This window comes from Loxodonta africana, chromosome 4 (assembly GCF_030014295.1).
Source record: "Loxodonta africana isolate mLoxAfr1 chromosome 4, mLoxAfr1.hap2, whole genome shotgun sequence".
In the NCBI taxonomy this organism is placed as follows: domain Eukaryota; kingdom Metazoa; phylum Chordata; class Mammalia; order Proboscidea; family Elephantidae; genus Loxodonta; species Loxodonta africana.
This window is the reverse complement of record NC_087345.1, coordinates 13,732,639-13,798,748: the sequence shown is the minus strand read 5'-3', so window position 1 is coordinate 13,798,748 and position 66,110 is coordinate 13,732,639. Positions and strand designations below refer to the sequence as shown.

The 66,110-nt window shown below is 54.0% G+C and overlaps 1 protein-coding gene across 1 annotated transcript; it reads left to right on the top strand.

Annotated features, from left to right (window-relative positions):
* Positions 1–19,893: 19,893 nt before the first annotated feature.
* Positions 19,894–60,179, top strand: MGAT3 (beta-1,4-mannosyl-glycoprotein 4-beta-N-acetylglucosaminyltransferase). The gene is made up of 2 exons (XM_064283507.1): positions 19,894–19,954; positions 55,446–60,179. Exon 2 carries the CDS (start codon positions 55,447–55,449, stop codon positions 57,052–57,054), a length of 1,608 nt encoding a protein of 535 aa, XP_064139577.1. The 5' UTR covers positions 19,894–19,954; position 55,446; the 3' UTR covers positions 57,055–60,179.
* The last annotated feature ends 5,931 nt before the right edge of the window (positions 60,180–66,110 follow it).

The window sequence follows — 66,110 nt, the reverse complement described above, 5'->3', positions numbered from 1 at the left end:
TAGGTCATTTTAGATTTTCTAGAAGCCACGTTTTAAAAAATAAAAAGAAACAAATTAATTTTAATGTAATATTTTTATTCAACCCAATATAGCCAAAATATTCTCATTTTGACTATAACCATCATGACGTTATTAATGAGATATTTTCTATTCTTTTTTTTTTTCTTCTTTTTAATACTATTTTTCCTGACCATTGCCTTTCCATTCAGGGCTTCGGACGCTCATGTGGCTCGTGGGCACCATACTGGACAGTGTGGCCTTACGGTTTCTTGAACTGGGGTCTCTGGACATAATCTGAAGAGTATGAGGATTTTTAAATGTGGGTTTTGAGTCTATGAATTAAAAAGAAATTGGTTATAATCTGACTTAGGATCATTGGCATGGTTGCCTTGGAGTCCCTGGGTGGCGTAAATGGTTAAGCGCTTGGCTGCTAACCAAAAGGTTGGTGGTTCGAGTCCACCCGGAGGCATCCTGGAAGAAAAGCCTGGCGATCTACTTCCGAAAACTCAGCCATTGGAAATCCTACGGAGCAGAGTTCTACTCTGATGCACGTGGGGTCGCCACAAGTCAGAGTCAGCTAAATGGCCAACAGTGGGGACGATTGCCTTAAAAGTCACCCCTCTCTTCCCATGTTTTTGACTGTGTGTTGACGGGGTGTTAAGATTTGAATAGCCATGGACTAAGGAGAAAAGTGCCCACTGGAGGTCCGGGTACCTGAAATGGCTGTGTGCTACCCAGCCAATGTCCCTGCCAGGGCCACAAAGGGTGGAGGTGGGGGTAGGGGGACAGAGGAAGGTGCAGGCAGTGCTCGGCCACCACACCGTGGTCACCACACTGGGGTCGAGCCTGCCCAGCCCCTCCTTAGGCCCCTAGACGCTGGCCTCCCGGTCTGTGGTGAGCGCCGGTCATGTCCCTTCCTGTTGCGATTTGACTTTATATTGGTTCTGCTCTGTTCTTCATATTTGTTTTGTAAATGTGCTCTGGCTTTAATACTGGAAGCAAACATAAGCCTAAGCGCTTCACACCTGGCTCTGTGTCTGTGCACACTTAAGAAAGTGTCATAAAAACGACTGAAGACTCCCCAGTACCCGGGAGGGTTTTTCCCCTAAAAGAGCATTCTTTCATTACTTGGCTTTGAGAAATGCTGTGCCTTGACCTCTGGGCCTGTCTCCCGTGAGGCAGGGTCATCTCTGTGTCCCCACAAGGCAGGGCCAGAGTCCAAGGCCTGTGGCAGAACTGTCTCTTGTGTGAGAAACTAAGCAAGTGGACGAGTACAAATGTGGTTAACTACTGTCACTCATGGTGACCCCACCCCCAGTGGCTCCACTGCCCGGCCCTGTGCTATCCCCATGATCTAGTGCAGATCAGACCATAGCGTTTTCATTGGCTGATTTTCAGAAGTGGATTGCCAGGCCTTTCTTCCTCGTCTGTCTTAGTCTGGAAGCTCCACTGGAGCCTGTTCAGCATCATAGCAGCATGCAGGCCTCCACCGACGGACAGGTGGTGGCTGCACTTGAGGCTCATTGGCTGAGAATCGAACCCAGGTCTCCCGCATGGAGGGCAAGAAATCTACCACTGAACCACCAGGACCTTACAAATGTCGAGGAGGGAGGCATTAAGAGGGGTGGGGAGCAGGAGAATCAGGGAGGCCACCTGGGCCTGGAAGGGAAGTAGGAGTTTGAGGAGTGGGGTGTTCAGGGCAACTGTGACCAAGCCCCAGCTCTGCTTGGCGATGTCTCACCTGACAGTCAGGGGTAGGTGGCCAAGGAGGTGTGGGCAGGTAGAGCCCTTCCCTTCTGTTCACCTGTACTCTGCACCCCCAGGGCAGGTCTGTTACCATCCACAACCCAAGATTCTCCAGAGTTCTAACTGCTGGTCAGATCTCATCACCCAAAGCCTCCTGACTCTCCCCCAGCCCCTCACCGCTCCCCCGGCTCTGACCGCTTCTCCTGCTCCCACCTCACCCATGAGACACCTTGGAGCCACCCGACAGCACCAGAGCCATTGGTTTCATTTCCTAAATCCAATCCCAGCCCCAGCTCCTGTCTGCAACCTCACACCACCACCACCTCTCCCCGACACCACGACCCTCCCTGCGCTCCCCGCCCCGGTCTCGCCCATCTTGCCTGTGGCACCCACCTGCAGCCCAGCAGCTGGGCGTGTAATTGTTCAATAGATTCGCACTAAGCACCCTAAGTGTCCAGCACTGATTAGGTGCTGGGATGCAGCCCGGAGACAGCAAACAAGGAAAGAAACCTAAGTGTATCAGATAACAAACAGCAAGTAACAAGCACCTGGAGGGAAAAAAAGGAATACGGGTGAGGGGAGGGAAAGGTCCGCTCCGTGCTCTCTCGGGATCCCCGCTTTGGTCTAGCCCCGGCCTCTCGGAGGGCCTTGGTCAGGCCATCCAGGGCTATGTATGCGGAGGTCTGCACCCAGCCCCCCGGCCCCCAGCGAGGGCCCCAGCAGCAGCAGGAAAAGCTTGAACTCAGAGTGGCCTCTGGCTTGGCTGCCTTCTGCAGATGGGGAAAGAGGCTCAGGGGGAGGTGGCTGGCCACGGTAGCACAGCTTGGGGGTGGGCTGGGGCTGGGACCCACTTCTCTGACCCACTCGCCCATCATATTATATGGTTGTGCCGTCTGGGAAGGCCACTTGCCAGTTCTGAGCCTCAGTTTCTCCACTTGTGGAATGGGCTCAGCCCTGGGGCTGATGGTGAGAACGGTGTCTGCAGACAGCCTGGAGGCTTAGGGACAGGGGAACAGGACTGGCAACACCAGCGGCCCACAGTTGTTTGCAAACACAAATGTAGCCATGTCCAGCGGCGCCCTGTCCCATCGGATCTCCCAGAGCTGTGAGCCCTATACAGACGCCCCTCCTGCAGCTTTGGGGGTCTGCCAAGTGACCACCAACGCCTCATCGTGCCCCCACGACTCAAATGCCAATACGCCTGGATGTGAAAGGGGTAGGCAGGACAGGAAAGGGCTGGCTTCCAGAGGAGCAGGGCTGGCTACGGTCACCTGCAGGGACTCCCTGCTCAGAGCTAGGTGCTGGAGGCAGCACAGGGGGAGCAGGAGTGGGAACCAGTCTAGAGGTGCGGCCCCGCCACTTGCTAGTTCTGTAACAGCCATGCCTCTCAGAGCCTCAGTTTCCACCTCTGTAAAGGTGGTGGGAGGGGCAGCTCCTGGTAGGGGATCCATGAACCGTCCTCTCCTGGGAATGAAGGTTTTTTTAAAGGTGATACTTTTTTGGTGCTGCGGTATGGCGGCCACAGGAAGTGGTGGGGGGGTTAGTTGGGGCCACCTCATCTCCTTCTTCAGCCCCGGAGGAGCCGTTTCCTGCAAGAGAGGCCGGTGGACCCGTACACAGGTGTGCAGGCTCTGACTCTTTCCTGCTGTGTGGAGTGGGCAGGTCACTCCCGGTCTCTGGGCCTGTGCTGCCTCTCAGGGGCTGGTCTTGAAGACAGGCTGGGCCCCCAGCCCCCAGGTAGAGAGACCTGCCAGTGAGGGCGCACAGTATGGCGGCAGCCCAGTGGCTGGAGAGGGCACAGGCCAGGCCGCTCCCCCAGGGCCAGCCCAGGTCCTAGCTGTTTGAATCCCACTCGGAACCACCACTCAAGGGATACATACTGTCCCTGGGCCCACCCAGGCTCCTTCCTGCTGCAGAGATGGCCAGGAAGATAAGGCAAGGTGGGGTGGGGGACGACAGAGATCTCTGCTTGTGTCCAGGCCAAACAGGACAGGCCGCATGTGAGACCCTGAGAAGGCAGAACCTTGGCAGGAGGGGTGGGGGATGGTGAGCTGGCCCTGAAGGCCGGTGCAGACCCAGCTGGGGACAGACACGTGTGGATGGCAATAGTGGCCGCACCAGGGAGGGTCTTCAGGGGTCACCCCCAATCTCCACTAGTCCCCAGTAAACATACCCCTTCTGTAAAAAACAGCCTGCTCGCTACTGAGAGCAGCTCGGATGCGTCCCTTCCTCAAGACCACCCCCTGCACAAGCCCCTCCCTCGTAGAAATGTGGTCCCACAGTCCCTCTGGGCGGGCTGAGCTCCCAGTTTCTGGCGGCTTCTCAAACAGGAGAGCCGGAAATGAGCTGTGGGAGAAGGGGAGGAATGGAGCGCCAGGGGAAGAACGCAGGCTGAGGCCGCTCTCACTGCTCGACCGCAGGGGCTCCACGTCCCAGCCTCGGCTTCAGGGGCCTGGACTTGGGACTCTCCGAGGGCCTGGACAGGGCGAAAGGAGGTCGCTGGCCGGTGAAGGTGTCACCCCTCCCGACAGCAAGCGCATTGCTGCTTCAGCTGAGCTGGTCAACATCTTGACCCTTGAGAGTGGCCCTAGGGTGGACATGCAGGCAGTGGGGGCTGGTGGGATTGGCAGGGAATGGGTGTAGGCGGGCCTTGTGCTACCCCTTAGATTTGCCTTATGTTTTCCAGAGGAGGAAAGAAGTAAGGGCGTTGGAGGGATCTGCTTGGAAGCCCAGCTCTGCACAGACGTGACCTTGGGGCAGTCATTTTAACTCCCTCAGCCTCACCCTCTTTTCCCCATTAGGGTTACATTACACACTGGAGCGGGCCCGCAGGCAAGCCGACTCTGGCAGGCCTGCATGGACTGAAGCCTGAACCCTTTCTTTTCAGGCCTCTGGAGCTCATCTCCCAAGGCCCCAGCTGCCTGCTCCCTACCCCCCAAGGGTGGGTTTGCCAGGCCCCAGCAGGGAATGACGCTGAGCCTGCTCATCCTGTTGGTGACTACACCCTCTGGGCCAGCTTTGCTGGGGTGCCGGGCTGGTGGGGAGCATTGTTCCGTTGTTGCCCTTTGGTCTGCCCTGCCCGGCTGGCCCCTGGACCTCCCTGAGGCTGAGAAAGTTCCTCCCAGCAGCCCCACCCCAGGCTCACAGGCTCTGAGAAAACACTTGGCCCCAGATGACATTCGCTGGGGTTGGTGGGGAACATTGGCTCTCCACAACCCCTACAAAGGCCTCTGGGGACTGCACAGTGGCCACCGGCACAGGCTGGAGTTAAATCCCAGCTCTGCCACTTGCTAGAGAAAGTTACTTACCCTCTTTGTGCCTCAGTTTCCTCATCTGGGGAAAAAGAAAACAGCAAAGGTGATCACCCTGTGCCGGGCCCTACTCTAAGCACTTTACATCTATTAACCCATTTAATTATCCCAACAACTCTATGGGGTGGGCTCTGTTATTAGCTTCATTTTACAAGTGAAACAGAACAGAGAGGTCAAGTAAGTTACCTGAGGTCACACAGCCAGTCAGAGAATCTGTGTTTGAGGCGGAGCAGCCTGAGTCTGTCCTCTTACCGCTCTGCACCTCACACTGCTATTTTAGCTGAGCTCTTCAACACTGTGACCCATGACAGTGGCTCTAACGGTGGCCATGCAGGCAGCAAAGGGCTGGTGGGACTGGCAGGGATATGGTGTAAACACCTAGGACAGTGCCTGGCCTGGCCCACGGTAAGTGCTGTGCGTTTGCTGTACCATCAACGTCATCTTTCGGAGCCCACACTCTGCTAGCCCCCCAGTGCCTGCCTCTATCTCCTAACTCCCACTTGCACCCCATCTGACTCCAAGCACCAAGGTCAGGAAGCTCCCTGCTCAGCCGGGCCCCACCCTGCCCAATCACAGCCTCCACCAAGCCCCCTCCTTCTCCCAGCCCTCAGTGACCACCTCCTCTGCCAGGGCTGACACCCCTGTGGAGATAAGTCCCGAGAACCAGCTCTGTCAATTGGGAGATGCCAGGCTCCTTCAAGGAATTCTCAAGGCCAAGCCCCTCGCTGCACAGGTGACTCACAGTGAGTCAAGGGGCATGGGTCATTCTAGACGCCCAGCTCCTGGCTCACACCTTTGTCTCTCTTCACACCCTTCCTAGGCTGCCAATCTCCTTCCAGGAGGCATCAAGCCAGCAGGTCCCAGGGAGTCTGAATTCATTGGGACCCTTGGTCCCAGGATGAGGGTGGGTGCTTGGCCCCCCAAGCTAAGGTGCCACAGGCAGGGTATCCCTTCTGCACAGGCCCCTGCCCCGGTGGAACCACCAAGGGTCCCAGGGTCTGGGCCTCCACAGACCCAATCCTGGCTGGGGGCGGGATCAAGCATTCTGAAGGCTGGGAGTGCAGAGCCCACGTGAGTGGTCTCGGCCTTGGGGCCTTGGGATCACATGCACTGCTGTGGGTTCAAGGTCATGGTTCTAGGGACTTGTCCTAGTGGCTTCCTATGTCCCCAGGCTCTCTCTGAGCCCCAGTTTCCTCACTGACTTAATGAGGTATCTTAGTTATCTAGCGTTGCTCTAACAGTTTGAACCCACAGGCCATGAGAGAAAGATGTGGCAGTCTGCTTTTGTAAAGATTTATAGTCTCGAAAACCCTATGGGCAGTCCTGCTTTGTCCTATAGGGTTGCTATGAGTTGGAATGGACTTGATTGCAATGGGTTTGGTTTGGACTTGGTTAGGTTCTAAGCAAGGAGCTCTGGTGGCACAGTGGTTAAGCAAACAGCGGATAACTGAAAGGTCGGCGGTTCGAACCCACCAGCCACTCTGCAGGGGAAAAACCTGGCAGTCTGCTTCCATAAAGACTGTTGTTGTTAGGTGCCATTGAGTGGATTCCAACTCATAGCAACCCGATGTACAACAGAACGAAACACTGCCCCATCTTGTGCCATCCTCACAATCATTGCTATGTTTGAACCCATTGTTGCAGCCACTGTGGCAATTCACCTCGTTGAGAGTCTTCCTCTTTTTTGTTGATCCTCCACTTTACCAAGCATGAGGTCCTTCTCAGGGACTTGTCCCTCCTGATAACATGTCCAAAGTACATGAGACCAAGTCTCACCATCCTTGCTTCTATGGAACATTTCTGGCTGTACTTCTTCCAAGGCAGATTTATTCATTCTCCTGGCAGTCCATAGTATATTCAGTATTCTTCACCAGCACCATAATTCAAAGGTATCGATTCTTCTTCAGTCTTCCTTATTCATTCTCCAGCATATGAGGCGATTGAAAATACCCTGGCTTGGGTAAAGTGCACCTTAGTCCTCAAAGTGACATTTTTACTTTTTAACACTTTAAAGAGGTCTTTTACCTGTGGATCCAAGTAAAATGAAATTCTTGACAACTTCAATGTTTTCTCCATTTATCATGCTGTTGCTTATTGGTCCAGTTGTGAGGATTTTTGTTTTCTTTATGTTGAGGTGCAATCCATACTGAAGACTGTAGTCTTTGATCTTCATCAGTAAGTGCTTCAAGTCCTCTTCACCTTCAGCAAGCAAGGTTGTGTCATCTGCATATCAGGTTGTTAAGGGGTCTTCCTCCAATCCTGATGCCCGTTCTTCTTCAAATAGTCCACCTCCTCAAGTTATTTGCTCAACATACAGATTGAATAAGTATGGTGAAAGGATACAACCCTGATGCACACCTTTCCTGACTTTAAACCATGCAGTATCCCCTTGTTCTGTTCCAATGACTGCCTCTTGGCCTATGTAAAGGTTCCTCATGAGCACAATTAAGTGTTCCGGGATTCCCATTCTTTGCAATGTTATCCATAATTTATTATGGTCCACACAGTCTAATGCCTTTGCATAGTCAGTATAACACAGAGAAACCTCTTTCTAGTATTCTTTGCTTTCAGCCAAGGTCCATCTGACATCAACAATGATATCCCTCTTTCCATATCCTCTTCTGAATCTGGCTTGAATTTCTGGCAATCCCCCGTTAATGTATTGCTGCAACCATTTTTGAATTATCTTCAGCAAAATTTTACCTGTGTGTGAATTAATGATATAACTTGATAACTTCTGCATTCTGTTGGGTGACCTTTCTTTGGTAATGGGCACAAGTACGTCTATCTTCCAGTTGGTTGGCCAGGTAGCAGTCTTTCAAATTTCTTGGCATAGCTGAGTAAGTGCTTCCACTGCTGCATCCCTTTGTTAAAACATCTCAACTGGTATTCCATCAGTTCCTGGAACCTTGTTTTTCACCAATGCCTTCAATGCAGCTTTGACTTCTTCCTTCAATTCCATTGGTTCTTGATAAGATGCCACCTCCTAAAATGTTTGAAAGTCAACCAATTCTTTTTGGTACAGTAACTCTGTGTATTCTGTCCATTTTCTTTTGATGGCTTCCTGTGTCGTTCAATATTTTCCCCAAAGAATCCTTCAATATTGCAACTAGAAGTTTGAATTTTTTCTTCAGTCCTTTCAGCTTGAGAAATGCTGAGTGTGTTCTTCCCTTTTGGTTTTCTAACTTCAGGTCTTTGCACACGTCATCATAATACTTTATCTTGTCTTCTCGAGCTGCCCTTAGAAATCCCCTGTTCAGCTCTTTTACTTCACCGTTTCTTCCGTTGGCTTTAGCTACTCTGTGTTCAAGAGCAAGTATCAGAGTCTCTTCTGACATCCATTTTGGTCTTTTCTTTCTTTCCTTTCTTTTTAATGACCTCTTACTTTCTTCATGTATGATGTCCTTGATGTCAGTCCACAACTCATCTGGTCTTCAGTCATTAGTGTTCAATGCGGTAAAACCTGTTCTTGAGATGGTCTCTAAATTCATGTGGGATATACTCAAGGTCTTACTTTGGCTCTTGTGGACTTGTTCTAATTTTCTTCAGCTTCAACTTGAACTTGCATACGAGCAACTGATGGTCTGTTCCCCAGTCTGCCCCTGGCCTGGATTTGACTGATGATATTGAGCTTCTCTATGGTCTCTTTTCACAGACGTAGTGGATTTGATTCCTGTGTATTCCATTCAGTGAGGTCCATGTGTATTGTTACACTTTATGTTGCTGAAAAACAGGTATGGCAATGAAAAAGTCGTTTGTCTAGCAAAATCCTGTCATGCCATCTCCGGTGTTGTTCCTATCACCAAGGCCGTATTTTCCAACTATCTATCCTTCTTTGTTTCCAACTTTCCCATTCCAGTCACCAGTAATTATCAATGCATCTTGATTGCATGTTTGATCAATTTAAGACCTCAGAAGATGGTAAAAATCTCCAATTTCTTCATTTTTGGCCTTAGTGGTTGGTGCATAAATTTAAATAATAGTCGTATTAACTGGTCTTCCTTGTAGGCATGTGGATATTACCCTATCACTGGCAGCGTTGACTTCAGGATAGATCTTGAAATGTTCTTTTTGAGGATGAATGTGACACCATTCCTCTTCAAGTTGTCATTCCTGGCATAGTAGATGATCTGATTGTCTGATTCAAAATGGCCAATACCAGGCCATTTCAGCTCACTAATGCCTAGGATATGAATGTTTATGCGTTCCATTTCATTTTTGATGACTTCCAATTTTCCTAGATTCATACTTCATACATTCCAGGTTCTGATTATTAGTAGATGTTTATAGCTGTGTCTTCCTGAGTCCTGCCACACCAGCAAATGAAAGTCTGGAAAGCTTGACTCCATCCACATCATTAAGATTGACTCTACTTTGAGGAGGCGGCTCTTCTCCAGTTGTATTCTGAGTGCCTTCCAACCTGAGGGGCTCATCTTCCTGCACTATATCAGACAATGTTCTGCTGCTATTCATAAGGTTTTCACTGGTCAATTTTTTTTTTAGAAGTAGATTGCCTGGTCTTTCTTCCTAGTCTGTCTTAGTCTGGAAGCTCCACTGAAACCTATCCACCATGGATGACCATACTGGTATTTGAAATATCGGCAGCATTGCTTCCAGCATCACAACAACATGCAAGCCACCGCACTATGACAAACTCATACATGAGGAAATTCTGTGGGGGCAGTTCTACTCTGTCCTATAGGGTTACTATGAGTCGGAATCTACTCGATGGCACATAGCAACAACAGGTTCTAAACACTTTACATCTGTAATCTCAATCCTCACTGCAACCTGGTGAAGCGGATACTATTCTTATCCCCATTTTACAGATGAGGAAGCAGGCTTGGAGAGCTTAAACAATTGGCCAAAGTCACATCAGTAGGAAGTGGCAGTGGCAGAATTTGAGTCCTGCCTTCTACGTCCACGTTCTTGTCCAGGATCCTACACCATAATGTGGCTGAGGTTCTTTAAACAGAATTTTCCAGGAGCTCTTTAACCTTTGCAAGGGCCACTTGCCCCCCAGCCCCGTACTTCCTGTAGCAGGTCGAGAGAGGTGTACGGCTGCCACCAAAAGCCTTATCACAAGAACCAGCTGTGTTAACGGGAGTATAGACCAGTCCAGGGGAGGGGAAAGGCCCTCCGTGTGTCTGTGTTAGTCAGGCCATGTCCCTGGGAGGGAAGGAGCAAGTGGGGAAGTGGTTGGGATGGAAAGGTCTGGAAACCATGTTACAAGAGGAGCTACTGAAGAACCTGGAAGGAGAAGTAGTGGAAGTGACTCTTGCCAAATTTCTGAAGGACCGGGGTGCTGGTGAAGAAGCAAACTGACTCTGAGCAGTTCCAGGTAGCAGGGTCTAAGATTTCTAACAGCCAAAACTGTCTCACAAGAAAGAGTTGCCTTAGAAGAGAGTGAGCCATACATCACAGGTGGCATGTAAGTGGAGCTCTTTGCCTGCTGGAGGAGCTGCACGGGATAAAAGGGCCAGAAGGCCCCCACCCAGGCCCCAAATTCACAGGTGAGGCCCTATTTGGCCATACTTGGGCAACTCTAACATCTCCGAGTGTATGTGGGTTACAAGTCAGCAGCTGAGGCTCCTGCTGCCAGCTCGACCCCCGGGTGGGGAACTGACTCTGTGGACTGTTTCTGTGACTGACCCCAGATTTTAAGGAAGAGTTATTCCCTTCTTCCAGTGCTACCCATCAGCCAGCCTCCAGCAGGATACCCCGGACCCCTGACCAAGGCCACTGCAGCACCCCGGTTTATTTAAGTCTTGGTCGTCAAAAGGGCCAGAAAAGCTGCTGGTCTGAAGGACCCCAAAGACCCCTGGTGGGCCCCCTCTGATCCATGGCTTTCAGGCTCAGACACGTGAAGACAGGCTGGAGGTTCCTCCGAAGGTCACCTTTGGGGCTGTGCAGGGTCTTGGTCCAGTGGCATGGGGATGAGCCTCAGTGATGGACCCTGAGGAGCTGGCAGTGCCATGGACAGACAGGACATAAGTCGGCATCACTGGGCATGTGTCCCCTTCCCCCATTTAGGGAGTTTCAAGGCACCTTTGCCAAACCAGGTTCTGGGGGTATAGATGAAAGCAGGGGCTGGGAGGTGGCAGAGGGGGCTCTGGGTGGGCCTCATTGTCCCCATCCCTGCCCTTTCTGTGGTGACCCTGTGGAATGTTATTCGAGTTTATGGGAAGTAAGTGCTTGGCAGGGCTTTGCAGGTGCAAGGGGTGTGCCCTGTGTGTGCACATGGAGTATGTCTGTGGGTCTATGTGTAAGGCTTCTGTGCATGTGTGAGTGTGAGTCTGTGTGTGTGTGTGACACTAGGGTGGGGGTCTCTGTGCCAGCGTGTATGCTACCAGCTAAGGGCTTGCTCTGTGTTTGTGCACTCAGGGCCCAGGGCCAAGTGTGCCACGCATGTGCACATGTGTGCAGGTGTGTCTATACCTCCTCTCCAACAGCCCAGAGGCAAAAAAGGGCCAGTTCGGGCTGCTGGTCTGACTCAGCCCATCCTCCGGACCCCCCTCCAGGCCTCACTCCAGCAGGCTACCCTCCTGGTGGCCATGGATGGCAGTGGGTGTCATTACTCAGCTGCCTCTGGGTGACTCAGCCCAGCTCCTCAGCGTCTGTGGCATCCTTGGTGCATGTGGGGAGTCCTCACCCACCTCCCTCAGCACCCCTCACGCTTTCGGAGCTGTGAGTAGTCACCCCCCCAACCATGAACCGCCCCACCCTCACATCTTGCTCATGCTGGGCCTCAACCTGGAAGCCCTTTCCCTTTTTCCTGGCTGAGAGGTGCTCCCCAGGCCCCTAGGTGACTGTGCCTCTGCTCCGTGGCTGTCCTGTCCTCTTGCCCCTGCCCCCCACTGGACCGGGATTTCCCGGGTGGGGGGGGCAGAAACATGTTGGATTTATCTCCATCTCTACGGCAGCCTGGAGCCCAGAGCCTGGCACACAGCAGATGCTCAGTAAGGGAGGCTGGCTGGATTTAACCTCACCCACCAGGAGCTTGCGTTCCTCAGACCCCTCCGTCCCTCCCTGCAGGGTCACCCGCTGTGGGTGAGAGGACCCTGGGCAGGGAACTGGGAGGGTCCTGGGCCATGGTGGCTGGAACACTGGCTCTGGAGTCCAGGGCCTGAGTCCAGACTTGGCCACTTAGCACCAGAGAGGCTTGGCCAATCTTGTCTCCCTGCTGTGCTTCAGATTCCTCATCTGGGGACCCGGCATATGAGGCTGTGGGCCCTGCGTGGGGAAGGCAGAGAGCAGGCACCTGAGTTTTCCTGGAGGGGTTGCAGGGCCCAGCTGAGTGAGCACTTCCTGATACAAAAGGTGATTTGCAACCTGGGACATATCCATTTACAACCACGTACCAACCCTGGCCTGGGTTGGGGAGCTTTCCTGTTCAAAGGTCTTCCCTCACCTGGAGGGGTGGCACTTCTCTGTCTGGGCTCCCACTAGCCCTCACCACCCCCAGCAGTGGACACTTAGAGATGAGGGCTGTCCCCCCAAACACACAAACGCAGAAGAAAGGGAAAAGGGGATCAGAGGCTCCTTCCTATTTAACATTTCCTCGGCATTGGGTGGTTTGGAGCATCTACCATGTGCCGGGCAGTGCTGGTACTGGGGATACAGCAGTGGGAACAAGACAGACAAAGACCCCTGTCTTTGTAGTTTGTGGTCTAGTTGGGAGACAGGCCAGAAGACGAAAAACATAACCAACAAATGACCTCATGTGTTAGGAGGTGAGAAGTATGACGGAAGGAAGAAGAGCAGCAGAGGTGTCCTGGGGCCGGGGCAGAGGGGTCCTGGGACTGGGGCAGAGGGCCGTTGTACTTAGATAAAGTTGGCATGAGTTTGGAAGGAGGATGGAGCCGTGTGGGTACTGGGGAAGAAGGGTCCAGGCAAGGGGCTGGCAGGAAGGAAGCCATGGTGCTAGGTGACTCAGTATGGGGAGATTGGAGGGAGGAGACTGGGAGGCACCAGGGCCAGGCCAGGCGGGCATGTGGGCCCTGAGGAGGACGAGAACGCTGCCTCCTTGCTCTGGGTGAGATGGGGCAGCTTCAGGGTCTGAGCAGAGGAGGGAGGTGATAGGCTGGCTGCTCCGAGGGGCAGGGGGCAGAGGCAGGAACAGCAGTGGGGAAGCTGCTGCCAGAACCCAGGGGCGCCAGAGGAGGGGAAGGAGCCTTGAGGAACTGGGGAGGGGCCTCTGGAGTGCCCTGAGACCCCGGAGATCCTCCCTTGTTGAGTCCCAACTCCTTTGAGAATTTAACAACAGCCACGGACCCTCTCCCAGAAAGACATACACTTGTGTGAGCACACATACCACACGGAGACACACACACTTGCTCACAACACACACGCCAGGTCATGGGCAATTTCAGGAGTCTCCTGAACCTTCCCCAGCCCCCCAGGTAAAGGACCCCTGCTTGACAGGTATGGAAACTGAGGCTTGCAGGAAGGAAGAGACTTGCCCAAGGTCACTCAGGCAGAGAGGGCCTGGCCAGCTGACCTGGCCCAGACACTCAACCTGGGGCATCAGGAGACCCTGCCTTAGGGCCCTCTGTGCCCCAGCACCAGACTGAGCACCAGGGGCAGCCTGGCCTCTCACCCTTGTCCCCCAAAGCTCCCACTGAGGCCAGGCAGGGAGGCCAGGGTAACCGCCAGGAGGTGCTTAGGGTCCTAAGAGGACCCAGACCCCTGCGGTGAGCCGGACAGGTGAGCACCACTGCTGGGGGAGGTCAGTGGAGACCCCCGGGGAGAGGTGGTGCTGGAGCTGCCCCAGAGGCTGTGGTGGGTGGAGTGCGTGCTCAGAGGTAGGGTGGGAAGGACATTCCAGGCAGAGCCCAATAACTGCAAAGGCCTTGATGGGGGGGGTGGGGGGTGGGGGGGAAGAGAGGAGCTACGGTGCAGGCCCTGGTCCTTGCCCCAGGACAAGTAGCCCCCAGACCAGGAGGGGAGACCAACATGCATCCAGAAAGTGACATTTCTATGGAGATGACTCTCCAAATGGGGCAGGAGCTAGGCCTTCTGGGAACCAAAGGAGGAGGTGCTTAACCACGGGGAAGTCAGGGCAGCCTTCCAGGTAAGGGGATATCTGGGTTGGGTCTTGAAGGATGAGTAGGAGTTTTTCTGGAAAAACCTTCTGGGCAAGCCAAAAAAACCAAACTCATTGCTGTCAAGCTGATTCTGACTCAGCGACCCTACAGAGCAGAGTAGAGCTGCCTCATAGAGTTTCCGAGGCTGTAAATCTTTATGGAAGCAGACTGCCACATCTTCTGTGGAGTGGGCTGGTGGGTTCGAACCTCCGACCTTCCAGTTAGCAGCCAGGTACTTTAACCACTGAGCCACCAGGGATCCTCCTTCCGGGCAGAAGGACCAGGGTGCAGAGATGAGAAAAGTAGGAGAAATGGCAGACATTTCAGGGGGGCTGCCTGCTGTGTGCACTCAGTAATGACCTTGTCACTGAATAAATGAACGGAGGGATGAGCACAGCGCATGTGGGGGAGGGGAGGGGGCATTTGGGGGAGGGGAGGGGGCATGTGGGGGAGAAGGGGAAATGTGGGGGTGCAATGACCTCACCCAGCGAGCCATGGGAGGGAAGCGGACCGGGCATTTATTAAATATCTCTGGGTCCCTGCCCTGTGCTGTCCTTTTACATAGTCTACCCCTCCAGAGGCACCTCGGAAGAAAGGCTGGTGGAGTTACTTCTGCAAAATCTGCCAGTGACAACACTATGAAGCACAGTTCTACTCTGACACGCATCAGGTTCTAGGAGTCCAAGTGGGTACCCCAGCAACTGGTCAACTAGTTATCCTCCTCACATGCACCCAGTCAGGCAGCCACTTCTACCCCCATTCTGCAGATAAAGAAACTGAGTCCTGGGCCCCCTGCTTACTTCACTGCCATGCTTCCAGCCCAATGGGAGTCTTAGAAGGGCTGAGGGCTGGTGCTTGGTCCTCGGGATGGGTCAGGAGACTCCCCTCCTGGAAACCCAGGCCATGGCACGAGACGACCTGGGAAGGGCAGAATTCAGCTCTCACAGGCCAGGCAGCAGCCGCCCAGGGGATAACAGACCAAGCAATTGTTTCCAGAGCCAAATAGGCCCCAGGTGAAAGGGGCTGGCAGGCTCTAAGGTGACACCGGGCCTCTCTGCTCCCTAATCTTGTATCTGGGCTTCTCTTGGCTCCCACTGCCCCCCTGTAGGAACTCCAGCCCCCAGAGGAGGATACGGGGAGGGAGGAACACCTACGGAGTCCCCCACCCTCCTCTACTTCACTTGTTGATGCCCCGCTGGGGGTGGGATGTGACATGAAGGGGAGGGGAAGGATGGAGCAGTCCGGATTCCACTAATATCAATGTGATGTCAGGACATGGATTATCCCCACTTTACAGGTAAGAAAACTGAGGCTGACTGAGGTGACTGAGATATGCAGTGGAGCTGGATTAGAATCCAGGCCTTAACCACCCTGGTATTCAGCGTCTCTACCTGCTGCACACCTACTGTGTGCCAGGCCTCTAGAAAGGCTAGAGGGGAAGGGGCTGCAAGGGGGCATGTGGGTGATAGGAATCTGGGTTGTTTTCCTCCTGGCCAGCTCTCTCAGAGGACGGCTTCCGGCACTGCAGGGTCAGGAGCTGGGAGGGTGGAGAGGTGGGGCCTGGAGTACCCAGCTGTGCTGGTCTGTATGTGTGGTATGTGTGGCTGAGCAAGCCGCTTCGTCTCTACTGGGCTGGGAGGGCTTGTGCAAGTGGTTCACAGCTCCCAGTGCATGGCCTTGGGCAGATGGAGGTGGGCTTCGGTATGGGCCCAGCCAAGGTGGAATCCCCTGTGGCCACCCAAGAAGCTTGGAATCTGGAAAGGTTGGAAAGACAAACACCCAAGTGGGGAGAGGACAGAGAGAAGAGACAGGGCCCCAGAGTCCTCCCGACCCTGGCAGCTCTGGGCCAGCAGGGCAGCTCCCACCCTTGTCATCCACACATCTGTCCTGGGGTCTCTCTACTGCAGTATCTGAGGGGTTTCCAAGGGCCTAGAAGCACCACATGTGGGTGGAGTGCCCTAGTGAGGAAGGCAGGGTGCAGCCCACCGAAGGTGGCCCTTGAAGGACACAGCTTTCCCAACACGGCCATTTTCAGGCAGGCCGAAATGCGAAATCACCGTCTTCTTAATGACAAGTACTACGCACACAGACGCCCCGGGGCGGTGGGGGGGGGTGCAAATGGCTAACAAGCTCAGCTGCGAACCAAAAGGTTGGAGGTTCAAGTTCACCCAGAGGTGCCTCAGAAGAAAGGCCTGGCAATCTATTTCCAAAAAAATCAACCATTGAAAACCCTGTGGAGCACAGTTCTACTTTTACACACAAGGGGCCACCATGAGTCAGAATCAAGTTGGCAGCAACTGGCTTAGTGGTTTAATATGCATTCATTCATTCACTCATTTTTTTCTCTGCAGATATTTATTGAGCACTTCTCGTGTGCCCAGCCCTGCACTGCTGCAGAGATGGTGGGGGGCTGACACACTACCCCAGCCCTCTGGTGGAGCAGTGCTGGTAGCTAAGACAGACTGGGTGCCAGGCCCGGGAGGGCCCTGAACATGCAGGGACGCATTTAATCCTCAGAACAGCTGTATGACAGTGGCATCATTATTCCCATTTCACAGACAAGGACAGAGAGGTAAGCAACTTACACAAAAACCTGGACTGAAGCCAGATCTCTGAGTCCTGAATCCAGTAACCACCATGCCATGCGACCCCTTCAAATATGCCCTTCCTCCTCCCTCTGCCCCATGGGCCAGGGCTGGGGGCACAGGGATGGACAAAGATGTCTGCTTTGCATCTTGTTAAAAAAAAAGAGAAAGAGGGAGAGGCGAGCTATTAAGAATAATGGGTTAGTTTTTAGGTCACAACAAAATGGCTTCATGTCAAAAGAGCTGCACTAAAAAAAAAAAAGTCACAAGGGCCAAATACTTAGAGGCGGACTGGTTAGCTGGGGTCACGGCCATAGCAATGGCCAGGGCTGGGGCTGGAGAGGTTTACTTTCCACTGGACACCTTTGGAGCCCTTGTGACACAGTGGTTAATAGCTATGGCTGCTAACCAAAAAGTCGGCAGTTTGAATCCACAAGCTGCTCCTTGGAAACTCTATGGGGCACTTCTACTCTGTCCTATAGGGTCACTGTAAGTTGGAATCAACGGCACGGCAACTGGTTTTTGTGGTTTTTTTTTTTTTTTTTTTGGTTTGGTTTGGACTCCCTTTGGTGTGTTTTCAAATTTGCACTATGTACAGCTATTATCCATACTTCCAATGTAATTAAAAATGTTAAAGGACAAGAAGGCATATTGGGGTTCAGACCTCATTCCAGACCTGCCAGGTTCGGTCTTGCGGGGAGCAGAGCTTGCCATGAGAAGGAAGAGCACCAATTAGGAAACAGATGAGCACTACGGACACCCACCATGTAGCGGCCAGGAGCGTGAGGCACAGAAAGCCCTGCTCCAGGCTTTCCAGACGTTACCTTGGGCACATGGCTTCACCTCCTCCCCTGTGTTGGGGTGGGGAACGGAGTGTGTGATATATTGTCTCCAGCTTGGTGCCAGGCAGCCAGTGTCAATGGTTCAGCGAGAACAAGTCCAGTGCTTCTCTCATGGGCTGAGGGAAGCCAGGGGCACAAAAGCAGATTCTTGGGGGAAGTCAGGGGCAAGGAAAACATCTCTGAGGTGGCCCTGTGTGATGAGCTCATGTCCCCAAGCAGAGGGCACAGGGCAGCAAAGGCAAGCAGGGCCAAAGGTGAGCAGTAGTGAGGACTTAGTGGGGGGCTGTGAAGAGAAAGCTGGAGAGGCAGGTGAGGGAGAGGAGGAGGCTGACATTTAGGGGGAAGAACAGATAGGATTTGGGGCAAGTGACAGAGTACCTGAAGCAAGGGAGTCATGGGGTGGTGCTAATGGCTCAGGAATATGCCAAGAATGGAGGACAGCAAACCATGGGCCTAGGTGTGAGCTAGGAACGGCTTCACATTTTCAAATGGCTGAAAAAAAAAAAAAAAACCAAAGAATATTTCATGACATGTGAAAATGATATGAAATTCAAATTTTAGTGTCTGTAAATAAAGTTTTATTGGGACGCACCTACGCTCATTCCTTTACATATTGTCTAAGGTTGATTTTAGGCTACAATGACAGAGTTGCCACAGAGACCCTGTGGTCTACAAAGGCTGAAATATTTACTATCTGGCCCTCAGAGAAAAAAAGTTTGTCCACCCTTGCCTTAGAAGGAGCCTCCAGGGAGATGGGAGTAGATGGATGAGGCTGGAGAAGAGGGCAGGGTCATATCGCTAGGCCCTCCTTGTAACCTGCACAGGCACTGAACTTAAGGTGAGGGCAAGTGGGAGCTACTGAGGGTTCAGGCAGGAGAGTGACCTGCTTAAGTGAATATTGTAGAAGGGTCAGACCTGTCTGCTTGGCAAGGATGGACGAGGCTGGGCTTGAGGTACTGGCAGAGGAAAATCAGCCTGAGGTTGCTCCAAAGGTCTAGCAAAGGCTGCTGGGACTGCCACCTTTGCTGGGACCTAGTCTTGAAGTCCTTTCCCTGTCACCTGGCACCTGTACAAGGCAGGGGCCGTGTGACATGCCTGCATACCTAGGATGCCTTGCACAAGCAAGTGGATTTGGCTGCTCTGTGGCCCCGGAGTGAAACTGCTGCAAGGGAGGAGGTGTAAGAAGGCCACCTTGGAGCCCTGGACAAGTGGCCTCAAGCAAAAATGTGAGGACCCAGGGTGGAAATGGTGGTGGAGAGGATGTGGTGGCCAAGCAGCAGGAGAGGATGCTTAAGAGCTGGGCAGGGCCCATAGGACCTCTGGTGTCAGAGGATTGGGGATTATCACCTGGAGTCGCAGGGCCAGATCCTGAAGATAGTAAGGGTGCTTTGGGCATGTGGATGGATGGGGGTGTGGGGGGAGGCAGGCACTTTCAGGACCACACTCCACGTGGACCACAGGCCTGTGTACTAGGCCTCCCACACCCCAACGGACTGCACAGACCTGTGTAGACACTGCTACAGGCCCGGCATGTGCCACAATACAACGCCAGGCCTTCCACAGGGTCACAGATGTGTGTACACAATCGCAGCTGCCCAGAGCCCTGCATGCACAAGACGTACAGGCCTCTCTGCACGTGGTCAGACCTGTGTACACAACCACAGTCCAGTTACCTGCATGCACAGCCGTCAGATCCACACACACGGTACACAGATCTGCATGCCCATGCACACATAGACCCGAGTACACACCAAGTCACGCAGACCCGTACCCACGGATACGCACATCCACCCACGCACACAGAAACGGACCCGCGGGCCCATGCACACACCAGCGCGCGCGCGCACACACACACACACACACACACACACACTGACCCGCCCCGCCTCCCAGCGCACACACAACCGCACAGGACGCACCGACTGTGGGCCGGCGCACGCACGGTCACAGGCAGGGCGCGCGCACACTCACACCGGATCGCACAAGCCGGAGGCGCGGAGCGGCGGCGGCCCGAGCCTGCGGTGCGAGCGCCCCTGCCCGGCGCGGCGAGCGGGGCCCCGGCGGCCGGGCAGAGGCAGGGCGGGCACCGAGCTCCCCGGCGGCGGGAGCAGCCCCTGCGCCGCGGCCGGGCCTCGCCGCCGCACCCGCGCCCGCCCGCCGCTCCGGGCTCCGTCGGGCGCCTCGGGGCGGGGGGGAGGGGTGGGGGCGGGGACCGGCCGGGCCGCACCTCCTGCGATGCCGGGCGCTCGCCGCAGCCGCCGCCGGAGCCCGGGATGGGGCGAGAGGCTGCGGCGGACGGCAGCATCTCCCCGCCGGGGACCCCGGGGGCCGCGGAGCCGCCGCCGCCGCTGCTGCCGCCGCTGCTGAGACCCGGCGAGCGATGGGTGAGTTGACCCTGGCGTCCCGGAGCCCCCGCAGCCGGTCCAGCCCCGCGTCCCGGCCCTCCGCCTCCTCCGCTGCGCCCCCATCGCGGCTCCCACAGCCCCCTCCCGGAGCGTGACCTTTGGGGGCGGGAGCTCCGGGCCTGGGGCCGGGGACTCTGCGCGCTTCGGGCCGAGGTGGGGGGCGCCCCCTCCCCCAACCCGGCTGCTCCGCGGAGCTGTCCCCGGCCCCAGAGGGCATAGCCGCCTTCCTCCGAACCCCTCCTACGGCCTGGGCGGGGGGCGTCCCCGAGGCGCGGGGCCCGAGCCCGCTTTGTGCGCTGCGCCTCCCCCCTAAGTCTACGGCGCGGCGCGGGGCTGGGGGCGGGAGGCCTCGGCGCCCGCCTTCCCCACCCTGCGACCCCGGGCTGCGGCGGTGGAGGCCCAGGCGCGGTCTGGGTGCCGAGCGGGTGCGGAGGCCGGGACTGTAACTGCCGGTGGGGACTAGGGAGAGGCGAGCGGGGAAGGAGCCCCCAGCCTTTTCCTAGGGGAGGGGGCCTCCCGCTCTTGCACCGCACTGCCCAGGGCGGGGGAGGAAACCTGGCTGGGGGAGGGCGCTATAAATATCTGCAAATAGTGAGTTCTGTAACCGGGGGTGGAGAGGGGAGCGCGCCTGGTGCTGGGGATGGGGGGAAGAGGTGGAGGCGCCTGAGCTGGGGTGCAGCGAGGAGCAGAGGGGAGTCCCAGTCATCCCTTGTGGCCAGCCCCAGCAGATGCTCCACAGGAGGTGTTTGCAGGAGTGCTACCTTAGTGTGTGGGGGGGTCTCTCAGACGCGGGGGGGGGGGCCTCTCCCACATAGCTCTCTTTTTCACTCCCAGGACACCTGACCAAGAGCTGCCTTGATGGGGGAGTGTGGTTCCAGTGTGTCATCTCCCCAGGCAATTGCTAAAGGCCCAGGCACAAGGCCAAGCATGGGGATGGAGAGAAGAGCCAGACAAGGCCCCCACTTGGGGGGAGCTGGCAGTACTGTGGGTGGTTAGAGACAGGCATGGGGTCCTAGGGAAGTGTGAAAGGGGCTCCCAGCCCAGAGGTGGAGGAGGACTTTCTGGAAGAGATGATGACAGGAAATTGGAAGAGTTGGCCAGATGGAGAGAGGTGGGAGCTTTGGCCAGGTGGAGAGAGGTGGGAGCGTTGGCCAGGTGGAGAGGGGTGGGAGCATTAGCCAGGTGGAGAAGGTGGGAGCATTAGCCAGGTGGAGAAGGTGGGAGCGTTGGCCAAGTGGAGAAAGGTGGGAGCAATAGCCACGCGGAGAAAGGTGGGAGTGTTGGCCAGGTGGAGAAAGGTGGGAGTGTTGGCCAGGTGGAGAAAGGTGGGAGCGTTGGCCAGGTGGAGAAAGGTGGGAGCAGTGGCCAGGTGGAGAAAGGTGGCAAGGGCATTCTGGGCAGAGGGAACGGCAGGAGCAAAGTGAGGGGGATATGAGAACGCTTGGTGTGTATTGAGAGGTGGAGGTAGGAGTGGTCAAGCTCTGTGAGTGAGCAGAGTGAGAAGGGAGTTGAGGTCAGGTGGAGATCTGATGGAAGGAGGGCCAGGTGGAGGTAAGGCAGTGTGCCACACCGGGGAGCTGATGTTCGCCCCTGAAAGCAGCGAGTTGCTATGACAGGGCTTGGAGTGATGCTTTCTGGCCCCATTTGAAGCTCTGTCCAGTGTCCCTGATGGGGATCAGGGCTGCTGGACACACAGCCGTGATCCTTTCTACTGTGGTAGCTGGACCGCTTGAGGTAAGTCAGCCTTCTGAGCCCCAGTTTCCACATCTGCCCGAATGAGAGAAACTCCTCAGGGCTATGGAGAGGAGTGAATGAGATGATGCATGGAGGGTACGGGTACCTGAAACCTAAGAAGTACTTAGAAATCACTGGCTGCCATGTCGGTATTATTATCTGTAAAACGGGGACACCTGGTGCCAGCTGGCAGGCCAGGCCAGCTTCACTGGTGGTGGTGAGGGTCATGTGAGGCCTGGATAGGAACAGGAGGGTGTCAGGGGCTGGGCGAGCTGTGTGTCCTCATCCTCACGTTATTCTGGGAGGAGAGGAGAGGAGTGGTGAGGAGCTCTGGAGGCAGGGTGGTCTGCAGAGACAGCCACCTCTTGCCCCTGTGGACACCCACTACCTTCTGGTCCCCAGCCAAGGCCTTCAGAGGACCCTGCTCTGCTCCCTGAGGCCAAAGACTCTTTGTTCCCCGTCCTGCGTGATGTAGCCCCCCACAACCAGCTCTGGCCCTCCACGTGGGGATCAGGGTTCCCTTTCAGAAATTTCTTTAGACATTCAAGCCAAGAAACACGATACCCCTCATGTGGGGGGCACTGTGGTGGACAACCAGGTACAGAGGACACAGGCTTTGCCCACAGGAGATTAGAATCTAGTTTGCCAACAGATACCACTGGGCACCCATGACCGGCCCAACCCTGTGCTGCTTGGGGGTGGGGAGGTGTTGTTGCAATAATTGTGCCATGAGGCAGTCACGTACGGAAGTTAAGAGCAACGATTCCAGATCCAGTGGCTTGGGTTCAAATTCTGGCCCTGCCGCTTTTTACTGTGTGACCATGGACAAGTGACTTTGCCTCTCTGTGCCTCAGTTTCCTTGTCTCTAAAATGGGGATGATAGTGATAATTACCTTGTTTGAGTTGTAAGAAGATAGTCAATAAATGTGCGCAGTTACTGTTTGGAAGGAGCCTAGGTGGTGCAAATGTTTTGCAATCAGCTACTAACCTCAAGGTTGGCGGTTCGTACCCACCCAGCAGCTCTGTGAAAGAAAGACCTGGTGATCTGCTTCCATAAAGATTACAGTCAAGAATGCAGAACGGAATTTCAAAATCTTGTGGACTCTAGACTTTCTGGAGCCATGGAGAGTGGATGAACCCCTGAAACTATTGCCTAGAGAGAATCTTGAAACCTGAAACTGAAAATATCCCCTGATATTTTAAATATCTTCAAACTTAACTAATATAACTTAAACAATAATTTAACTTAACTAATAAAAAGGTTCTGCTTTGAGCATTATGTTCTTTTGAGAACTATCTATATGGGATTGAATGGACAACAGCAGCTAGAAAGGTGAGATAGGAGCCTTAAGGGGCAGTGAGTTTATGTTCATGGGGGAGGAACAACTCAGAAAAGGAGGGTGAGAATGGCTGCACAACTCGGAGAATGTAATCAATGTCACCGAATTGTACACGTAGAAATTGTTGAATTGTTTGTTTTGCTGTGTATATTCTCAACAACAACATAAAAAACAAAATTTAGAAAAAGGAAAAAAAAAAAAAAGATTACAGCCAAGAAAACCCGATAGAGCAGCTCTACTCTATGGGTTGCCATGAGGTGAATTGACTCCATGCAACAGGTTTGGTTTGGTTTATTCCTATTTGGTATGTTTGTTTGGCATGTGAACTCAAACATACCAATGACCGTGAAGATGGCGCAGGACCGGCCGATGTTTTGTTGGGTTACACGTAAGGTCACCGTGAGTCCGAGCCCACTCAATAACAATAACATTACTATTCAGCAACAAAAAACATTACTATTTGAGCAGCTCCATACAGTTTCGGTGGGTGCTCACCGCTCCCCTTCCAGAAAGAGTCTCCTGACTTGTGCTTGCCTCCTTGGAGACCACACATCCCTTTCCAGAGGCTACATGATTCATACCCTGCTGTCAGTGAGTCCCATGGGCAAGGTCCTCCATTTTTGTATCCAGTACCTGGGCAGGGGGCAATGGTATGCTGGCAGCCAGCTCTCTGGGGGAAAAAAAATTCATGATGGGTAGTGCTCACCAGTTACCATGGTGTAAATCCTCCCAGCATGGCTGATTTCAAGCTACCAGTGGCTTAACAACAGTCTTACAACGGGAGCCAGTATCGCCAGCCCCAGCACCCAGGCATTCAGTAAGTGCTTAATAAATGATGGTTGAACAAGGAGGAAAGACCCCAGAGACTGCCCATGGGATGGTCTTGAGGAGCTGCTAGGAGATATAAGTGAGAGGGTTTTGCTGGGGTTTGTGTTGGACAAGCCTGAGAGCCAGGGGCAAGAGGCCACACTTAGTAACTACCCTCTGCCCTATTTCTACCCTCAGCAGGAGTACCCCATCCCAGCTCCCCCCTCCCCATTCTACCCCCACTTACTGTGTGGGACGGAGTGTAGAGGGGACAGAGTTTGCAGTGTCCTCTCTTCCTGAGGTCCCGCACACCTCTGACCCTGACTCGCATCTGCTCCAGCCCCTCCTACCCCCCCCCCAGGGTGCCTCTTGTCCTGCAGGACAAAGTCCTCACCCCTTGGCCTGCCTTAGGGTCCTGCACAGAATGGCCCTCCAGACCTCCAGTTCCGTTCTTTGCTTACGCTGTTCCCTCTGCCTGAACGTATTCCACCCCGCTCCTGCCTGTGTTCCCTGAAATTGTCACCCATCAAAAGCCTTCTTCTGTGCCTTCTCCATGATGCCAGGCCTCACCCCAAATCAGACAGACACTCCTCCCCTGTCTGCTGTTACTCCTCTGCCTTATAGCCCCCCAGGCATGACCGCTGCTTGCCTGTAAAAATATGAACAGTTAACATTTATTGTGTTCTTAGGTCCCTGGGTGGTACAAACAGTTTGTGCTTGGTTGCTGACTGAAAGATTGGCTGTTTGAATCAACCTAGTTGTGCCATGGAAGAAAGGCCTGGCAATCTGCTTCTGTAAAGATTACAGCCAAGAAAATCCTATGGCGCTCAGTTCTACTGTGTAACACATGGGGTTGCCGTGAGTCAGGATCAATGGCAATGGGTGTTTTTTGTTTTTTGTTTGAGTTTTAGTGTATCCTAATAGTAACTTTTTTTTTTTTTTTAATAGTAACTTGGAAACCGTGGTGGTGTAGTAGTTAAGTGCTATAGCTGCTAACTAAAAGGTCAGCAGTTCAAATCCACCAGGTGTTCCTTGGAAACTCTATGGGGGATTTCTACTCTGACCTATAGGGTCCCTCTGAGTCGGAATCAACTCAAGGGCAAAGGGTTTTAATAGTAACTTGAAGGTGCCATGATAATACCCCTTGACAGATGGGGAAATTGAGACATAGTTTTTGTTAGCAGTGATCCTTTACATTGTAGCTGGTACGCCACAGGCTCAGGGAGGCCTGTGGGAGACCTGGTCTTGCTGTAGGCTCAGCCCATTTCTTTCTTTCTTTTTTTTTTTAATTGTGCTTTGGGTGAAGTTAATTTCTCATTCAACAATTTATGAATATATTGTTTTGTGACATTTGCTGCAACCTCCACGCTGCGACAGCACATCCCCCCTTTTACCCCGGGTTCCCTGTGACCATTCACCCAGTTCCTCTTGCTTCCTGCCTTCTCGTCCTGCCTTTGGACAAGAGCTGCCCGTTTAGTCTCATTAGAAGCACTCTCCTGGTGTGTATTGTTTTTTGTTTTATAGTCCTGTTAATCTTTGTCTGAAGAGTGGGATTCAGGAGTGGTTTCAGTTCTGAGTTAACGGAGTATCCAGGGTCTGTAGTTTCTGGGGTTCTTCCAGTCTCTGTGAGACCAGTAAGTCCGGTCTTTTTCTGTGAATTTGAGTTCTGTTCTACATTTTTCTCTTGCTCTGTCTGGGACTCTTTGTTGTGTTCTCTGTCAGGGCGGTCATTGGTGGTAGCCGGGCACCATCTAGTTCTTCTGGTCTCAGGCTGGAGGAGTCTCTGGTTCCTTTGGTCGTTTTGTCCTGTGGGCTAGTATTTGCCTTGTGTTTTTAGTTTTCTTCATTTTCCTTTGCTCCAAGTGGGATGGGGCCAATAGATGTATCTCAGATGGCCCAGCCCATGTCTTTAGCATGTTTGTTATCACACATTTCTCTGATTTCCACTGGACTGTCAGCTCCACAGCCTTACAGGAGACCTCAGTAATACACAAATGAATGAATAAATGAGTGAGTGAGTGATTCATAGCCCTGCCATTCTGCCACTTCTTCTCCCTTCCCCATCCCTGGTGGACCGAATGACCCTCCAGAGAGCCTTTGAACATGGAAGAGTGGACATGGGGGCCAACAGGAAGGGTTAATGCCCTCACCTCCAGGGGGAAAGCGAGTCTGAGGGAGAGGCAGGGGCTGCCCAAGGCTGGATAGATGTCTGCCCAGAGGCCTGGGAGCCCCCTCCTGTGGTCTAGAACGGGGTTGATAAAGGAGCTCAAGGCCTTGCCCAGAATCCAGGACATTAATGGGGCCCAAAATACTCTTCCTGGTGCAGCCAGAGGTGGAAATTCCCTTACTGGCACACTTTTCTATATTAAAAAAAAAAAAAAAAAAAGGAACAACAGAAATCATTCACACACCTAATTACTCCATTGTTTTACAAACTTAGAGCTTATTTGGCTCAAGACTTTGGTGCCCGCTAAAGTGGGCATACCCCAGAACAGAAGGCCTGGGTCAGCCAGACACCCGGCCTCCTCCAGGCCTGCGCTCCCCAAGCCTCTCTGGGTAGACGGGGGCTTCCCAGACGGAGCAGCCATAGCCAGAGGTTGAGCGCAGACGGCAGGCAGGCACAGACTCAGCAGATGGGTGGCTTTTGAGGCTGTTCACCCTACCCTGATCTCCAGGTCATAACAATTTGCTGCTATTTATCGAGCACTTACTATGTGCTGGGCGCCCTGCCAAGCACTTTGCAGGCATTATCCCAGCGACGCCTCACAACTTCCTGGAAGGTATGAATTATTATCTCATTTGGCAGTTTGAGGGGCCCCAGGGTCCAGGGCTCACAGCCGGGAAGAGGCAGGGCTGGGATAGTGTCCAGTCTATAGGATCTCTGTCGAGCCCTCCGGGCTGCCTGTCTGGCCCCTTGCAACACCCACCTCTCCAGTCTCCTGGCCTCCAGAGGGGCTTCCTCCAGGCTGCCCTCCCTGTGGCCCTTGTGCCACTTCCCGCCTACCCACCATCCTGGGGCCCTGCCTTTGGAAGCGGTGCTCAGCCTTACCTGGGTGATTTGAGGCCGCAGCCAGCCCTGCTGAGTCAGAACCCTACTCCTGGGAAGGCTGGACATCCACAGTTTAAAAATGCCACTCTGGAGACCTAGAGGCCCATGGATGCCAAGAACCACTGCCCATGTGAGCCAGGCTGCCTTAGGAAACCCCCTGGGTCCCCACAATTGGCCCTACTGTGCTCCCAGCCCTTGCTCCCCCCTGCCCCAAGCTCCTCACACCCCATGCCGTCCCCGCAACCCATTGCTTCAGCCCTGGCACTTCTGCCACTGGCTCCTTGGGACGCAAGCTCCAGGCTGGACATGGGCCCCCGCCTCACCCAGAGCTCGCTTAACAGTTGTGGCGCGTCCTCCTCTGCCACCTGGGGCCTGGCGTGCAGTCTGGTGGATTGTGTTGGGCGAACAATGGTGGCTGCCGCAGGAAAGGGGGGACAGAGCTGCTGATGAGGGGTTGGGCTGGGCTCCCGGGCCCAGCACAAGAGTATACACAGGGCTGGCACAGTGCCTGGCACAGAGAAATACCCAAGTATTTCCTAAATATTTGTTGAATGCTGCCTTCCAGAGTAGCAGGGAAGGGCCACTTCCGGGACCCACGTGGGATGGCTGGTTTAGGTGGAAGGTTGAGAGGTACCTTCCCAGCCACCGCCCAGGACAGTGACACTAATTAGTTAGAGTTGTTATGTATGGCGAGGACAAGAACTAGATGCTGGTGCGTTCTTGTGTGATCTCCTAGCTTCTCAGGAACCCAGGGCAGTGAGGCCAGCATAATCCTCATTTCACAGTATGCAAGCTGAGTCCCAGGCAGGGGGTGACTTATCTGGGTCCCACAAGGCAGCCCTGTGGCACAGAGCCTACCTGATGGACGAGCAGTTGACAGACTACCTTCATGCACATTATCTCATTAGCCCTCACTGGGGCCTGAGGCTGTCTCTTCTTCACCTGGGCCTATGCCCTAGGGCCAGCAGACCTGCCTGCGTGGAGGCATGGCACTGAGGGGTGGGCAGTGATAGCAGAGCCTCTCCGGCAGTAGGAGGTGCAAGTATTGGGGCGTTGGCACACGGTAGGTGTTGGAGAGCCTGCTTGGTCTGTCGGGGCAGAGCCAGGCTCATTCTTGGCCCTGTTGGAATGATTATTGCCAACTTGGCCCTGGAACAGCCCTGGACAGTCTTCCATCTTGAAGCAGAGACCCAGAGAGTGGGGGGTGACTCACCCCAGGTCACAGCCGCATGCCCAAGGGGTGCCATGGCCACGGGGCAGGGCCTGGAGTTGGGCAACAAGCCCAGAGGGTGGGTTCCAGCCTTACAGAACGACTGCTGTGAGAGTCACTGAAGGGTCATAGGACAGTCACACATGGGAGAACTGACCCCAGTGAGGGTGCCTCACAGGGCATTCAGGTGAGCCTGTCCTGCATCCAGGGTTCCCAGGTGATTCTGGGCCTGGCATGTCACTGGTATCAGATATGTGGGCTATAGATGAGCATGGCAGTGGCCCTGCACCCACCACAATGGGGGAGGTGTGTGTGACAGAGCTCATGGCCCACGCCTCAAGGTACTTGCACATGGGCAGGATGGACACACCCCACATCCTTGGGGGTGATGGCATCAGTACCCCCGCCCAGGCTAGAAATCCAGGTGCTGTTTTCTCCTGGGGCACAGCTCCCACCCTTCCCTCCTTCTCTGCTGGGGGGAGACCCCACCCCGAGGGTGGCCAAGGCTGCCCCTCATCTTGGCTCCTTAGGACACTGCTGGAGGGCAGGGCAGGCCAGCCACATCTCCCTGCACTGAGGATCTTATGATAACTCGGGGCCTGGCAGGAAGTGTCCAGGGAGTGAGGGCAAGGGCCGGCTAGGGGAGCCTTCCTGGAGAGGTCCCCAGGCCCAGCAGCTGGTGCTCCCAGCATCAGGGGCTCACTTTGCTGCTGTTCCCTGTCTCGATGGCAAAGGGAGAGACCAGAGGTCCTTCTGGCATGGCACCTGGAAGCAGCTAGGAGGTACAGGCCAGCCCTGGTAACGCACATCAGCCCAGAGAGGGGTCCTGGCTGGGGGCCTCGAGGCTGTGTGACCAGATGAACCCACCCATTTCACAGAGGGAACATGGAGGCCCAGGTGCCCAGGTGCACTTGGGACTTGCCCAGAGTGCCATGGAGAATGGCTGAGGGTCCCCTTTGTGGCGTGGAGGGGGAGTACCCAGGTCTGTGTGGGAACATTTCTTGCTACGATTGAGGTCAGGGCTGGGGCGGATGAGAAGGATCTGGGAGAGCCAGGTCCCCAGGCTCAGGTCTGTATGTCAGTCCTTCAGCACAGAGAAGGACAAAGCTTGTTAGAGAAAAATGCACGGATCACCCAAAAGTTGGCAGGAAGTCCATGTCGATGGTTCATTCCAGCAGAAAGGCGCACAGGGAAAAAAAAGGCTTTGAGAACTGAGGACAAAATGTTAGCCCAGGGGGTGGCGGGATGGTGGTGAGGGTGTCCTGTTGAGGTGTGCTTTCTAGATATTTCTAGAATGTATGGGAAACTTTATAACCAGGAAATTGGAGTTACATTCTGAAAGAGAGGGAAGAGAAGGCATCCTGAGAACAGCCAGCTCCCCACGTGCCTCATTCTGGGGTCACCTACTGGTGGGCAGCCTCCGTAGGACTGGCTGTGGGGTCTCACTGGGTAGGAGTTGCTGGCCTCAGGCATTTTTCCCAGAACAGATGCGTCTGCTGCAAATAGCCTGCGTTCATATCATGCCTGGAATTTGGGTAAGTGGGAGCCCAGGCCTGGAGCACCTGGGTGCAGTCCTCCAAGAATTCCATCCAAATACCTCTGAGCTCCTTACCATGGTACACCCTGGCCTCTGGCCCTCTCCCCCTCTTCCCTATACCCCATGCTCCAGCCAAGTAATGCCAGTTCTGGACCCCGCCTGGAAAGCCTCTTGGCCCCCACCCCAGGTCCTGCCCATTCCTCCACCTGGCGACTATGTAATGATAAAGTTGGGTAGTTATGTAATGATGTAATCTGGCAGCTATGTAATGATGTAGTCATCCTCCATGATGTCATCAGCCCATCAGTTGTAAGGGGAGTTTCCTGGGGGTGTGGCCTGCATCCAGTGTATGTATGGACGTTCTGGCAAAGCTCGCTCACTTGATCTGGACCATGTATCTGGCTCATTGTCATCTGACCCCTGGTTTTTGAGGCTTGAGCCAGTGACCTGCCATATTACCTGCCGATCTTGGGCTTCATCTGCTTTCACAGCCCGTGAGCCAACAGCCTGCTGTCTTACCTGCCGATCTTGGGCTTCATCAGCTTTCACAGCCCGTGAGCCAGCAGCTTGCTGTCTTACCTGCCAATCTTGAGTTTATCAGCCCCTGTAGCTACTTGAATCAGGAGAAGCCTCCAGCCTGATACCTGACTCAGACTTGGGACTTGCCAGCTTCTACAACTGTGTGAGGCATTTCCTTGAGAAAAACCTCTCTCTGTTTTTTAATATATATACATGTTATTTTTTTTTTATACATACGTATGTTTATATGTGCTTCAGAAACCCTGGTGGTGTAGTGGTTAAGAGCTACGACTGCTAAGCAAAAGGTCAGCAGTTTGAATCCACCATGCGCTCCTGGAAACTCTGGGACAGTTCTGCTCTGTTCTGTAGGGTCACTATGAGTTGGAATTGACTCCATGGCAATGGGTTTGGTTTATTTTGGTATATATGCTTTACTGGTTTTGTTCTCTGTAGAGAACCCAGCCATCCTGCCCTTCCTAGCCTGAGGTGAGCCCCAGCTCTGGGCCAGGCCCTTTGTCTCACCTCAGTCCCAATGCCAGGGTGTGATCTTCACCTTGACTGATTTCTCTTACTGACTCCAGCCTCAGAACACCTTTTGGCTGCCTTTCTACAATGTGGGTCAAGTTCACCTTGTGGTGAGTTCTTTGTAATCACCTCTGAGCCCTGATCCTGGGTGGGGGCTCAATCTCTCTCCCCCTCCCTTTCTGACTCTGTGCCTGGTGCAGAGCACTTGTTCATTCAGTCATTCAGCCTTTAGACACTTATTCACTGAGTGCTCTGTGCCAGGGCCTGGGCTGGACGCTGGAGCACAGGTCTTGCCCACGTTAGGGCATGTCTGTATGTGTGCATAGGTGTGTTTTGTGTACCTCACCTGTGTATGCACAGGTGAGCATACACTCAGTAGGAGAATCTACGCACGCTGTCATACACAAATGTGTGTTCCTTAGGCTGTGTCCGTGTATAATCTTGCGGGTACCCCAGGCGTGCCTGGTTAATTCATTCAGCAAGCGTTTATGGAGCGCCCACCAAGGAGGTACCGGGCCCTGCCCATCTCATGGGCTGTTACAGCGCAGGCTGGTGAGGGCTGGTACGGGGGCCACGGTGGGGGGCGGCGGGGGTGGTCAGTGAGGCTGGGCGGGGAAGGGCATTCCTGCCCGGTGTGGGTTTGTGCTGTGGTGCTCTCCGTGGCCCTCCTTGTTCTAAAGCACCATGAAGCGCAGTTGGGCTGTGCGCCCAGCTACTGCGGGCTGAGGGGAGAAGCCAGTGCCCTGAAGAGGAAATATGATTGGAGCCCACAGATCCATGGACAGGCTCAAGAGCCCGTGACACAGGAGAACTCGGGGCCCCGGAAGTAGAACTCAGCTCCTACGGAACACACTCCTAGAACACAGACCCTCTAGATTTGGACCAGAGAAGCTGGAATACAGAACTTAGGGGAAAACATGGAGTAGCACACCTAGAATATGGACCTTCCAGAACTCGGAACACTGATGTCAGCTAGCCGTGGGAGGCCAAGTTCAGACCCTCAGTGGTCAGTGGGAAACCAAGTTCCAGAGGGTGTGGGGAGGCCTTGAGCCTCAGTGTGCAGCAGAGCCCAGCCCCGTAGCTTGCTGGATACATGGCCTTGGGCTGGTCCCTCTCCAAGCCTGAGTTTCCTCATCTGTGAAATGGGGTTGTGAGGATGAACTGGGATGGGACACATTGCTTGGGAAGAGGGGTCTGCCCTTGGTGCCCAGGGTCATCCAGGAGGTTAGTGGTGTTGCAGAGACCAGAATCTTGGCTGTTCGATGCCAGGAATTTACTTTCTCACCCTGTCGAGAAAAAAAAAAACAGAATGCAAACCCATTGCCATTGAGTCAATTCCAACTTTTGGTAACACTATAGGACACAGTAGTCAGTTCCAACTCGTGACAACCCCATGTGTGTCAGAGTAGAACTGTGCTCCATAGGGTTTTCAAGTGGCTGATTTTTTAGAGGTAGATTGCCAGGCCTTTCTTCCTAGTGTCTCTGGGTGGACTTGGACCTCCAGCCTTTCTGTTAGCACCTGTTCGCACCACCCTGGGACACACAGCCCCCAGCAGGAGGTTAATTTTGATGCTCAGATTCCTAAATTGGGGAGGAACTCTTCCATCCTCTGCCACTCCAGAGGCTCCTCAGAAGACAGGCCTGGTGATGTGCTTCCAAAAGGTCAAGGCTTGAAAATCCTGTGGAGCAGTTTTACTTTGCACACACAGGGTTGCCATGAGTTGGAATCAACTCGACAGCAACTAACAACGACTGCCACCTCGGAGCTCCAGGCTTTGGGCTGGGGCCATCTCATGGCCTCCAGATTCTCCAAGGACACTGCAGGTGGCTGGGCGACATTGTTCTCCCCTTTATGCTACAACGAACAGGCCCAGAGAGGGCAGGGGACTTGTCTAGGGAACTCATCCCACAGCTGGTCAGTGGCAGAACCAGGGATTGCACTCATTCCTTCGCAGAGCAGCAGCTGGTTGAGCACCTCCTGTGCACCATGTGGTGCTGGGCAGTGAGCACGGGGTAGGGGGCTAGTTATACCCCTTGGCGGGAGACCCTGACGATCCCACTTATAGCTATCCCATCGTTGTCCACCTCCTTCCTTCCCAAAATTCTGCCCAGGCCAGTGTGGGTGCTGGGTGCTTTGAAGGTAGAAGCTGTTTCCTGTATCTCCCTACCTCCCGCCACTGCTGTTCTGAGCCTACACCAGGCCGGTGAGCCCAGCAGCGTCCAACTGGATGGCTCAAGTGTGTGGATTTGCAGCAGGGGTCATTCAGTCATTCAGTCATTCAGCAAACTGAGGTTGAGCAGCTCTGTGCTTGGGGCTGGGGACCCAGTAGAGTGGACCACCCAGCCCCAGTGTGGGGCAGGCCAGGTGTCAGTAGTGAGATAGCCTGGCTCTTTCTGCGGACTGGAGCCAAGGAGGCCTCCTGGAGGAGGTGCAGCCTACTGAACCCTCCAGAGACAGGCACAGGAAGGGGAGAGTAAGATCACACAGAAACTGCCGAGCCACCTTGGAGGGTTTGGACTTTATCCTGCGGATGGTGGTTTCTAGCTGGGAGGGACAGAGTCAGATGTGACTTTTGCTGGTCTCGGGACCAGGCTGGGAGCTCTGCAGGGAGGCTCTGCAGTTGTCCAGGTGAGCGCTGGTCTCAACTCAGCTAGCTGGGACAGCGGGCCAGGGAGAGAAGAGGCTTGGAAACTATTCAGGAGGTGGGGCCAACAGGGCTCGGTGACAGACATGGGGGGAGGGTCAGCGTAAGAGGAGGACTTTGGGTGGCTCTCAGAGTCCTGGCCCAGGCTGCTGGGTAGATGAGGCCCAGAAAGAGAGGTATCAGGCATGTCGGAGTTGTCAGAGCGTCTCTCGGTGCCAGGCACAGGTCAGAGGGTATCAGCTCAAGTTGTCGGAGGACTGTTTGAGAGAGTCTTTAGCCTTGTTTGCCAGCCCAGGGACCTCAGAGGCTGAGTAAGTTCCCAGGTAGGATTTGGAGCAGGCCCTGCGGAATCCTGAAGCCCACCCCCCACCCCACGTGATCCGCATCTCGGGTCCTTCCACCTCTCCCCGCCTTTCTCCCTCAGCCCAGCTGACCCTCAGACCTCTCCTGACCCTGCTGCCAGCCACAGAGGTGAACACACACCTGCCGTCCCATACACAGGGCAGGTGCCTGTGGAAGCAGCCCTTCTCCTCCCTCCTGGGGCTATGCAGACCCACCATGGCCCTGCCCCATGCAGGGCACCCCCTTTCTGGCACAACGCTGCTCTGAGCAGGGAGCGCCGGACAAAGATTCCCCAGCCGTCCCTTGGGATTCTGTCATCTGCCCAATGCTAGAAGGCCTGGAGGACAGGGAAGGGGTGGGGCCCGCCCTCCCGCCCCTCCCCCAGCCGCGGCCTTCTGGGCTGAGAGGGAGCTGAGGTTCAGCTCTGAAGTGGCCCTTTGTACATTGTCCTCCTCCACGGGAGGGGGCTGGCACCACCAGGGCTGTGGGGCCAGGATGGTGCTGAGCTCAGCCGAGTAGGCTGGGTGGGAGCTTCCTCTAGGCCTCTCAGGCAGGGGAGAGCACCCCACCGGGTATGGGTGGGCGCTGGCCGGCCTGCTGCCCTGGCCACCCCGGACCAGATGAGAATTCTCCCACAGTGTCTGTCATCACTTCTCCTAAGAGTTCCCTGCGTCTTGGGACTTTTCCGACGTCATTCAACAAACTGTTTGTGGAGCCAGGGTTTGTCCTCGGGGGTGGGGACAGCCAAAACTGGGGCCCACAGTGACCCGCTTGCTCGCCTGCTGTTGACATTCCTGGTGAGGCGGGGGCAGGGGAGACAGACCATAAACACACAAAGGATGAGAGTGTTTCCGAAGTGATGGGCGAGTTGAGGAGATGACCGGGACGGGGGGAGGGAGAGGGCGGCCTCTCTGAGGGTGGCAAGGTAGTGGCCTGAGGACATCTGAGGGAAGCAAGTGAGGGACCCTGAGGTGGGACCCACATGGGGGCTGGGAGGGACAAGAAAGAGGGCAGGGTGGCTGGGCCAAGTGGACCCAGGGGGAGGTCAGCAAGGACCCCAGGGCTAGACCCGCAGGGCCTGTAGGCTGCAGAGAGGAATCTGAGTCTCACCCTGAGTGTCTCAGGGGCCATGGGAGGGCTTCATACTGGGAGGGATGTGGCCACTGGAGACTTTGCAGTTGCCCTGGTTGCCACCAAGGCAGGAGGCCAGTGAGGAGGACCAAGATGGTGGTAGAGGAGGAGGGAGGGGGTTGGGTCCTGGGACATTTTGGAGGGAGCCCTGTGCAGAGGGGGCCACGGACCTCTCATCAGAGCCCAGAGGTCTGTGTCATGACTCTTTGGATGTTACTCCATTTAGTCCTCACATGGTTTGGGGCAGGGATATTTCCACTTCACAGATGGGGACACTGAGGCCTGGAGATATTAAGTGACCTGGCCAAGATCACACAGGGGGTCAAGAAGGGGCAGGGGCAGGATTCGAATCCAGCCCCCTTTGAGTCCAGTTCCCAGGAGCTTGTGCCTCTTAGCAGCCTCCCCACGCCCAACATTGTCTCCTGAGAGAACCGCCGGCGGGCATCTCACACAGCACCTGGCCCAGGAGGGTCCAGGAATGAGTTTTCTTTTACGAAGAGGTAGGAAGCTCTCAGCTTTCAGCCGTGTCTTCCTGGCCTGGCTTTTCCCAGGCTTCCTGGGTAAGCTGGTGATGGCCGGGAAACTGAGGCAGGGCAGAGCTGGTCAAGGAGCCCAGACCCCTGGACTTGTCTGCTTTCACTCCCTTCTCTTTCCTCACCAGGTCAGGGCAGGTTATGGTTCCGGAAGGCGGCGAGGCTGGGAGGTGGGCAAGGAGCTGCAGTTCGAAGGGCAGGTGTCCTTGGGGGCCTTACTCCCACTGACCGGTAGGATCGAAGGCCATGTGCAGTAAACCTGATGGGGCCCGACTCCATGGATGGGCAGTGCGTTCTTCTTTATGAATTGGAAGAAGCTGGGTTCTTCTCTTCCTTTAATCAGAGGCTCTGTTAATTAATAATCTGCCCAATTAATAAACACAGGCTCATGCTGCCAGTTGCCTGGGCCCCACCCTGGCTGGACCCTGGCCTCCTCTCTGTCTCCTGGGAGCCATCCCTGGCACTCCCAGCCAGACTCTCCCCATGCCCTCGAGAAGACCCTTCTCCCTGCCCCTACCAGACGCCCTCTCAGCTTTCCTCCTCACTCATGCCCAACCCCTACAACGTTACAGGGTAGGGATTAACCCATTTGACAGATAGAGACACTAAGGCACTAGGTGCCTCTCTTGCCCAGGGATACACCGTTCATTCATTTGCTGATGTTTGTTACAAACTCTTGGCCTGCCAGGCACTGGGAGGCAGCAAACAGGAACTTCCTATCCAGGCTAATGGGGGCAGTGGCAGGGGGACGTCCAGGGGGCCTTGAGCAGGTGAAGAGGGGGCGAAGGGTGCCCCCAGGGAGGAAAGGGTTAGGCTGAAGCATAAGTTGGGGGAAGGGGACTCCCTGGAGCATGGGGGTAGCAAGTGCAAAGGCTCCTAATATGGCACCCACCTCCCCAGTCCTCCCCCAAAGCATGAATGCTTGGGGTGCTGCCAGCGCCCCCTCCCGGCCCAGCTGCTGATTTATGCCCTCACCTCTCAGGAGGAGTCTGGAGAGGGCAATTCTTAACACAAAGGAGTGAATGTCTTGCTAATGGTGGACCCTTGGGCATTGAGCCAGGCGGTACTATTGGGGATCTTCTGCAGGCACCCGAGTTTTTCATCTATGGCCACCCACTGAGCCCAGCTCCTGCTCCTACCCACGGACAGCCCCTAACTCATGCTGGGGCCCCATCCCACCCTCTGCTTCCACACCCAGAAGGAAGATGCTGTTGAGACTGGGCCCACTGAGCAGCTGAGGAAACGAAGTTTCAGGCCCCACAGCCCTGAGCCGCAGAGTCAGGATTCCAACTCAGTTTCTCAGCCTCTTTCCTGTCATTCCCCTCCCCCCGCCCCCATGCACACTTTGTTTGAGATACGGGTCCCACCAGGTTCCTCTGCATAGCCAGGTGTCTCCATCCACGTCCCATGGGAAATGCCCAGCAGCCCTGTGTGGGTCAGCACAGTTCATAGTAACAATTCAGGCTCAGGAATACTGAGGATACAGTTCTTTGGTCAGGACAGTTCCTCAGCCATGTCTACAGGCAGGCCTCTCCCTCAGCCTCTGGGCCCCTTGGCCTTTGCCCTGCTTGGGAAAGCGTTACAGAGCTCTTTAGCTCTGCTGATAAGTGCCCAGAGGCACTCCTGCCTGAAGGTACTCAGCTCTCTTGGCTCTGTGGGCCCACAGGGAAGCCTACTGCACTGTTTTGCACTGGTCTCCTGGTTCTGCTATTGCTGCTTCTCACTATCTTGTACCATCTTTGGTGTTACAGCTCTGTCTCCTGGGTCTAGGAGGTTCTCAGTGCAGGGACCCCAGGTCCAAAGAATGAGCTTCGCTTCTGGCCCTTCTTCTTGGTGGTAGTGAGGTTCCCACCTCTGCTCTGGAATTGGCTCTCTTTTAAGCAGGGTGGCAATACTGACCAATCCCTTCATTAGGGTTCCATATACCTTATTTGCATGGTACCTCCCCCACAAGGGTGCCATGTACCTTATTTGCGTTGTTATCAATGCTGTTCAGTCCCCTTGGTGGGCCACAAGTACCTTATTTGCATAGTGCCACTCCATCATTGTGTGGAAGTCACAAAGATTATGGCTAGAAGGGCCATATTAAGTAATGCACCATACTGCACCTGGCCCAGAGAAGGAGCAGGGTGCGGCTCAAAGAGGCCCTGGGCAAGGGGTAGGCCATGGGCTCCATGGGTGGGCTCCCACCTGTAAAGTAGAAGCTGAAGGTACACTCACACACACAGCACCTGCACCCAGAGTGGCTCCCAGAGGGTGGGGGCTGCTTCTCGCTGCTGCTTTGGTGATCTGTGATGTACAAACAAGGAGGCTGAGGTCGGGGAGGTGCAGTGTGGTGACCCAAAGGGAAGAAGCAGAGTTGGAAAACCAGTCCAGGTGAAAGACAGAGCTGGCACCAGGCCAGGCCACCTACCCGATGCCTGTGCTTGGCATGTGGGGGTGGGGTATCACCTGTGGGAGGGAGACAGCTGCCTTAAAGCCATAAAAAGCTGGGTGTGGAGTCAGGGAGCAAGTGGTAACAGCAGGGACTGTGCCCTCACCTATGGCAGTGCCACTCTGGGGGCCTGAGGCAAGTACTGGGCCAGGGGAAGGGAGGGTGGGCAGTGGTGGCCTAGAGGGACCCAGGGGGCCTTCTCTGAGGGGGGAGGTGAGCGGGGAGAGCTGCAGCGGGCTGTGGCCTGAGGCAGCATAAAATGTTGAGATTTTGGGACCCCAGGGTAGGGTTGGGCACACCACCACTTATGGGGAGAACCCAGACTTGTCACTTGGACTCCATGAGCCTCATTTTCCTCATCTGTAAAATAGCAAAGAGAGGCAGAGGCAGATATAAGGCTAACATTCGAGAGTGAGCAAAATGCATAGCTCGACCCTGCCAAAGGGCGGCTCTGGGCTCCTCCCTAGCAGCACCTCCTCTCTCTGACTTCTACACAGGTGCAGGCTGGTGGGGGCGGCCTTGGGCACAGGGGTCTGGGTGTCACACCCACCTCTATTGACGCATGACCGGTCCAGGCTGGCTGAGTGGGGTAAGGCAGGGTAGGAGCAGGGCTGGGCGGTTGGCTGGGCTGTTGGCGTGCCCTGCTCCACACCCCTCTCTGGGGCACCAGGCTCCTGGCTGATGCCCATTGTGTAGGCCACCTGCCAGAGCCAGGAGAGTGTGACCCACAAACGACTTGTGATAGGGGTTGCCCTGGGCTTGGCGAGGCCGCAGAGGCTGTAAGTGTGGATGCTGCGTCTGTACCTTCCAACAAGGAGTCTTGGGAAGTCCCTCGGCCCTGGCCTCCAGCAGAGCTGGGGAGTGTCCTCACCACACCTGACATGCCGCTCACCAGACAACCCACACCCCCTCCTACTTGCTGTGCTGGGACTGCACTGGTCTTTGGGGGCTCCCGGAACACACGGGCCTTTGCTCTGTTGGCCCCTTCTGCAGAGGTTCTGTCCCCGCTGCTGCTCCGTGCTCGTTCTCGCCCTGGGTGTCGGCTTAAATGTCCTATCGAGGCCCCTGACCACCTGGAGTCCTCTGTGGGCCAGTTTTCTCACTGTGCCCTGTCTCCTTCGTGGGGCCTCAACTCTCCAGCCTGGCTCCCAGTTGCACCTCCAGTCCAGGCCAGGGCCTGGCACACAGCAGGTGCCTGAGGGGTGTGAGGTGAATGCCATGGAGACGGCAGGGCCGGGTGACAGCTCAGCGTCCCTGAGTGCAGTCCTTCGGGTATCCTCCCTGCCCCAGCCCCACAGGGTGTAGCTCCACCTTCCGATCCTGCACTGAGCAAGTCCATGGTTGTGCGTGGTCCTGCTGAGAGGGACTTGCCTATGAGGAACAGCCACATCCCTGAGAAGCACCGTGCCCTGAGCCTGAGATCCACTATAGTGCTCATTCCTCTGTGCTGTCTTCTGCTCTGAGCCAGGCCCTGTGCCAGCTGCCAGGCACAAGGGCTGAGTTTGCCTACAGAACAGAGGGGGCAAGATCAGTAGTTGGCAAGGTTTGCTGTGACAGGGCAAAGAAGCAGGGACGGGGGGAGACGTCATCCCTGGCTTGGTGGCCTTCCGGTGGGGAGAATTCCAGCCAAGTGTGGAACCAGGCCAGCAGCTGCTCCCCCCACCTCTCAGGACGCCATCACCTGGCAGCCCCTGCATCCCCGATGTCAGGTCTCAGACAAGATCCACACGCACTCCTGGCGTTGCTCTTCCCTTGCCCAGAACGCTGTTCCCTCAGGCTGAGTTTCTACCTCTCCATTTCTGGTTGGCAGTGTGTTGGAGGCATTTGAAGCCCTGAGGGCCCTTTTGAGCCATCACCTCTTCACTACCGCAGGGGTGGGGCAATCTTCCAGTGTCTCTCATCCCCTCCAGTGTTCACCCAGTTCCTGCACTGCAGGCCGTACTATGCCCCAGGCTCTCTGAACTGGGAGTCAGAGCTGGGTTCTGGTCCAGGTGGTGGCACTTGCTTGCTGTGTGACCTTGGCCAAGTCACTCCCCTTCTCTGAGCCTCATTCCCCTCAACGGAGCCACAACAGTGTTTTTAGGCTTTTGTTTGTGTGGAAGTTTGTCTTCCGACGAAGTCTTATGAGGAGCTCCTGTATAGAAAACGGAAAAGCTGAGAGCACTGTGAAATTTCTTTGTTGGAGACTGTCCCTAGGCTTTGTCCTTTTTGTCTCCCGCTTGGTGACACTTCGTCCTCTGGCCCCAGGCATGCCTTGGGGGATGTTCAAGGGAACCTGGTTTGGGAACACCTGTTCTCAGTGCCCACAGGATGTTTCTGTGTCTCTGAGTCTAGTTCCCTCCCCTCCTCCGCAGACCCATCCAGTGGGAGTCCTGCTCCGACCTCAGAGCCCAAGTCTCCCCACTCCCTCCTCCCTCAGTCCCCCTCATCCCATAAAGCACCTGCATCAGGTTCTGGGGCCCTGGGCACCCAGGTGCCCTCACCGAATGTTCCACACACTCTTACCTGGTGCTCACTGTTCCAAGCACTTTAACTACGTGAAACCCTCCCCATGGCCCTGTGACATGGGCGCTATTGTTGTTGTGTGCTGTCGAGTTGGTTCTGACTCATAGTGACCCTGTGTACAGCAGAACGGAACACTGCCCACCCCTTTGCCATCCTCACAATCGTTATGCTTGAGCCCAGTTTTGTAGCTGTGGTGTCAGTCCATCTCATTGAAAGTCTTCTTCTTTTTCGATACCCTCTACTTTACCAGCCATGATGTCCTTCTCCAGGGGCTAGTCCCTCCTAATAACATGTCCAAGTATGTGAGACAAATTCTCACCTTCCTCGCTTTCCAGGAGCACCCTGGCTGTACTTCTTCCAAAACAGATTTGTTCGGTCTTCTGGCAGTCCATGGTGTATTCAATATTCTTTGCCGATATCATAATTCAAAGGCATCAATTCTTCTTCAGTCTTCCTTATTCATTGTCCAGCTTTTGAATGCATGTGAGGTGACTAAAAACACCATGGCTTGGGTCAGGCACACCTTAGTCCTCAAAGTGACGTCTTTGCTGTATAATGCTTTAAAGAGGTCCTTTTGCGGCAGATTTGCCCAGTGCAATGCATCATTTGATTTCCTGACTTCTGCTTCCATGGGCATTGATTGCGGATCCAAGTACAATGAAATCCTTGACAACCTCAAATCTTTTCCCTGTTTATCATGATGTTGCTTATTGGTCTACTTGTGAGGATTTTTGTTTTCTTTTTTTTTTATGTTGAGGTGTAATCCATACTGAAGGCCGTGGTCTTTGATCTTCATTAGTAAGTGCTTCAAGTCCTCTTTGCCTTCAGCAAGCAAGGTTGTGTTATCTGCAAGTTGCAGGTTGTTAGTGAGTCTTTGTCCAGTCCTGATGTTGTATTCTTATATTCTTTTTTTACTATTATATTTTAGCTCCATTTTACTGATGAGGAAACTGAGGCCCAAAGAGATGGAGAGTATCGCCCAGGGTCTCACCACCAGCATGCTCTAGAACTGGGACTCCACCCCTGCGGCTGACTGCAGGGTCTGAACCTGGCCTCCTGCTTCCCCCAGCTCTGTTGCTCACTTGGCTCCATGCACAGCCCCCTCCACAGGTCTCAGGCTGCTTGCTGTTCTCTAGCTTCTTTGCGTGTTGGGCACTGCTGACCACCCTGATGGCTGCTTCTCCTCCACGTACCTGACCGTTCCTCCATACCTCCTTCCCAGATTTTCTGGCCTGACCCCTTCCTACAACCATGTCCTGGCAGCTGTTTCAAGGCCACATTCCAGCCTGCACTGCTGCTGGTCTCACACTGCCAATCTCCTGTCTATCACTCCAGTGCCCAGGATGCCAGACAGTCCCCAGAGCTGTGTCCCTGTCTCTGCCTCCCCGCCTCAGTCACTGGATGTTTCATGAGCACCACCCTGTGCTGGGTCCTTGCTCACTACCATCCTCCACTCTGGCCCTCCTGTTCATCGTGGCCCATTCTCCCAGGTGGATACCCCTGGGTGCCCCCTTGCCCCCAGCACCACAGCCCTGGTGTCCCATCAGGGGTCCCTCCCCTCGGCTTTTCCCACTACCTCCTGCCTATTGCCCATCACTCAGTCCAGCTGGTACAGTGGACCCAGCTCCCTGCCTCCTGTCCCAGCTCAGTTTAAACTTTCATTGCCCAATATAGTGGCCACTCTACATGTGGCTATTGCTATTGAAATGCAATGAAATAATTTTAAATGAGACACACCAGTCACATTTCAAATGCCGAGTAGCCACACATAGCTCTTGGCTGTTGTTGTATTGGACAGCACAGGTCTAGAACATTCCTATTGGACCGTGCTGGCAGCTAACTTGATTGATCACTCTCAGGCACAGGTTGATGGGATGGCTCCCTGCTCAGAATCCTTCAGGGGCCTGGGGCTAAGACCAGTCTCTTCTCCACCCAGCCACCTCCCTTAAGTGGAGGCCTTGTGGGTTCTGGCCCATCTCCCTCCCAGATCCACACAGACAAGCGGAGAAATTCTCTACATCTTCCTGGACCTGAGCCTCAGTCTCCTCATCTGTAAAATGGGGATAATAATCTCTATCTCCGAGGGTGGTTGTGAGGGTAAAGCATACCTGAAGCCCCAGCCGATGCCTGGCATGTATTAAGCCTGTGATAAGTGATAACTATCATTGTCAGTAGAAATAAGGCAGTGGGGGCCAGGGGACAGATCCCGGGAGGCAGGGTAGAGATTGCTGCTGCAAGCCATATTCCTCGACAGTGGGAGCCTCGGAAGGCCTCTGAGTGGGGCATGACCCCGTCAGCTGGTGCCCGAATGTGATTAAGCTGTTTAGTGTCCAGCGTTGTCCCATAGAACATTATGGGATAGTGGAAATGTTCTGTCTGTGCTACTTATGGACCTCTGGGGACCAGAGCTGGGGTCCCGGGTGGGCCAGTGGCCCTTGCGGGGGTGGGGGTGGGTGAGTGTGGGAAGGAGGCCCCAGGGAACGGGGTGGGTGGGTCCCAGCCTTGGGAACTAACTTTCCCAAGCATGTGCCAGCTCCTCTGTGGGAAAGTTCTCAGCGGCCCTCAGGGGGCTGGGATCAGGCCGAGAGGGAGAGGCTTGGTGGCAGGAGAGAGGGCCAGGGCGCACAGGGGCGGGGTGGGGAGTGGAATGGGGGAGGGTTTGCTGTGGAGGGGGCTCCAGGGGTGGGCATTGGACTGAGAGCCTTGTGGGGAGGGGCCTTCCATGAGTCCCCTGCTGTGGCACCAATCTAGCAGGGAGCGGGGGCTGACTGTGGGGCCCAGACTCTCCTGCTGAAGGAAGATGGGCGTTCTGGTGGCCTAGGCACCCCGTCGTCTCTGAGCACTGCCTGGCTGGTCCAAGAACTGGCCTAGTTCTGCCCCCTTCTCTCTGGGCCTTGGTTCCTTCATCTGTGGGTGGGTGTAGTGGCAGCTGTCCCACCTGCCCCAGGGTGAACAGGGCTTGCAAGGACTATCTGGCCACCTGGGGCACCGGGAGTCCTTGAGCAGGCCTGGCTCCCAGAACAGACTACTGGGGTGCACTAGGGGACAAAGTTCCTGGGAATGGGGCTTCTGGAACACAGAGCCTCCCTCAGCCAGGCCGTTTGTATGGAGCCTGAAGCAGGACCCCTAAATGTGCAGCCTCTCTGGACCTAGGCCTGTCTGTCAGCACGATGCTGAGGAGCACCCAAGCCTCCCCCCGCCCCCCCGCCCAAAGTCCCGGTTTCCATCAGTTTCATTCCCACAAACTGTATAGCTGAGCAAGTAGCTTAAGTTCTTGAAGCCTCTATTTGGTCCTCTACAAAATGGGGACACGCATATCCACCTCCAGCGCTGGCCCCAAGAATCAGCCCCTGATTTCTCATCTTTACGCCCTTGCAGCAGCAGCGGCTGGCACAGGGCAAGGTCTAGTTCATGTCCCATGGCCTGGATGCCATGCTGGCTGTAGAGTGACCACCGTGTGTAGGCCTGGCTTCGTGGCGCCCTGCCTGCTGGATATCAGCCGTAGGAGTGAGTGGAACCATGAGAGAGTGGAAGGAATAAACACAGTGTCTCTTGTTTCTCACATCTTGCTGGAACGCTGGAATCTATCATGTTCTGCAGCCAGCTCTTCTCCCGCCATACCATGTGGGATCCCGGAACCTCAAGTTGGAAGGATCCTTATTTGGTTCCAGAGGCCAGGGAGAGGTGACCGCTGTCTTTTGATCTCGGAGACTATGAGTTGCTCTCCTTGGCCCCTGTGAAAATGGTGTCGAGGTCATCTGACCTCCTCTAACTTTACGAGGGGGAGGAGAGAATCACCATCAACATCAGCCTAAGGCTGATTCCTACGAAGTGAAGCAGAGGTCAGGCATGCTTCCTGTCTCCAACCTTTTTACCAATTCTGACACCAGCTGTCCCTCCCATGGTACTCTCTCCCTCTCTGCTGGGTTTGATAATTGGTTGCAATGGCCACACAGAACTCACAGACTATACTCACGGTATTGGAGTTTATTAGGGAAGTAATAACTCAGGATACAGTTCTTGTGTCAGGATGGCTCCTCAGCTGTGCCCATAGGTAGCCCTCTCCCTCAGCGCCTGAGCCCCCTTGGGCTGGCCTGTGCTCTGCTCAGGCAAGTGTAACAAAGCTCTTTAGCTCTGCTGATAAGTACCCAGATGCACCCCACTCTGCCAGGAAGCTTCCTGCCTGAAGGCACTTAGCTCTGTCACTGCATGGGTCAGCACACCCACTGTGACCACCTTTCTCCACAGGCGGGGAAGCCCACCACACTGTCTCACGCTGCTTTCCTGGTCTGCTGCCGCTGCTTCTCGCTGTCTCATGTCCTCTTTGGTGTTATAGCTCACTTTCTCTGTCTCCTGGGTCTAGGAGGTCCTTGGCACACAAGGCCCCTGGGTCTGTAGGAAATGCTTCATTCCCAGCTTTTCGTCTTGGTTCTCTTTTAAGTCTAGAGAATGACAAAACTGACCAATCCCCTCATTAGGGTTCAATACACCTTATTTGCATGGTCCTACCCTACAAGGGTGCCATGTACCTTATCTGCATTGTTATCAAGCTGTGCAATCCCCTTGGTGGGCCATAAGCACCTTATTTGCATAGTCCCACCTGATCGTTTGGTGGGAGTTACAAGACCGTGGCTAGAAAGGCCACATAAAAGTGATCCATCATACCACAGCCCCACAGAAGGAACCAAAACCATAGCAGAAGCTCCAGAGAAGCCGATTTAAGTCAGCAGAAAGAATTTCTAGCAGCCTAAAGGTCTTGGAACGGCCCACACTGTGAATTGGACAAGGAGAGGTCAGAGGGGCACTTAGCAGGGCGCTGGCCTGGGGTGAAGGCTTAGACAACACTCTTACTTAAGGACTCTTCCTACCCTGGGAGTGGGACCTGGACCCTTGGTACTGCCCAGGTTCCTGAGTTCTGGCCTTAGGTCCTCAAAGTCTAATGAGTCACTGAGACAATGCCCCATAATGTGGTAGGTGCCAGTCAGTGGAAAGTGGCCCCCAAGTGGCCTGGGCCTTTAACAAAGCCAGCCAGAAACATGGCCAGCATGTTCACTGGGGTCGTCCTCAGCAGCTGGTTGTCTGGCAGAATGTCCAAGTGGAAGGAAAGAAATAAATAGGCATTTATGGAATGCGTGCCAAGTGCCAGGTTCTGCAAGATGCTTTGACCCCTGAGTCTCCCACAGACATCTTTTACATCTGAGAAAACGGAGGCTCAGAGAGGTTTAGTGACTTGCCTGAGGACACACAGCTAGTAAGTCACAGCACTGGATTCAAACCAAAACCCCCAACTCCTGTGACTATAGAGGCTAACGCTTACTGAGCACCTACTATATGTGTGCGTACGGTTCCCAGTCCTTTACATGGGTTAACTCATTAGATTCTCATAACAATCCTATGAGATCCAAACACCTGTTGCTCTCCAGTCATTTCTCACTCATGGAGACCCTATATGTGTCAGGGTAGGGCTGTGCTCCATAGGATTTGCAATCGCTGATTTTTCAGAAGTAGATTGCCAGGCCTTTCTTCCAAGGCACTCTATAAATATATATAGAAATATATATTTTAAAAAAATCCCATTGCTGTCGAGCCAGTTCAGACTCATAGCAACCCTAGAGGACAGAGTACAACTTCCCTGTGGGGTTTCCAAGGCTGTAATCTTTACAGAAGCAAACTGCCACGTCTTTGTCCTGTGGAGCAGCTGCTGGATTTGAACTGCCAACCTTTTGGTTAATAGCCAAGAGCTTAACCCCACTGCACCACCAGGGTGCCTAGCTAGCAGCTGATAGGGTCTGTTATACCACCATTTTGTGGAGAGGGAGAATGGCAGCAAGGAGAGGTGGAGTAACTTGCCCCAAAGTCAGAGGTGGTGTTCAGACCCAGGCCATCTTAACCACTGCCCTACCCTGCACCTCAGGTGCTGCTGGACACAGAGGATGGCTGCTAAGTTGCTGCCTCCTGCCATCCTGAGGTAGAAGGAAAGTGCAGGGAGGCAGATTTCAGCTCAAAGTAAAGACGCCCTTTTTAGCAGATGGAACAGAAACCGGGGCAGCGGGGAGGACCCATCCTGGAAGGTGCTCCTGCCTGGGGATTGTGGATAGGACATTCCTGCCCAGAACAGAGACCAGGGGTGAGCTGGGTGACCTCCAAGACTCCCCCAGGCAAAGTGCCATTCCATTCCAAGAGTGTTCTGAGTGCCTAGCAGATGTGGGACATGGTTCACTGGTGGACACACAGTGGGGCACTGAGGCAGGCTGCAGGGAATTACAAGGTAGAGGCAGGGAAAGTGGTTGTTAGGATGTGAGCCTTCTGAGCCGTGGAGGAGGACAGCAGAGGGTACCCCCAGGGCCAAGCTAGGACCCTGGTCAGCGCAGGCAAGCTCAGGACCACGGAGAGCTCCACGGGCGCCTCCCGTCACCCCTGACAGCTGTCAGCCTGGGAGGCTGCCACCCGCCTGGCCAGCCAGTCACAGCTGACCTCCTCGAGCTCCTCTCTCCTCTCTGGCCAGAAGCGCTCAGCCAGACTCAACCTGACCCCGACCCTGAGGTCATGGCTGGGTCATAGGATCAGGCTCATCTGCTTTTCTGCACACCCCAGCAGCCTCCCGAGCAGAGCCCAGGGCACAAAGGAGAGAGGAGAGAAGGGGAAGAGGAGCAGTGGGAAGAGGAAGGAAGAACATCTGCCCAGCTGGTACCTTCCAGGGCAGGGCCATGGCCTCGAGTGACCTCAGAAGGAGCAGGCCCGGGTGGGTTTGTCCTGCACCTCATGGGCAAGCCTTAGCCTCTTATGTCCGGAATGATCTGGAACCACCTGGCCCATCCCCATCTGCACTCATCCATCCAGACAGGAGACCCGGGCCCAAGGGCTGGGTGCATGTCACAGGGTGTCTGGCAGCTCCGGAAGGCAGTAGGGACTCTAGGTGGGCAGAGCCTTGTGGAAACTCCTTCCTGGCACTGTCTCCCAGCTTGCCCTCCATAGCAGGCTCAAGTTTTGCCCCAGGCCTGCTTGTTGAGCCCCTTGCTCTGCTCTTTGCTGCTCAGAGACAGACGGAGCTGCCCAGTGGGTCGAGGCCCTGCTAGGGCCCACCTCTGAGCTTTTGCTCCTGCTAGGCCCACCTCCTGTAGGCTCTCCCCCTGTTCTGTGCCAGACTGAGGAATAACAATAGCAATAATAAGAGCTAACACTTATTGAGCGCTTACTGTTTGCCATGCACTTTATGTGGATTAATTTATTGAATCTTCATTTTATAGATGTGAAAACTGAGGCATAGGAAAGTATCAGCCTGCCCAAGGCCACACAGATTGGAAATAGCAGAGCCAGGATTTGAACAGTCTGGTTGCAGGCTATGCACATGGGAGTGACGGTGAGCACACTGAGGAGGCCCAGGGCAGAGCATCTACTGTGTACCACTCCCTGCCTTGGGGAGCTCACTGTCCAGTGGGAAGAGAGCCAACAAGGGGAGATGAGCCTAACGTGACGAGAGCTAGGAAAGGGGCAGGATGGGGCCGGGGCTGTGGATGGGTCTCCAATTTGATATCTCACTTGAAGGGGCAGGGCAGAGATAATTATACCCATTTTATAGATGAAATAGTTGAGGCTCAGAGAAGCCAAGTGACCTGCTTGGGCTGACAGTGGCAATCTGAACCCAGAAGACGTGGCTCCCAGCTCAGTGTTCTCTGTGGGGAGTCGGGAAGAGCCATGCAGGAAGATTTAAGGCAGGAGACATGCCAGGCTGGCTAGACAGGCTGATGGATTGGAAGAGCTCAGTATGGGCTCTGGTCTGCAGTGGGAGACGCTTGGTTTCAAGGGAGGCAGGCCCTGGTACAGAGCAGACCCCCCAGAAGTACTTGGTGAGTTGTATTGAACTGAATAAGGGCTCAAGTATGCTTTGGAGCTACCTGAAATCAGTCCTCAGCAGAAGAGGTCTGCAGAGGGGCCTCATCCTCCAAGTGCTGCCTGCCTGGTCCGGCCTGTGGGAGGCCCCAGTACCTCCTCAGCTAAAAAGGCTTCCCCAGGTAGGTCCTGACTACCATAATCCACGGGGTCCTGAGTTTTGGGAACGGTTTAAGCTAAGTGCACCCTGGGAAGTAGGGGGGCTGTGGGTCGGACAATGCCTCCTGCCAGCTCCTATGCCCAGAGCCCACAGGGAGATCAGACCCAAAGCATAGACCACTCCTCATCCCCATCCATCCTATGAAACTTCTAGACAGAGCCTGCTGTGAAAAAGACATGAGATTTGGATCTGGAGACTGGGGTTAACGTCTAGGCTCTGCCGTTAGCCAGCTCTATGACCTTGGCCACATCCCCCACTCTCTCAGCCTCAGTGTTTGTGTCTGTAGGGAAAGATGCAGTGGTTAAGCAAGGACCCCATAGAGACAGACAGCCTGTCCTGAAGTCCCAGCCCATCATATGCCAGCTACAGAGTTTTCAGGGCAGGCTGTGCAGGCAGGGATGACCTCTCCACCCAGTCACAGGCTACTCCATTATCCAGTTCCTGGAGCCAGAACTCTGATTCCTTGTTCACACCTCATACTGGTCCCTCAGCACATCCAGCTGGCACTCCCTTCAAAGTGGATTAAGAAAATTTAACAACACACTATTAAACCAAGGAAGAAATCAAGAGAGAAATAAAGAAAAAAATACTTGGAGTTGAATGAAAATGAAAATACAGCATACTAAAATCTTTGGGATGCAGCCAAGGCGGTGCTCAGAGGAAAATGTATGGCAACAAACACCTACATTATAAAAGACGTGGAAACTGTTGAATTGGTGTATGTTTTGCTGCGTATATTCTCAACAACAACAAAACAAATGAAATTTTAAAAAAGAAGAAGAAACCTCTCAAATCAATAGCCTAACTCTACAATTGAGGAACCAGAAAAAGAAGAACAAACGAAGCCTAAAACTAGTTTCAGAAGTGGATTCAGAATCTGACCACCGCCACACTCCACCACCCTGGCCAAAGCCAGCTCCACCTCTCACCTAGATGGTGCAGCTGGCCTGCTCTGCCCTCAGTGCCCACAGTCTGTTCCCAACACAGCAGCCCACATGGCCCTGTTAACACCTAACTTGGGGCACATTCCTCCTCTGCCTAGAATCCTCCAGCAAAAGCCATGTTTCTAACCATGGCCCAGGCCTACATGATCTGGGCTTGTCCATCTCCCTCCCATCTCACCTTGCCTGCTTCACTCCACTCCCACCTGAGCACTGGCTGTTCCATCTGCCCAGAATACTCTTCCCTGCACCCTCGCCTGCTTCAAGACTTTACTCAAACGTCATTCCTTGTTTATCACTGACCTTACTCCCCCTCCTGCCCTTTCCCCTACTTTATTTTTCCCCAGAGCTCAACTCTTTCTAACCTATTTGACTTTCTAGCCTATTTGACTCTTTTAACATTCCTAGTTTATTGTAGTGTCCTTGCCCTGTCCCCTCTGTATTCCCAGCACCTAGCACAGTGCCTGGCGTACAGTGAGCTCCCAATAAATAGTTGCCAATGGAATGAATGATATGGGTTAAGTCCGGTAGTAATGATACCCAGAGGGGCATAGTGAGGACTAGAGTTGTCCTCACTGGTAACTGGTGGACTCTTCATGGAGTCCCTGTGCCCTGACTTGGGTTGAACTTGGCAGGTAGAGGAGGCCCTGGGCAGCTTTGCCACTAGATAAAATCCCATTATTGACCTCACAGAATGGAGTATGACCCTTACAAATTGTGTGACCCTGAGCAAGTTACATCATCTCTGTGGCCTCAGTCTCCTCATCTGCAAAATGGGGATAAAAATGGTACCCGCTTTATGTTGGGAGGCTTCAAGGAAGTCCTATGTAATGTGCTCAGGGCAGTACCCAGCACGTAAGCTTTATCGTCATGTGATCGACCTCAGTGTACCGTTACACCTGGAGGCTTCTCAATGACATTTTGTAATGAAGGCGAGAACACTGCCTGCTGGGGCCCACTTTGGTTCCATGACTTTAGCCCACAGCAAGGCCACCTGTACTGGGGAGAATATGTATCTCAGTGTAATATGGGACAGAGACCTGGCTCGGGAACTAGACTACGTTCGTGTCCCCACTCTGCCACCTTCCCAATGCATGAGTTGGGAGCAGTCTTGTCACCTGGCTGAGTCTCAGTTTCCCCATCTGTGAAGAACAGGACAGCTATGACAATGTCCCTGGGTACTAAGAGACTCCCATGAGCCCCAGGTGCCAATGCTTGTTTATTTTTTCAGCTTCCTCCTTATACACCACCTCAGTCAAAAAATGGACATGAAACACTTACCAAAATATGAGAAGGTAAGAGGGGCTCGGGCAGAGGAGAACAGAGGCTGCAGAACTGTGTGCAGCTGGGCAGGAAGGTGCCGTAGACACGTGCCTGTGAGGCGACCGTCACTTACTGTGACCTGAGCCCCTGGGCAGCCCAAGTGACACCAGACACGCACCAGTGCCATGATCTTCAGCAGCAGCCAGTCTGAGGCCTTACGCGGGGCTGCTGCCCTGAAGGCCCCAGTGAGTCAGAGGGGAGAGCAGTCATGTCTTAGGCCATCCTCTGAGGGCACAGCTCACAGTGTAACCAGATCCCGGGTACCCGCTGGCCAGGGAGCCATGGGGCACCTGGGTCAGCCTGACCTCCCAGGCCCACAGGGTGTCACCTGTCTCCCCGAGCTTTGCTCACCTTGCAGGCCTTTGTTCACTAACACCCAGGGAGTTAATCTGAGTGGCTGCCCCAGGCCCTGCCCTTCAAGAGCTCACAGGCCATTTCAGTCCGACAAAGGCTGGGGTTGGGGTGTGCCCACAGAGTTGGTGCCAAGTAGGGAGAAAATCCTCACAGAGACTGAGCTGTCATGCCACGTCCTGAAGTCTCTTGGGTGGGTCACTCTGAAGACTTCCGCCATGCACCCTATTCCTGGTCCCTGCCTCTGTCAGGGCTGACCCCTCTGTCCATGGCCGCCTGCCAGCCTGGCTTACCTGGCCTCATTTTGCCAATGCAGGGCTGGAATCCAGTGTGGACAGCAGAGCCCGGAAGACTCACCTCAAAGTGTTGCCAGTGAGCAATCCCCTTCCTGTCCTCCCCAAACCAGTAGAGACCAGGCCCCCTCAGCTCTGACATTTACAGAGGTCAGGTCTCCACCCCCAATTGTCCTGCCTGCCTGCAGCCGGCTATGCCAGCCACCAGGCAGGTAGCAGGGAGCTGGCGTTTAAACTGTAGGACACCTTGGCCTTATAATATGAGCACCACTGGCCCATAGGACAAGCCACGTGACTCTACCTCTCTGGCTCTCCCAGAACTCCTCCCAGAGATGCGGCTGTGCAAGACCTGTGGCACAGGAGGGGAGCCATCCGAGCCCAAGTCCCAGCTCTGTGACTTTGAACAGGTCCCCAAAGCCCCCCAGGTCCTGCTTTCCTCCTCTGTAAAATGAAGGGGTTGGGCAAGATGGTCCTTAAAATTTATTCTACATCAAACATTTTGTGATTCTGTACCTTATGACCATGTAGCTTAGAGGAAATTATGTTAGGGGCTCCCAGCCCCCAGCAGTCAAAGGAACAAAAGCTCAGTGAGCGCCCATGGCACACCAGGCACTCTGCTAGGCTGTCAGCACATTAAACTTATCTAATCCTCCATAGCCCTGTACCCATTTCACAGATGGAGAAACTGAGATTCAGAGAGGTGAAGAGCCTTGCTTAAGGTCACAGTAGTTTGAAACCAAGTGTGTATCTTTCCACTCTACCCTACTGTCATCAGAGTTATGAAATGAGTGGGTGTGTGTGACAGCAAGGCACCCAAATGACCGAGAGAAAGAAACAGAGAAGAAGTAAAGAGAAGCCACAGAAAGGAACATTTTAAGGAAAAGAATGTTCCAGGTAAGAAGGACAGGGTCCCACTCACAGGGATCTATGGAAAGGGAAATGAAGACACTAGGTGCCAGAGGCCAGATTGCTTTCTCAGCCCCTCTTGTGACTTGGTGGGTTTCCCCAGCCAAGTCACTGGTCCCACTCAGCTTTCTCATGGTAAGTGGGTATAGTCTCCTAGCCTGCCTGCCCACCCCTCTGGGCTTGAGGATCAAGTAAGTTCACGGGTGCTCGTTAAAATCAGGAACTTTTTGTTGCTGGGCAGGGTTATTCCTAAAATGAACGGTGCATCCCAATCCAAAGTGTAGTTAATAGTCATGTGCCACAGTGTCAGTGTGGGGGTTAACTTTGCCCAGAGAATCTGGCCTTTGCCCTTGATTTCTGAGATAACTTCGAAAGCTTTAGAATTTCCTCAGTGATTAAAGTGTCTTTGAGGAGGCCTCTAAACCAAACCTACCTAACAGGCTATGGCTGGCCAGGCCAGAAAGACCAACCATGGTATCAGCTTACCTCATGGGGGAGGTGTTGGGGCAATGATTCAATCAACCATGCCTACATAATGAGGCCCCAGTAAAGGCTCTGGACACGGAAGCTCCCTGGGCTTCCTGGTTGGCGATAGACATCAGTGCATGTGGGATGGTAAAGCTTCCCTTCTGGGGACACAGAAGTTGCATGTTGAGATCCCCCCCAAACCTCACCCTGTGTGTTTCTCTTCATCTTTTTGCTACAATAAAACTATAATAGCAAGTGTAGCACTTTCAGGAGTTCTGTGAGTCCTAGTGAATTATCAGATCTGAGGGAGTAGTAGAAGCCAGCAGGTCAGAAGTGTGGGGGGGCTGGAGACCCCTAAGCTTACAGCTGGAATCCTGAGGCGGTAGTGGGGAAGCCCCTGAATTTGTAGCCAGCACGTTAGAAGGAGATACTGCATGGTTTAAAGTCAGGAAAGGTGTGCATCAGGATTGTATCCTTTCACCAATTCATTCAGTCTGTATGCCGAGCAAATAATCCAAGAAGCTGGACTATATGAAAAAGAACGGGGCATCAGGATTGGAGGAAGACTAACAACCTGTAATATCCAGATGACTCACCTAGCTTGCGGAAAGTGACGAGGACTTGAAGCACTTACTGATGAAGATCAAAGACTGCAGCCTTCAGTATAGATTGTACTTCAACATAAAGAAAACAAAAATCCTCACAACTGGACCAATGAGCAACATCATGATAAATGGAGAAAATATTGAAGTTGTCAAGGATTTCATTTTACTTGGATCCACAATCAATGCCCTTGGAAGCAGCAGTCAGGAAATCAAACGACGCGTTGTATTGGGCAAATCTGCTGCAAAGGACCTCTTCAAAGTGTTAAAAAAAAAAGTCATTTTGAGGACTAAGGTGCACCTGAGCCAAGCCATGGTATTTCCAGTCTCCTCATATGCATGTGAAACCTGGACCGTGAATAAGGAAAACCAAGGAAGAATTGATGCCTTTAAATTATGGTGTTGGCAAAGAATATTGAATATACCATGGACTGCCAGAAGAACGAACAAATCTGTTGTGGAAGAAGTACAGCTAGGGTGCTCTTAGAAGCAAGGACAGTGAGACTTCCTCCCATGTACTTTGGACATTATCAGGAGTGATCAGTCCCTGGAGAAGGACACCATGCTTGGTAAAATAGAGGGTCATCAAAAAAGAGGAAGCCCCTCAATGAAATAGATTGACACAGTGGCTGGAACAATGGCTCAGGCATACTAATGATTGTGAGAATGGTGCAGGACTGGGCAGTGTTTCGTTCTGTTGTACATAGGGTCACTATGAGTAGGAACCAACTTGTTGGCACCTAACAACAACAACAGGGTAGAAGCGAGGGTGTTGTGAGGACCCCCAAGTTTGCAGCTGATGTCGGAAGTCTTGGGTAGACTTGGCACTCTGGAGGACTATGCCTTTTAACTTGGGAGGTCTGACCTGCTTCCGGGTAGTTGGGGTCAGAGGAAGAGGTGCCGTGCGTGCCGTTGGAATAGGAATTGAAGCAGTAAGGATGGATTGAAACTGATCAATACGTTTGGTGTCAGAGAAGTGGGATTTGATTTCCACGCTGCCAGTTTCTTGGTGGTGACAAATGTATCCTGGTGATGTGAAATGTTCACAGCAGCAGAAACTGTGAGAAGTGTAAGGGAACTCTGTACTATCTTTCTATCTTGGCAACTTTTTTGAAAATCTGCATATATTCTGAAACAAAAAAAGATTAATTAAATTAAAAAAAAAAGAATATGCAAAGATCTCCATTCCACAACTGTATGTCATAGCCACAGCCTAACTGATAAATTAAGCTTTGTAAATGTATAAATAGAGAATGGTTAGATAAAGAGGGATCCGTTCAAAATAACCATGGAAAATAATGTGGATTTAAAAGGACATGGTAGGTTTATTTCTACTGGTATGAAATCTCTTTATCGCTGGTTGAGGAAAACAATTTGGTTAGACTCAATGTCCAATATGACAGTATTTATGCAGAATATTAAACTAAGAATAGAAACATGTTAATGGGAGATAAATAACTGAAATTGCATATAAACCCAGCCAGACACCTCACCAAAGGGGTAACACTTTTTATGCCTGGAGATCAGTCTCATACTGGGCCTGGGGTAATGAAGGGGGATTTTGACTTAATTGTATTCTTTAGTTATGTTAGCGTTAATGTGAACTGTTGAGACCTGCGAATTTTTTCAATAAGAAAGTATTCAAAAGATTTGCCAATGTATCCTCCAAAAATAGAGAAGTCAGTAAATAACTTAGGACAAGAATAGCACCCTGGGGCAGTGAAGGGTGAGGACCCCACGTGGGCAGCCTGCCAGCCCCCTCCCTGGGCCTGGAAGCCCCCTTGGCAGGTTTTACACTGCAGAGTTGAGCTTTTCCCAGGATGCATTGTGTTCCTGGAGCAAAGCCTAGCGATGCAGCTGGTACAGCCAGGGTGGGGGAGGGCAGAGGAGGAACAGGGCTGCAGAGGGTGTATGCAGTGGCCTGGGGTCCCTGAGCAAGGTCTCAGGGCTGTGGGAGCAGGGAGGAGAGCCCTGGCTGAGCCAGGAGGGGCGTTTCCTTCATGCTGGGGCTTCCGGGGGTACTGGGGGCATCGAGTTGAATTTGCAGTCTTGACTCCTTCAGGGCAGGAGGCTACACCATGCAGAAGGCAGGCACTAGCCAGGACATTCACAAACACGGTGGCAGCAAAGGCCTGCTCAGGTCCCCCGTCTGGGAGGCGGGCTCAGGCTGCCTGGCCCAGGTCTGCAGGCCGCTGACCCGTCTGCTCTCTCCTTCTCCCCTTCAGGATGAAGATGAGACGCTACAAGCTCTTTCTCATGTTCTGTATGGCCGGCCTGTGCCTCATCTCCTTCCTGCACTTCTTTAAGACCCTGTCCTATGTCACCTTCCCCCGCGAACTGGCCTCTCTCAGTCCTAACCTCGTGTCCAGCTTCTTCTGGAACAATGCTCCCGTCACGCCCCAGGCCAGCCCTGAGCCGGATGGCCCGGACCTGCTGCGTACCCCGCTCTACTCCCACTCGCCCTTGCTCCAGCCACTGCCCCCGAGCAAGGCCTCCGAGGAGCTCCACCGCATGGACTTCGTGCTGCCCGAGGACACCACCGAGTATTTCGTCCGCACCAAAGCCGGGGGCGTCTGCTTCAAGCAAGGTACCAAAATGCTGGAGAAGCCGCCACCGGGGAGGCCGGAGGAGAAGCCGGAGGGCGGGGATGGCTCCGCCGCCGCCGCCCGGGGCCCTGCTCGCCGCCCGCTGAGCACCAGGGAGCGGCTGGGGAGCCGGGGCGCGCGGCGCAAGTGGGTGGAGTGCGTGTGCCTGCCCGGCTGGCACGGGCCCAGCTGCGGGGTGCCCACCGTGGTGCAGTACTCGAACCTGCCCACCAAGGAGCGGCTGGTGCCCCGGGAGGTGCCGCGGCGGGTCATCAACGCCATCAACATCAACCACGAGTTCGACCTGCTGGACGTGCGCTTCCATGAGCTGGGCGACGTGGTGGACGCCTTCGTGGTGTGCGAGTCCAACTTCACTGCCTACGGCGAGCCGCGGCCACTCAAGTTCCGGGAGATGCTGACCAACGGCACCTTCGAGTACATCCGCCACAAGGTGCTCTACGTCTTCCTGGACCACTTCCCGCCCGGGGGACGGCAGGACGGCTGGATCGCCGACGACTACCTGCGCACCTTCCTGACGCAGGACGGCGTCTCCCGGCTGCGCAACCTGCGGCCCGACGACGTCTTCATCATCGACGACGCCGACGAGATCCCCGCCCGCGACGGCGTCCTCTTCCTCAAGCTCTACGACGGCTGGACGGAGCCCTTCGCCTTCCACATGCGCAAGTCGCTCTACGGCTTCTTCTGGAAGCAGCCGGGCACCCTGGAGGTGGTGTCGGGCTGCACGGTGGACATGCTGCAGACGGTCTACGGGCTGGACGGCATCCGCCTGCGTCGTCGCCAGTACTACACCATGCCCAGCTTCCGGCAGTACGAGAACCGCACGGGCCACATCCTGGTGCAGTGGTCGCTGGGCAGCCCGCTGCACTTCGCCGGCTGGCACTGCTCCTGGTGCTTCAGGCCCGAGGGCATCTACTACAAGCTCGTGTCTGCCCAGAACGGTGACTTCCCCCGCTGGGGGGACTACGAGGACAAAAGGGACCTCAACTACATCCGGAGCCTGATCCGCACCGGCGGCTGGTTTGATGGCACGCAGCAGGAGTACCCACCAGCTGATCCCAGCGAACACATGTACGCCCCTAAGTACCTGCTCAAGAACTACAACCGGTTCCGCTACCTGCTGGAAAACCCCTACCAGGAGCCCGAGAGTACTGCGGCAGGTGGCGGGCGAAACAAGGATGGGGAGGGCAGGCTGCCAGCCAGGGGCCATTTAGACATGGTTGAAGGCTAAGGCCACATGATCTAGCTGGGCCAGTGGTGGGTGAAGGTGGCAGCTGCCCCGAGTATTATCTTCCTGCCACCTTCTGCCTTCCCGGGTGGTTCTTGAGAGAACCAGGAGTGAGTGGGTGATGGGTGGATGGGTGGGGGTCTTCCCTACTCAAGCCCTCCTGAATCAAGGGTCAGGCCTCCGGGCTTAACAACATGCTTCCTGGTCAGGAGAGGAGGGCAGACCCAGACAGATGTCTGTGCAGCCCTTTTTCCCTCCAGGAGTGCTGTGGCCAGGAGGTGCCAGTGGAGAATGCATGATTGGTCCTGGGGGCAGGGGAGGGTGGGGAGGGGAGTGTGCCAGAATTCACTTGGGCCAAGGCTTGGGAGCTGGGGCTCCAGCCAGGAGAAGCCAGCCACTGGGCATCTGGGGGCTTTGGAGCTGCAGTGGGAAAGGGAGTACCAGGAGGTCTTGGGGCTGTGGACATAGATGCGTTTGGGTCCAGGAGGAAGAGGGGACAGCAGGTGGGAGGGGATGAGAGCAGCATACAGCTGGGAGGAGATGCTGGTGGGGGCTTTGCAGTGCACTCAGAACGGTGGGTGGGAGAGAAGAGGATGCCCCGCCAGCCCCCAGGACACCAGCCCCTTGGGGCCGACATAGGCGTGGTTCTCAGACCTGGCCTTGACTTTCCTTCTTACTTTTTATATTCCTCTTTGTGGGATGCCCACTGAGTGCTTGCAGGGCCAGGACTGCAGTTCTCGGGATGGGATATGAGTGGGTCAGGCCTGCAGGGGTGGGAGGGGAAGACACTGACAAGATACCTCTGATCAGTCACCCTCTCCCCTCCATCACCCTCCCTGCCGGGACTCAGAAGCCCAGCTCTTCACTATCTCAGGTGGAATCACTCTTGGGCCCCTCTTTGGGGCTGGCTAGGGGCCAAAAAGGGACCACAAGACTCCCCTGAGCCCAAGAAGGGACTTTAAGGCCAGTTATATGATATCCCATTCCTCTAACTCTGCCTACGGGGGGAGGGAGTATACTTGCTGGGGTAGGTTCTAAGCTGCTGTAATTAAGAGACTCCAAAATACAGTGGTTTACCAAAACAAAAACTTATTTCTAATTTAAGTGTCTAGAGGGAGATGATCCAGAGCTAGTAGGGCAGCTCTGCTTTCCTTCATACACACCTTCCCACTCTGGATGCAGAGTGGCTGCTGCAGCTCCCACCATCACATGTGCATCCAAGCCTGGGGGAAGCAGAGAAAGGCAAGGGTAGTGAACACTTTTTCCCTTTAAGGGTAGGAACCAGAAGTGGCACAGTGACTTGTGGTTGCATCTCATTGGCCAAGACTTAGTCACATGGCTACAATTAGCTGCAAGGGGAGATGGGAAATACAGTCTTCAGTTGAGTTGCCAGGTACCCAGCCTCAGCTTGGGAGTTCTCTTATTAAAGGCAGGAAAAGAGGATGGATCCGGGGAACAAGTAGCATCTTTGGCACAGGGGGAGGGGAAGAGAGGCTGGAAATAACTGCTTCTGTCCTAGGTTCCTGCCCTCATTGTTCAGAGCTTCTGGAACAGTCAGGGCTGGGGCGTGGTGGGAGCCTGCAGCTGGTGGGCAGGATGAAGGCCCCGTTCCCAGGGGCCCCTCAGTCGTTTATACAGTGAGGCCAGTTGGCGTCGTCTGCCTGTGGAATGGTCCATGTTTGTGTGTGCGTGTATATTTATGGGCATGGGTGCATGCTTGGTGTGTCTTTGTACATGTCTGTATCAATGTGTCCCTGTAAATACATGCTTGTGTGTGGGTGTGGAAGTGGGGCCCAGGCACCCCCAGGGCCCCAAGCCTGTGGCTACCTCCTGCAGCCTCCCCCACCCCAAGATGGCTGAGGCCAGAAGCCCTCAGGGAGCCTGAGAAGGGGAGGCAGGGTCTGTCTGTCTGTCAGTCAGTCAGTCTTTCAGTGGAAGGAATGAGAATCTTCTGACCTGAGGCCAGCACAGCTGAGCGCCCACTACCTCCCCAGCCCTCCTCTCCCCAACCACACCCCCCACCCCAATCTCCAGCTGGGACTTCCTGGGCCAGGAGAGCAGGCGTCTCCCTTGCCACCGCTCTCTCAGGGAGATGCCCAGTGATGTGGGGAGCTGACCAGCCGACAGCCTCTGGCAGGCAGGCGTGAAGCAGACTAGGGGGCTCTGGTGCCCCCCATTCTCCCTCCTGTCCAGGGGATGCCCCCGAGGGAACCCCTCCTCTGGAGGTACAGCAGCCCCTCTCTGTCCTTGTTGGGTCTGAGAGGTGGCCCAAGAGGTCACAGTGCCCCCGTGACTGTGTCAACAGGCCTGGCCCACCCTCCTTAGTGCCTCTGCTCACCCCCTGAGGGACCATCTGGGGGCCGCACTGAGGGGAGAGCATGTCACCCCCTCCCCCGTCTGCCACGTCCTCCCCAGACCGGGAGCTCCTGAATTCTGCCTGGGCCCAGCCCAGGGCCTCCCTCCCACCACCCTACACCTTCAGCTGCTGCAGGGTGACCCCTTCCCTGCCTTGCAGGGGTCTCTGGCCTCCAGGTCACCGCCCCAGGGGCAAGTCAAGGAAGAGGGGGAAGCCTGGCCAGCAGGTGGAAAGGAGGACTGTCAGGGCGGAGCCTGGGCTGGGGCTGGGGCTGGAGCGCGTCACTCACACACAGTCACATCATACACTGGGAATGGGGGGAGCAGCCGGAGAGCCGGGGCCACCCCCCCAGTATGAAGGGAAATCAAACTGTGAAGGCGGACGGCTGGGCGCCACTGGCCCTATCCCCCTGCCTAGATTTCTTCCTCCAGAACCAAGGACGCCGAGCCGTGCCATCCAGGGGGTTCGGTTGCCCAGTGCCAGGCACTACCCGGGCCACACTGGTTGCTGGGGATGACGGGCACAGGAGAGCTTTGGGGGCAAAGGTCACAGTCAGGGTGGGGGAAGCAGGCCTCGCCCTAGCAGAGGTAGGGCCCTGGGAAATGTGTAATTTAAGGACATCAATAATAATAGTAGTAATATTTTTTTTGTAAGGAAAAATGAATATGTACATTCTGAAATCATTTTCTCTGTAAATGGTTGGATTTCATTTCACCCTTAAAGGGATGCTTAAAGGAGAAGATACTGTTAATAATAAAACAGCTACAAAGTCTGAAGGGTGTGCACGTGTGGCTAGTTTGGGGGTTCCCTGGGGCACAGTGGGGCTCGAGCAGTGGCTCTGGTCTTGCTAAGATGCTTTGGCCACTTGGGGCTGGATCATGGATCTTCCAAGGACCAGCAAACAGTGGGGAGAGGGGGTGTGTATGGAGCACCCTCACTTGGGGTGGGTGGCCCCAACCTGGGGAGCGCCCTCCCCTCCCAGAGGTGGAAACGAGCTCAGAAAGGGAAAACTGTGGCCCGAGACCCTGAAAGGAGGGAGAAGTGGGCCTGGTGCCAAGATAGTGACTCCCACCTCCTGAGGGGACCAGGATGAAGTTTTGCTGCCTCTGCAGAGAGGGGAGCGGCACCCTCAATTCGGCCTCTACTCTCGCGCGTCCAGCCAAGCGCACCCACTTCATTGTTTTTCCTCCCTGTGTGTGTCAGGGGTTCTGTGCGCCAAGGCCAAGGACACTCAGCCAGAGGAAGGCTGAGCGGGGCTGGGCCCAGACTCCCAGCGCTGGGTTCAGCATGTTGCCAGCCTGTCTGGGGGCAGCTCAGGATGGAGGAATCTGTCCTCTTCCTCCAACGGAGCTGACCTGGGCTGGTGCTGCAATGGCGCCTGGGACATGGAACACGGGGCTTCCTGGAGGCGATGCTTTGGGCCCAGTGGGTGCTGCGTGGTCCTGATGAGAACCTTAGATTGTCCTGGGTCTCAGGTGTGTCCTGAAAAGAGTCACAGGGATGGTAGAATGACATGCTTTGAGCCCTGCGGTGGTCCCCCATGGCTGTGCAGCCTCTGAGGTAGGTGAGGGGACCAGAGGGAGAGGAGCAGGAACAGCAATGTGGCGGTCTGAGCGCTTTAGAACATCGCCTCAACTCAACTGTGATGCGTGAGGGCTGGGACGGCCTGGGTCTGAAAGCACAGGACCGCTGGGGGTGGGCAGGTAGCTGGGGGTAGGGGCAGGGGTGGGTGGGGACTGAATCCTACAGGATTGAGGGAGCAAGGAGGGGATGCAGGCACTAGGCCTAGCCAGGAGAGGGCGATGGTGAGCCACTCGCCGTTTAGGATCATGCTAACAACCCTTCCACCACGTCCTAGAGGGAATCACCCTCAGTATAGAATACTTACGGATATTAGTTATTAAGTACTTATTTTGTATCAAATTCTGGGCTAAAAGATTTCCCTTCCCATCATTCCCATCTTACAGATGTGGAAAGCGAGGCTTAAGCACATTAAATAAAGCGGAGAATGGCAGAGTCAGAATTCACCTGACATGCTGAGCTCTTAACTGTCAAACTACACATCTCTCAGCACCCACCGGGGACGAGAATGAAGATGGGGAAAAAGAGAAAGCAGGCAGGGTAGGGAGGGGAGAAGAGTGGAGGTGACGATGCAAATATGCAAGCATTATCCAAGGTCTAACCAAACCAGGCACTGTGCCGGTTCCAGGCAAGCACAACCTCAGAATGGTGAGCCACTCGGAAGGGCCTTTCACCAGCTCAACTTCCTCGTCTATGAAATGGGGATCCTTGTAGGCTGTGAGGCTGCCCAGAGCTTGGAACAGTGCCTGGAGCATGGTGAGAGCTCCAGGCATGTGAGTGATCGTCACCACGATGCCCCCATCCTCTTCTCTGTGGCACGCTGACTGCGCGGTCATGCCTTCCTTCTCGAGATGGCTTTCCTTTGGCCTCTGTGACTTGCCTGTCTCCTGATCTCCTCTTTCTGACGTTCCTTTTTGGCCACCTTCCTGGGCTCCCCTTTCTCCACACACCCCTTCAACAAGGGGACTCGACAGGACTTGTTCCTGCATTCACTGTCCTGCCTACAGTTCTCGACACTCACCAGGGTGAGGCTGGCTCCCTGTTGCCACTTCTGTGGACTCTCGAGCTGGACCAGCCCCCCGGCCTCGTCTGTCCTGCCTGGCTGTCTTTCTGAGGACCCCCCGGCCAACATGCATCACACCAGGACTTGGTCAGGACATTCTGCCTTCTAGAGGTCACACCCATCATGTATTGTCAGCCCATTGCCCTTCCAGACCAGTCCCTGGAGAAAGACATCATGCTTGGTAAGGTAGAGGGTCAGCGAAAAACAGGAAGACCCTCAACGAGATGGATTGACACAGTGGCTGCAACAATGGGCTCAAACATAGCAATGATTGTGAGGATGGCACAGAACTGGACAGTGTTTCTTTCTGTTGTTCGTAGGGTCACTATGAATTGGAACTGACTCGACGGCACCTAGCAACAGACGTTTCACCTATTTGGTTCTACAATCATTGGCCAAGAACTAGGACACAGGGCAGGGGTGGGGAGAGGAAGACACAGCTTTCCTGAGATATGTAGGAGGCAGAGAATTCCCTAATTCCATCGTTCTCATTCACTGTGACCACTTCCTGGGCCAGGAGGCCCGAAGGGGGACACTCAATTCTGTAAAGCTCTTAAAGGGTCGACTTGAGCTCTAGCACTTAAGTAATCTGACTAGGATGCTCCAGGAGGTGGTTTTGTTTTTGGAAATCAAGTTTGGTTCTTAGGAGGCCACCGTGCAGCTAGGCGCGGAGACCTGCTTCCTAATGATTCCTCTGTACCTGCCGGCCCCACCAACCACGTTCATGCCACCCCTGTTGCCTTTCATCTCAATCCTACAGTCAGTGGCTGACTGCCTACCGTCACCAGACCCTAAGGAAAGGACAAGGCATATCTGCCTTTGAGGAGCTCAAAAACCATGGGGAGTGGGTCAGGGTCACTGCTGACGTTGAGGGCTGGATGGCTCTTTGTTGTGGGGACTGTCCTGGGCATTGCAGGGAGTTGGCAGCATCCCTGACTTCTACCTCCTAGATACAGTAGAACCCCATTCATGCCAAGTGTGACAGCCAAAAATGCCTCCAGACATGACTAAGTGTCCCCATGGTGCTGTATTGTCCTGGTTGAGAACCCCCGGAGTAGGAAGCTCACAGCTGTTGAGAGTCTGTGTGCATCCAGCCACTCTGCACACGTTAATTACCTCGTTTAATCCCATGAGGTAGCTGTTAGTGGTCACTGGAGTATCAGTTTGTCCTTTGTGGAACTGAATGGTATTTGGAGGGGTTTCTCCTATTTTCCAGCCTGTGAGATTGGAGATGGGGAAGCTGGGACTCGGAGATGAAGGACCTAAATTGCTCAAAGGCACACAGCTACTAAAGGCTGCGTTTAGGACCCATTGTCTTCTACGCTCTTCTCACTGTACTGCACTGCCCCCTAGTGGAAGCACGTGGCAGGCCCCTGACCCGCCTCCTGTCTGCGAGCTTGCTTTCTCTCCTTTTTTTCTCCTTCCATGTTACATAGAATCTGAGGCAACTTATACAAATACAGCTCAATATAATAAAATCCAGATACATAAAAATTAAAATCGTGGAAAATTGTAAAGGTAAAAGAAAATCAAGGCTTGGAAACTACACAAGATGTTGAAGGCAATGCTAGGGAAGGTCAAAGCACGGAAGGTATGCAGAGGAAAAGGGTATGTCCTTGTATTCCTTTTACCAGTTACCATTGCTGTTGAGCCTCTTCCAACTCATGGCGACCCCATGTGTGTCAGAATGGAACTGTGTACCATAGGGTTTTCAATGGCTAGATTTTTATGAGGTGGATTGCCAGGCCTTTCTTCCGAGGCACCTGCGGATGGACTCAAACCTCCAACCTTTGGGTTAGCAGTCAAACACATTAACCATTTGCAGCACCCAAGGACTTATTCCTTTTACAGATGAGGAAAGGAAGGCTCCAGAGCTTGCACAGGAGGGGGCTGAGCTTTGAGGGTAAACAACATAATAGAGGCATCTCTGCAGCATCTGTCATCCCTACACAGCAGGACTGTGTGTCTCGTCCTCACCTGTGTCCCCAGCACTCAGCCCAGGCCCCAACCGTGATCACTAAATACGCAAATTATACCGCCGTGACGTGCATGTAGTAACCCGCCCTTCCTTGGACAACCCGGCTCCCAGACCTCCAGCCTGTGTTATTATTGGCAGTATGTAGGTGTTGATTCTACCCTACAATTTGCCCCAAAGACCCCTGCACCCTGGCAGACCCAGGGCAGCCGACCCTCTTAGTCTGGGTTTGCCTGTCCCCGTTGCCTCACTGGGGACAGAGGCCCATTGGCTGCTGTGTCAAGAGGAGGCTTTGCCAGGCAGGGTCATCAACACCCTTAGACATTACTTAGCCTAGTCCAAGGGATGGTTCCGGGCAGTCTTTAAGACAAAGCCGACCTGAGCTGGCCAGAGTGGAGCTCTGATCCACGAACGTGAACTCAAAGTAGCCCTATATGAGCTGTGACCTGGGGGAACACACACTGACCCAGGAATCAGCAAGATCAAAGTAGTCACAATGTTCTGAAGACAGAGCACTCAAATACACACAGGAATTTGCCGTATGGTAAGGGGGCCATTTCATGGCATTGGGGGAAAGGAGGATTATTTCATAAATCTCCAGTCATTTGGAAAATAGACTAATTTCAGTCCCTGCCTCATCCTTACACCAAAGTGAATTCCAGCTGGTACACTAAAGATATTCAAAAACTAAAACACAAAACTCGCTGCCGTTGAGTCAATTCCTACTCACAGCGACCCTATGGGACAGAGTGGAGCCACTCTATAGGGTTTCCAAGGCTGTAAATCTTTACAGGAGCAGACTGCCACATCTTTCCCCACAGAGCACCTGGGGGGTTCAACGGCCGACCTTTCAGTTAGCAGCTGAGTACTTTAACCACTGTGCCACCAGGGCTGCACACTAAAGACGCAAAATTTAAAAATGAATCTACATAGATCACAAAATAAGTTGCAATAAATTTAAAAAGATTGAAATTATACAAAATATTTTCTCAGTGGAATGAAACTAGAAACCAATAACAGAAGGAAAAACGAAAAATTCACAAAAACATGGAAATTAGACAACATGCTATTAAACAACTGATGGGTCAAAGAACAAATAGAATGCTGTCCAGCTTATAGGTGGGTTTTTTGTTGTCCTTAAGTCCAGTGTCTACTCTGTAAAATTAGAAAATACTCATAAACAAATGAAAATGAAAACATACCAAAACTTACAAGCTGCAGTGAAGGCGGTGTTCAGAGGGCAGTTATAGCTATAAATGTTTGCATTAAAAAAAAAAAAAAACTCAAATCAATAACCCAATTTTATACCTTGAGGAACTAGAAAAAGAAGAGCAAATGAAGCCTGGACCTACCAGAAGGAAGGAACTAATAAAGATTAGAGTGGAAATAAGTAAAATAGAGGATTGTTGTTAGGTGCGGTTGAGTAGGCTCCCACTCATTGCGACGCCGTGTACAACAGAACAAAACACTGCCTGGTCCTGCGCCGTCCTCACAATCGCTGCTATGCTTGAGCCACTGTGTCAATCCATCTCATTGAGGTTCTTCCTCTCTTCCGCTGATTCTCCACTTTACCAAGCATGTTCTTCTCTAGGGTCCGGTTCCTCCTGATAACATGTCCAAAGTGCATAAGACAAAGCCTCGCCATCTTCCCTTCCAAGGAGCATTCTGGCTGTACTTTTCCAAGGCAGGTTTGTTCATTCTTCCAGCAGTCCACGGTATATTCAGTCGTCTTTACCAACAGTGTTATTCAAAGGCATCAATTCCTCTTTGGTCTTCCTTATTCATTACCCAGCTTTTCCATGCATGTGAGGTAATTGAAAATACCATGGCTTGGGTCAGGTGTACCTCAGTCCTCAAAGTGACATCTTTGCTTTTTAACACTTTAGAGAAGTCTTTTGCAGCAGATTTGCCCAATGCAGTACGTCATTTGCCTGCTTGACTGCCTTTTTCATGGTTTTAATTGTGGATTCAGGTAACACTGTGAATCCAAGTAAGATGAAATCCTTGACAAAATAGAGAATCATGAACCCAAAAGTTGCTTCTTTGAAAAGACCAACAAAACTGACCAACTATTAGCTAGACTG

Bases quoted from the DNA above. Each gene is read 5' to 3' on its own strand.
- MGAT3 (XM_064283507.1), top strand. From the start codon at position 55,447: ATGAAGATGAGACGCTACAAGCTCTTTCTCATGTTCTGTATGGCCGGC.